At 43.4% G+C, this 70,966-nt stretch overlaps 3 protein-coding genes across 8 annotated transcripts; 2 read left to right on the forward strand and 1 right to left on the reverse strand.

The window, feature by feature from the left end:
* Positions 1 to 1,947: 1,947 nt before the first annotated feature.
* On the forward strand, positions 1,948 to 8,413 carry LOC102051305 (MBL associated serine protease 2). Of its 6 annotated transcripts, none has more exons than XM_027802266.2 (6): positions 1,948 to 2,075; positions 2,368 to 2,587; positions 3,945 to 4,122; positions 4,353 to 4,484; positions 7,239 to 7,319; positions 7,796 to 8,413. In XM_027802266.2, the coding sequence occupies exons 1-5, from the start codon at positions 2,071 to 2,073 to the stop codon at positions 7,295 to 7,297; spliced, it is 594 nt and encodes a 197-aa protein (XP_027658067.1). In that variant the 5' UTR covers positions 1,948 to 2,070; the 3' UTR covers positions 7,298 to 7,319; positions 7,796 to 8,413. The 6 variants fall into 6 exon arrangements, with proteins under 6 accessions (XP_027658067.1, XP_027658068.1, XP_027658066.1 ...); XM_027802267.2 differs by having other exon boundaries at positions 8,194 to 8,281; XM_027802265.2 differs by having other exon boundaries at positions 7,239 to 8,413.
* Positions 8,414 to 11,464: 3,051 nt separating this feature from the next.
* On the forward strand, positions 11,465 to 16,745 carry LOC129735546 (mannan-binding lectin serine protease 2-like). Its single transcript, XM_055704222.1, is given in 8 exon segments — positions 11,465 to 11,649; positions 12,235 to 12,380; positions 14,074 to 14,158; positions 14,934 to 14,959; positions 14,961 to 15,005; positions 15,007 to 15,022; positions 16,265 to 16,333; positions 16,336 to 16,745. Coding segments are annotated over 6 exon segments (546 nt in total). The 5' UTR covers positions 11,465 to 11,649; positions 12,235 to 12,380; positions 14,074 to 14,136; the 3' UTR covers positions 16,704 to 16,745.
* A 432-nt stretch (positions 16,746 to 17,177) lies between these two features.
* Positions 17,178 to 24,300, reverse strand: TARDBP (TAR DNA binding protein). The gene is made up of 6 exons (XM_055704219.1): positions 24,149 to 24,300; positions 23,501 to 23,753; positions 22,582 to 22,745; positions 21,815 to 21,955; positions 20,945 to 21,115; positions 17,178 to 20,568 (listed from the first exon to the last, which is right to left on the reverse strand). Exons 2-6 carry the CDS (start codon positions 23,736 to 23,738, stop codon positions 20,038 to 20,040), a joined length of 1,245 nt encoding a protein of 414 aa, XP_055560194.1. The 5' UTR covers positions 23,739 to 23,753; positions 24,149 to 24,300; the 3' UTR covers positions 17,178 to 20,037.
* Between the last annotated feature and the right edge of the window lie 46,666 nt (positions 24,301 to 70,966).

Genomic DNA, 70,966 nt, shown 5'->3' on the forward strand with positions numbered 1-70,966 from the left:
GACAATGTTTTTGGTCTTCGTATCAGGTTGCTAAGGACTAAAATCACAGCAGTTTTTACTCTCCACAGACCATGCCAGAGGAAAGCCAATATGTGCGCCTAGCATTCAGTTTCTCAGTCTCCAGGATTACAATTTATTAAGCCAGCTTTTGTACTTCAGTGCTAAGCAGGAACCATCAGCTTCAGGGGACTCATCAAATTCTGGAGCTGTGAGAAACTTTTCAGACCTAGGATTAGAATTGACTCTCCATGCCTTTGCTACTAAACTGAGCAGGAAGCCTGATGTGGGATGCTTCTGGAAGTATTTGTGTCTGTGGGAACCAGGCACCAGCTCAGTTAGGCACAGGTTGATTTTAATTATTTTTTTTGCAAAATTTTCTTTCTCTTTTCTCTTTTCTAACCAGTGTAAAGTCCACATCTTGCATGTGTTGATAGGATCTTTTTAGCAGCTAGTGGGCCATGGGAAAAGCTAGTCCCCTCTGGGTTCTTCTCCATTAACAATGCTTGTAGGTGCTGCTGCTATGCAAGTAATTATTACTGCTGCTGGTTTCTCCTTCACTTTTATTAAATGGTGTTTTCTGTTTGCAGCCTGCTGCTGGATGGTTTATTGGCTTTAGTTTTGTTCATATAATAACTCCTGCTTTCCTGCCAGCACCAGCTTCACTGCCTGGGGTAATGATTTTTTGGCTGTTCAAAAATGAGTATCAAAAGGTGTCCATTTAATTACAGGATATCTCGGTATAGATTTCCTGTATGTGCAGTGCAGTAGTCTGTTCCCTGCTGCAAATCAGGTTCCCTGCCCTCTGTCCATTTTTGTCAGGGAAAAGGTGGGACCTAGGTTCAGCGTTAAGATAGCTGGCTTTTCGCTCTCTGTAAATTTAGGCCTGTCTCTGTATGCACTGGAATAGGAGTTTTGTGGGAAACCTAAAGGCTGACTTGGAAAGAAGCAGTCTGCAAGCAGTGGAATTAATAAAGCTTTATGTCCTGTAGCATTGGCTTTCTCAGGTGGATTCCCTGGGGTCTGACAGCAGAGTGAAACCCCTGTGTGGATCCACGAATGTTTAAAAGAAATTTGAGTTAATTTTTCCGGCTTTTCCTCAAGAGAATCCCTGGTAATAGGAGTTCATTTTCATTCAACTGTCTGTCTCCGTTGCACTGATACCCTTGGAACTGCTTCTTTTCTGCCAGATTTGGTAGAAATTGACTGTTGGGCTTTTAAAGTTAGTAAGCTAGGTTACACAGGCAGATGTGAGCACAGAGGATTTTTGTCTTGTTTCTGTAGCAAGCCAGGTTCAAAAGATAGAAATTTATTAAGTATCGTTTCACCTTGTGGGTGTTCCAGGATGGACAGAATAAAAAGCAATCTATACGTATGAACAAGGTATGGAGCAGGTTTTGGTCAACACAAGCTTGTACTGGATTAAACTATGCAGCTGGGAACTGGGAGACTTTGCATCTCTGGAACTTCTGTGCTGTGGTGTTGTGTTGCCTGAGTATTCCTGCCCCATTACACAGAACCATCTAGCCAGACTCACTTGCTGCTCTGAAATCCTGTAATGTGCCCCATTATTTTGTTTTCATCACCTTCCTGCTCTGACAATGGAAAAAACTGTACTTCCAGTAATATGTCATTTGCATTAATAGCAATTGTAGATCAGTTGGTTAGAGAGAAAGAGCATTGCCCAGCCTCCCTCACTCCCCCATGCAGACACTGTCTGGAGCCACTCTGTACCTCCTCCCACTGCCTGCCTTCCTGCAGAGCTATGATACTACGGCTCCCTCCAAGAGCCTGCAGCATTCCTAATCCATCCACTCCATCTCTGTCTGCCTCTCCTTGTCATTGACTGAGGCCTCATGGGCTGAAAACAAGCCTGGTTTCTAGTGATTGCTGTTCCCAGAACTCGGGAGGCTGAAGGGGGTGGAAGGGAGATAAACATCAGAGTTCAACATCCAGACAAACACAGCAGAGCGCACACAATAAATACATCCACCCCCAAATGCAAATACATCAGAAGAGATTCCTTCCCCAGGGCTCAGAGCTGAGCAGGCTCAGACAGGAGAGCAAGACGATATGAGGTGAGTGCAGTCGCAGGGACCTCCCCAGCTCCTCTGGCCACTTGGTTTTCTGCAGGCCTGAGAAGGCACGAGGGTGATCCTCATCTTGTTTAGCTGTTACTACAGTATGACTCCACTGATACCTCCCGATTTCTTCTGGTTTTGAATGAGAAGGGTGTTGGACATGAGGATTTCCTCTAGCGCTGAGATAACTGATTTGTGTCGAGAATAGCAACTGGGACGTGTGGGTTTTGGGATATGATCTGAGTTGGTGCTCACTCTTTCTCCATTAATCTCTGTTCCTTTGACACAGGCTGTTTGTCTTGCTATCTGTGCTTTACAGTGGAGTAAGCAGTAGCATTGTGCTGCAGAAAATGTATGGGAGGATCACATCCCCCAACTTCCCAAATGTCTACCCAAATCACAAGGAGAGGATCTGGAATATTACTGTCCCCAAGGGATATTCTGTCCGTATCTACTTCACCCATTTCAATCTGGAGCTGTCCTACCTGTGTGAATACGATTATGTGAAGGTATGTGTAGGGCAGGGCAATGTGTAGCAGGCTAGGTTGTTAAAAACTGTGTATATGTGATTCTGGACACACGCAGGGCCCAACGTAACTGTGATTGCACTTGATTCTAGTCTGCTAGTAAAGTTCAGGCTCAGCTGATTTCTAAATTATGTGTTTATTGAGGCCCACGGGACCAGGAAATAGAACTGGTTGTTGGGTTGGAACATCTGAAACTGGAGTTGTTTCTGCTCAGAAAATTCTGATTCCCCTCTTGTGAAGCAAAAGGCTTGAAATTTTGCCCAAAACAACATTTGAGCTTCGTTTTGCTGAAGTTACAGTATGTGTTTTAAATTGACAAGTACTGCTTTACACAGAGTATGAGAGACCTTAAAGTGTAACCGATAGTCTAAACAAGATACTGTCAGCTTGTCTAAACATGCACTTGCAACACTTGCAATGGTGTGTTTGCTGGCTAATGTGAGAAGCAACCTCAGGAAAAGAAACAAAGATACTGGAAGCCTTTGAGTGATAAGTGGTGTCCCTGAAAGATTTGTACTCCATGTGCTGCTGGCATGTGCTCTAATCCGGGCAGCCCTGTCACGGTTTGAGGCCATGCTGCCTCTGCCCTCTTTCTGTCGTTTGCATGGACCTGACACACGTTAAAGAGGAAGCTGTGTCACAGGGAGTATGCAGAACCAGTGCATCAGCAGTACTTAGATCGGGCAGCCTTGTTGCCATTTAGGAAGATCTCATTTCCATTCTTTTATAGGGCAAGTTGCTCCCATTCCCCAAATCCATGTTGTTCCTCATGTAATTTCCCTTTGGGCAGGACAGAGTACTCATTTCTGGTAGGTCTGTAGTACACGGTACTATCACTACCATGTACAACATGAACCTCATGTATGAGAACATTTCTCTTGTACTAAAAACATGAGATAAATGAGGAGCCAGAAGTGGAATAAATTAATCACAGAGCGAGTCACTAGTTTAAAGAGATCTCTTACTATACCTTTGGATTTGTCAGTGTATGAAACGTTTTTACCCCAGTTGTCTCTGGTTTTACCAAGATCTGACTGTCGCTGAAAGCACCAAGTTAACAAGAGCATTATAAAGAAAGCATTGTGCTGGTAGCCCAGGCTGGTATCACAGCTTTATATGGGCCTCTGAAAGGAAAAAGGGAGACAAAATTATGGGCTTAAGTCACACAAAATAAGGGAAATCTTATCTGGATCTGGATTTGGACTGACCTCCAGAAGCACCTTTTGAGAGCATGCAAGCCTCCTTTCTCACACCGTTAAACACATGCTTTCCAAGCTGTGGCAGCAGGTTGGGAAGAGCAAAGCCCTGTGCTCATCTGGTACATTTGCCCATTTCACAGCTGAGCTCTGGTGGGAGGACCTTGGCTACGCTGTGTGGAAAGGATAGTACGGACACGGAGGAGGCTCCGGGCAACAAGACATACGTCTCCGTTGACAACAACCTCATGGTAGTGTTTCGGTCTGATTACTCCAATGAGAAACTATTCACAGGCTTTGAGGCCTTTTATGCTGCTGAAGGTAAGAGACCAGTCCTTCTTGTAGGTAGAAGAGATGCAGCCGTGGTGGCGTTGGTGCTTCCCTCCGCTCTCATACGCTGTGGCTGCTGGCGTTAGGTGGGAGAAGGCAGTCTCATCGTACGGAGGCAGATGCCAAAGGGCACAGCAGGCAAAGGCAAACATAGAGTGGCTCAGACTGAGACAATGTTGTTGAAGGGTGTTGGTTGCCTAATTCTGTGCTTCACCCATTAGATATTGATGAGTGCAAACAGCTGTTTGACGGTGAACCCCTCTGCAATCATCACTGTCACAACTATGTGGGGGGCTACTATTGCAGCTGTCGGACTGACTACACACTGCATGAAAACAAGAGGACATGCACAGGTGAGTTCTTGCTAGACCAGGAGATACTTCCCTACCTACAACATCTGCTTAAACCCAGTCTTGATACTAGCATTGAGGTGAAAGCTGTGGGTTTTCCATCGTTGTTTTCAGTATTCCCTACGTGCCTGGTACAGCTGGAAGAAGGTACCGGGGGTTAGTCAGGGCTGTGAGCAGACTGTGCTCTACACAAACCAGGGTTTGCAGAGGGGCTGTGGGCTAATTGCTGCTGTTAGGGACAGCAGTACTGTGTGCAGTAAAGTGGTACGTTGCCAGTTGGTTTTGGTTACTTCTTAGGCACAGCACGCACCTGGGTTCAGCTTTAGACGGGCTGCACAGAGAAGCAAGAAACTGGGCTTGAACTTCCACAGACACTTCCAGTCTTCATGGCTGCCAGTGCAGCCAGCCTTGCAAAACTGTATCTTGCTTCCAGGGTACTGAGATACAGGGTATTCCGGACCCAAGTTAGTAGATACATTGGAAAAACTAACAATAGAGTGTGAAGTCTCACGGAGAAACAGTTTGCTTACCGTCCCTAGAAGGACACAGGCCAAGAAGCAGCATGGTCCACATATTGCTGACACCAGATACAGTGATCCACTCGTTACATGGGAGACAAGGCCAGGCACAGATCTTTTGTTCAGAAGGGCATACAGCGTGAGGTTTACCTAGTTGGCTTCTGCTCAGCTCTGCTTCTCACTTCACAGCTAGGGAAAGCTTATTTCAGGCAGCAAAGCGTCTGTCTGAATCAGCACACTGATCAGCACCTCAGGATTCGCTTTGGAGTGAAACATGTGCCCACACGTGGTGTCAGATTCATCCTTGGTGGGTGCAACTTTGCCCACCTGGAGCTGAATCCTGTCTGAAAAAAAAACAGCACACACACTGCTCACTAAGTGTTTTGTCATAGGTGGGAAGATAGTTGGTTTGATCTCCCTGGTGCTGAAATGCAGGATTGGATCTAACTTACCGTGCTTAAGGCTGCCTTGGCATTTAGCTTCCCAACTCCATTCTGTTAAAAATTCTCTCCAGCCACGGCTGCCTGGGTCTAATTCAGGATTCCTCATATCTCCAGTGTATTGGAACAGACCTATTCTTTCAGCCTCCCCTTCCAAAAGCAACGGCTTTTAGCACAAGCATATGGATTTACTTATGCTATAAAGCTTGTCCCTGGTCTTAATGTGAAGGTGCAAAATGAATAACTGTGCAGACTAGCAGCTTTGCATTGACCATTCATGTGTGCACAGTTATGCTCCCCTCCTTGAACATAACTCTAGCAGAGGGAGCTTATCAGCAATATTGAAGGGCTGGGCTACCCTGATGGCTGGAGATGTGGGCACTGGGGATTACTGTGGTGCAGCTGTTCACATTTCAGAGGCCTTTAGATTCAGGCACTGAAGATGCTCCAGCCACTGGGCTGGGCTGCAAAGCAAAGGTCTCTGCAGGTCGCCTCCATGAGATGAGGGCAAAAGCTGCCCCTTTGATTTTTGTGCTTCTGTCTGAGCAGGCTGATACTGACAGGCTCTTTTTTTCTCTATTTTCCAGCGTGAGATAATTAAGCTTCTGCTCGCTTAGGCAGAGATGGAGACAGATGTGCTGGGAAGAGCTGGTTTGCCCTCCCTCCTGACCTGCCTGTTGCAGTCCACCCAAGGGCTGCAGGCTTTTCTTGCTTGGTGACTTGTATGTCTTGGTTCCTTGCCTTTCAGATCTGCCTCCTGCAGACAATAAAGAGGCTGTTCCTTGTTGAAAGCTGATGACAGCCTCTGGGGCATTCATTTTCTTGCAGTTCCCATGTGTTACTAGGCAAAAAAGAAGGTAGATCAGGCAGGAGCTGGTAAAAGAGAAGCCATTGTGAAAGGCCTCTGAGCATCGCAGCTACCTGAAGACTTGAATTTCTTGTCCAGCTCTTGTTGCAGTTTTCAGAACTATGGGAGGTCAGGCAACAAGACCAGAACCACCCATTTGTTCCCTGATATTCCTTTCAGATTTGCTCTTGACTGCACCCAGACTTGTAGATTGAAACTATTTATATTCAAAGCTCATTCACTCTTTGAAAAGGTTTGAATTTTTTTTTGACCCAAATTTTGTGACTCTGGCTGTATCTCCCATTGGGAACTTAGCATTATAGCTGCAGTGCATTCTGGTGAGCAAAGCTTCAGAGTTCCAGGGGTTTGGTAAAGTAATATGAATGTCGCCAGGGCAGTTTAGGTGTCTTGCTTTCATACAAAGGACGGCAGCGGTGCCTTCAACGTGACAGATGCAACACAAGGAATGCTGTTCTTCAGCACAGTGGCTTGTGGCTTAATTGACACTCTCAGTCCCTTACAGTGCCTCTCGCTGCTCCACATTATATCCATTTGTTGTCCTTTAGACTGTACCCTCTTTAGGCAGGGACTATCTTCTTAAAACATATGGAGAAATACTGTGCTCCGTACTTGTCAGTGACTAGAGCTCCCCAACATGATGATTATTGCAAGAGGTTAACAAGTCAGAGCTGAGCAGCTGTAGGTGAACTGCTGAAGATAAAACAGGTCTTTATTTAAAAAGTTTGAGGGATTAAGGGAGCATTAGTCGACCAGCATTTCCTTGTTTCTGCAATTTAGCAGGAGTTGCTTTTAATGGTAATTTACGAGGCTCAGTTTCTCCAACCCCATGTCCACTCTTTAGTGCCTGGAGTAAATGGAGGAGGGACCCTTTTCCACGTAACCATGGGAGGGGATGGAGAGTCTTTTAGATGAGCCACTTGACTCCTTTCAGGTCAATGCATTTGCAGACTTCTGTGTTACCTTGGGCAAGTCACTTCATACCAGCTTTGAACATCCATCTGCAAAACAAGAGGTAACATCACTGCCTTGACTTACTGGGAAGATGCTTAGTAAGTGTCATAGAAGGTGGATGCTGCGGAGAACTGATCTGGGGGTAGAGTGGCTGGGCAAGCAGTTACCAAGGCTTACTTCTGCTGTATTTAATCCTGTTCAGAAGCTGTTCCGTGGTCAGAGTGAACTATGAGCAAAAGCACTTGAAATTTTGTCATGGCTAGGTGATAGCATTTATGACCCACCTTTCATTGGAGGCCTAATGAGCCACTGACAATGGGCTTGCAAGTTTTGAGGGGGTCATTTTTCAGAGTTCAATCCCCTGGCAAAGAGCTTGCTATGATTCTAATAAAAGTACAGCCTAAGCATAATTGAGCACTCTCTGGACAGCTCTAAAGCTTGGACTGAGAAGTCAAGGGACAGCATTTCTGATGACAGATGTTAAAAAATTATTTGATCTTTTTTGTGCTGGCTAGTTTATGACTTTCTTGCTTGCAGACTTATGGAAAAAAATACTGTCCTGACAAAGGGAGCTCCCAGTGGCCACGTCCAGGAGATATGAGGAAAAAAGCAAGGTCCAGTGTAAGCTTTTTAATCTTCAAGCTGCAAATTCCTTTGGACTAGCAGAGTATCTTCTGTTGAGTCAGCTAGTTTCAGCTACTCAGGTGAGCACAAGTCAAGAAAGTTTATTGGTGCTGACTCACATTTTTCCAAACTGTGTTATGAAAATCTCACATCAAAATTAGGAAACTCACTTTAAAGGAGACAGATGTAATGAAGTATGAAGAACTGTTAGTCTCTGTCTTCCTCCTTTAGTCCTTCAAAACAAGGTGAAGGCCAGTTTTCTGAATTTCTGGGATATTAATGGGGCACTGTTCTTATTTGTACTGTAACAGCATGTGGGGATCCCAGCTCTGTGCAGAGGCGAGATGCTTTTTGGCTACAAGAACACAGAGAATTCCCTACCCTGAAAGAGCTTCTGGACCAGCATCTGGGCAGCTCAGAACAATTCTAGAAGAGCATTGCTAGAATGTATCCGGGCTGAGGAGCCATCGGTGGAGTCTCCTGCCTTTGGTACTGGCCAGCATCTTGTGCTTCAGTGGACGATACAGTTCAGTAAGTGATTTTTAAAGTATACTCCCATGCAGAAGCATAATCCTGGGCAATAGATCTGGGGTTGTCTGTATGCTACTTAGCTTAAGCTGAACTTAGGGCACAAGCATATATAAGTTTGCCTTAAATTCCACGTGACAGCATGTTGCATAGATTAATTATATGGTATTTCTTAATGCTGTTTTTGTATCAGGTTTGTGTTTTTCAGCCTTTAATTTCATCATGTGTCCCTTTACCCTTTTATTACAAATGGCCTTCAGAAACTACAGTGTTTGGTCATAAGCAGTTGGCTGTCTCCGCGTGTGTATATGCGTTGTGTGCATGTGTTACTGCACAGTGGTCTTTTCTCCACCTTTTCTCTCTTACATGTTTTTATGCTGAGCTTTAGTCTAATAACATTCCTTTAAACATACTTTAAGGAAGGAAAGGAGATAATGTGATCATTACAGTAAATAGAAGCCAAAGTGTTGCTGTCTTCTAACTCTGAGGCTCCTGTAAGAGAGGATGTAACCTTACCAACCTGAGTATCCCTTGTTTACACAGTAGATCCCATAGAGTCAAAGAGCCATTTTGTTTGGAAAAGACCTTTAAGATCATGAGCCCAGCCGTTAACCTAACACTGCCAATCCACCACTAAACCGTGTCCCTAAGCGCCATTTACAGATAGGGGCGTTAAGGCTTCCATTCAGTATCTAAGACAAAACCAAGCTGCTAATTTGACAGAGAGCACATTTTAGCTTGTCAGACTGAAAGCGCAGACTTGTGATATCCTGAAGGAGGGGCTGAGCCCAGGGAAAAATGGTTTTGTAGGTAATACGAAAGGATTCTGATGCAGAGCTAGCAGAAGATTTGAGATTCTAACTTCCTAATGATTTCATCAGGGAGTTAGAGGTGTAAAGATAGTACTCATTATATTGTGGCTTGTATGCTTAGTAAGACTTCCTGCTGAGTCTTTTTCACACCCAAGGATTTCATGTTTTCATTCCTCTCTTCCTATAATTGCCTCCAGACTACTCCTGTAGGGGCTGTAGAGCTGGGACAGATAACTAGCAGTGTAAGGAAATTTCAGTTTTTAAGAGAAGCAGATTTTTTTTTTTTCACTTATATAGCAGTGAGCAGTATATTGCTGCCTGTGAAGTAGGTTTTGGGGTGTTTCCTAGCCTGGCTTGCAGCAGGTGGAGGGAAGCATTATAGTGGGACCTTAAAGCCTGGGGAGAGGCAGTGAACTCTGTGTCACTGGCAGTATTTTAAGCAGCACCTGCAGCAGCTCAGGAGAGCGTGCTGGAAGACATTTTATTCCTACATAGCCATCAAATGTTTCTGTAGTTTGAGGCACAATCAGTGGAATTACAGAAACGTGCACTTAGCTGGGAAGAATGAGGTAATAACAATTAAGGAAAAAACATGCTTGCTGATCATCCTCTGCAACTATAGCATGAAAGGAAAAGATCTAATTCCTGTTGTAGCTCAGCTGATTTCTGTTGGTGCAAAGTGGTGTGCTGTTAGGCTGGATTCAGAGGCAGACAGAACCTCCAGGTGAATTAGTCGAGCTTTCTCAGCTTCTTTGGACCAAGAGGGGCATTCCAGACAGCATTTGAAAATTAGGAGAGTGCTCAGTTTTAACAGAATAGGCATTTCTAGGTGTTTATTAACTGTTCTACTCTGTGTATTTGTCAGCTATGTTTGAAAACCTAGGACAATGAATTCAGAGTGGAACAAACAGAGATGCTCAGTCACTGGGGTGATGGATAGGTTTGCATCAAATAAAAGCAGCTGCTCATAACTTTCTGGGGAGACGGACAGAGAAAGATTGTTCTGAAATTACAGCTTGTGCTAAAAGAAACACTTGGTACCCAAGTGCATCATTCCTTGTGTTGTGGTATTGCAGTTGTGCTAAGAGCCACACAAACATGAAATAAAAATATTATCCTTTTACCGGTTCCTGCTTTCCTTTCCAAGTAAACACTTGTATCCAAATACCTCCTGTAGCAGCAAGTGGGGCTATTGCATAGGTGTAAGGTGGAAGCAAGTTTCATTCTCTGAAGTAAAAGGAGCCTAGAATCTTGGCTTATGAAATCCATGGTTAGTTAAGGGATAATAATGTTCATTTTCTCATTCACAACTTCCATTCCATTAAAATGGCAATCTTAAACTATGTGGTCTGTTTTAGGTGATAATCTGGAATTAGTGACTGGATGATGGCATTTTTGTTGGTGGAGGTTAGCATGGTGTGTTTGAGGATATAATTCAAAGTCAAACAATTTCCCTCTTACAATTAATTCAGTGTCGCAGTGGTGCAAAAATATGCTGGTGTTATCAGCCAGTCCAGCATTCCTCATCAATTAAAGGATTGCTCATACAGCTTTTGCAGCACATCATAAAGCCTTTGTTCCCAGCTGATCAAAGCACCACTTCACAGTGATCAGATGCTGTCAACAAGCAGAGATCCTCGGGGCACTTGTGGCTGTTCCTTCTTGCTTCTCTTCAGCAGGGAGCATTTGTGGCTCCAATTGTGTCGGCAAGAGGCACAGCTGGTTTTGCTCAGAGAATACAATTACATTCTAAATGTCTGGCAACAGAGGCATTAAAAAGAAAGCTGCATTCAGAGGCTTCTGGAATTGAGGAGCTGATAGCTATCCTGCCACTATGCACTCTGGTGCAGCAAACAAGCTGCAAATTTAACACCTCAGAATGTTTCTGATGAGCTTCCAGCTATCACACTTATTTCTGACCTCCAGGCTTGTGACCATCTTAAGTGGCGTTTCCCAGTGTCCTTCCCTGCGCCACTTCTGAGGCAGGAGGGCTGGGTAACATCGTGCCCTGGTCCCACCGCCACAGAGAGAAGGAGGGCAATTTTCTCAGCAGTGACAAATGTCCCCTAGTGAAACGTGTGAGACTAGCTTCATGGCATAGGTGGGTAGATACTGTGGCTCTGAAACTTTCTCAAAGGGATAGACTAGTGTAGAAAAAGATCTGCTACGCTTACCTAGTATGGGTGAACTGAGTTCATATAATTATGATCATCATTTTCTGTTGTGGTGTGTTTTTTGCTAGCCCACTGTCTGAGCCAGGTTGTTACAGAAAGAACTGAAGAAATCACCAGTGCTGACTATCCAGTGCTTCACCCCTCCACCTGTCCGGGTAGAGAATGCCTTCCTGATCATGCTGGAATTCATGGAGACCTTTAATGTGGACACGCAGCCAGGAGTGTTGTGCTCTTGTGATGTCCTCGCCTTAAGGTAGAGATGAGGTTTATTGCATTTTATCACAGCTTTTGCGAGACAGGCCCTGTTCTTTTACTGCATCTTCCTCAGCCTGTATTTTGCCATGTTAATTTACAGTTTTGTCTCCCTATATCTTTCCTCCTTTATTTCTTCTTCTTGTCCCTTCAGTTTTGCTTTTTTTTTTCCTTTTTTTCTTTCTTCCAACACCTTCCTCGTTTGGGAAGTTCACCAAAAACAAAGCCGAGCACACACATGTGTAATGACTTCATAGATTTCATCACAACCTCTGCCCTTATCATAGATCAGTGATGCCAGGGGAGTCAGTTAAATCTTTTGCTTTCAGTTTACTTATCTATAAAATGGACCCAGTGATTGCTTCCCAGGAATTCCGTAGCACTTAGGATGCTTGGAGAGAAGGTCCACTGTGAGTTACTGGAGTGATGAACCATCACTCTAACCACCTGCCTCTGTTTTTAAATATTGTAAAAAAGGATCATTGAAATTCAGGGAGCCATTGTATTAAAATCAGTTTGTTCTTCCATAAACCTCATGGGGGAAGCAGTAAAGACAGACTGACTGCCTTCTCTCATTTTTTTTCAGGTTAGAACACCCAAAAAGCGATTTGGCCCATTCTGTGGAAAGACTGCCTGCAAAAACCGAGACACAGGCTGGTGTTGTGGGTCCTGCTTTCATAACGGGTACTCAGGAGCACACACTGGGGTGGAAGATGAAGTATATGGCACCAGGTGGGTAGGAGATGGTGGTTCAGTTCCCAGGTCCCGACTGTTCCCAGAACTTCATGCTGACAGGCCTGAATAGCAACCAGATAGCAGCGCTTTGGAACAGTGGTTTCATGCTTGGTTTTCAGTAGCATACCTGTTAAACAATGTAGCTACTAGTTAGCCTACTTCTGAAGTAAACGTTTTAGAGAGCTCCAGAATTCCAGCTGATCTTACAGTTCAGCCCACGTCCAGGCATATGATCTTGTTTTAGGGAACAATTTTCCCAACTTGTCAAGAGTTATGAGATGCGTGTTTGGGCAACAGACACGCTGGGTTGTCTTGTCAGCATAGCCTGGCTGTGTGCAAGCAGCTGCACACCTTCGATGTGACAGCTTACCTTGGCCAGTTTTTTCTTTTGTTCCCAGTAATTGTAGATCTGTGTCCATGTGAGTGAAACAGTGTAGGGAAAGGGCAGAGAAAGGGCAGCTTTTCCCTAAGAGCCTTTAGCAGTAAGTAACAACCAGCTCCTAAGGGGAATGTGCGGTTCCCCGATCCGCTGCGGGTTTGCCATGTCCCAGTCCTGAAGCACCACCCCATGGTTACCGCGCACCAGTGCAAGCGTGGTACGTTCTGGGGCACCGCTGTGCGGCTCCTGTGACATTGGATAGAGGCTCCTTGACGCGGGCGAGCCAGGGCGCTGTCAGCCTAGCCCTGTTGGACTTCATTTCTCAGGGATTAAGCATGTAGGTGCCTTTTCTCGTCAACAATTTCTGTTGCTCGCGGACGGTGGCTGAGTTGTATTCAGTACACTGAATTTGTTAGCAGCTGTCCTTTCTCTGATGTCCTCCCCAAAGAATTACATTTCTGTGTAAGCCTGTGTGCATGTATGGCCATACTGATGCTCTCTGAACACTGCTGCTTAAGATTTGCTTGTAATTATGTTGGAAGAAAGGAATTATTTTATGAAAGATTTCACAAGGTCGGTGTAGCAAGAATTTTTAATGTTCTTTCATTTGTTACTACATCTCTACAGGGAAGTTAAAACTGGAATACTTGGTCATTCCTGCTGAATGCCACATTTCACAGTTTCTTAGTGACATCCTGCTTCCCAGCAGGCAGTTTCAGAAGATACTCTTGTCTGTGTATGCTTACAATAAAATTTTAAAATCGGGGTTAGGAAGGCACAGGCTCACCTCAGCGGTTATTTTATAGGCTGACTGGAGAGCTGCACGTTTGCTGTTTGTGTGAAACCCAGAATAACTGAGCTGATGTGTGGGTCGGTGTTCAGTGCCAGTAGCGGGAAGGCTGGCTGTGTACGGAGGGAGAAAGGCTGCGATCTGTGGTGGTCCTGGAATGCACTGCCCAGCACTGTGCGCCATCATCGCTGGTGACAAGGCGGGTGTGAGTGCTGGAACTGCTACACCGCACATACAAATTAGCCTCCAGATTGTGGAACTCTCCCTCACGTTCACAGCCACACACCATGGCCTTTATTAGCACCCAATTTTAGATAGATATGATGATGGTGTAAGAGGTTTTTTTACACACTCTGAAAGTAGTGCAGAAAAGCAGTACACTTTAAGCAAATAAAAATCTGGTTATTGTTTTTCCCTTATGAATGAGCAAATAAAGATGTAACTCATGTTTTTTTTCTGTAATTAACCCTGTTTGATGTGGAATTAATTTGACCTTTTGTTCCTGTTCATGTGTCTTGCAGAATTAAAATGTTGTAAAGTCTTTGGTAGCGGAATGCCAGAAGGATGCCTCTTGGAACAAACCAATGGCAAAGTGCATCAATAAAAGTCAGTATTTAGATTTGCAAATTTTAAAATGTCTGTGTAAATCTTTTTATTTAAAACATTGGTTTTATAAAGACAATGATAAAAGTTGCAGTATGGGAAACATTTTCTTCTGTTTGGTAACTATTCCATTTCTTGTCAAAGTGCATTTTGTATTTGTAAGTTGGAAGATGTTTCAATTTCTGCCATTATTTTAAAATCTATAAAAACTGATTTGTTATTTTAAAAGAAAAAAGTTTTTTTAAAAAGTGGTAGCATCCTTAGAAATAGTGTACAATCTCCCAGCAGATTTGCTTAACGTTATTGTAGGAGAAAAATGTAGTACCTGTCCTCTTAAAGTACCGGTACAATTTATCCATAATTAGTCCGTTAGTAGTCTAGAATTAGAATTATTAAAGTTAGAATTGGTGGTTCTGCATTCTGATGGCATGCAGAGCGAATACCCCTGCCTTACACAGCCTTGCCTGTGAAGGGCAGCAGGACCTCTGGAAGCACACCACCAGGCTGTTAACTCGGGGAAGCAGCATTTGCTGTGCAGGTAAGCACACAGAAGGGTACCCCAGCTGTCACGCAGTAATGGCTGGGAGCTTAACACATTCTTGTAGTAGCAGTAGATCCTGTGAAGAGCCAGAATGGGGCAAGTCATGCAGAGTCACCTTCCCACAAGCCTGCAGTAAATGCAAAGGAGACCTAAAACAGCACCTGTAGGCTGTCACTTGTGTGTTGCTTTAAATGATGCCCTGTTCACTTACTTTCTTATTTTTGTGGTTGCTGTGAGATGCAGGTAAATATATATGCAGTGGATGGATATGACGGGTACTGGAAAAGCTCCAAAGGAGAAACGACCCTTTCCCGTCTGTGAACCAGGTAATGCATGGACGTACAAACAGCTGGAATTAGCGGTTATTGCAAAATCATGAGCAAGCTCGCAGCTGGTGCTGGCAGTTGTTGGTCCGTGGTCACGCTTTGTTAGGAGCGAGTGAGGCAGACTGTACGTAGTGCAGCACTGAAGGACACCGCTTGCTTTGAAGTAACGTGCTTAACGTGCACCCGAGTTAGAACTCCGGCATGTGTCCTGCACTGAAGGGAACAAGGCTCCATTCTGTGACGCTTCTGCCTAAATACCAGCCTGCTGCAAGCCACAGCTGCAGGCTCTGAACAGAGCTGCTCAGCTGCACTATTCCACTGTTCACGTAAAGCAGCAGCTGTGATAGCACGGCGCATTCAGATTTTCTTTTAGTACCTTTAAGCTGATGAGGGAGAACCACTTCACTGTAGAATGTTCATTTACAAAATCAGATTACCACCTTTATGTTACTCTGATTTTCAAAATGGCAAGTGCGGCACCTGCTGTTTAACAGGGAAGAACACCAACACCACCGAAAAGGTTCCGGTAACCATAACCATACAGTGTCACTGGCGCTCCCTGGAGCTGTTAAGATGGCCTCAGTCTTGCCCAAGGCTCCCTGTTGCAGATGAACGCCAGAAACTTGGTTCAGTTCCCCTTGAAGAGTAAAAAGCTGAACCTTCCATTTACTCCAGCTCTCTCTTGGAGAACGCAGTCTCATAAATAACTAAATCATTGCTGCTTTTAAATTGCTTGGCATTGTTTCTGACAGGAAGTATTTGTGAGGGGAGAAAGCCACTGAACACCCTTATTGCAGAGTACTGGCTTGGGCATTTTTTAATTTTTTATTTTTAATGCTTGGACTGCTTAATTAGTCACGCTGCAAAATTACTCAAGATCCAAGGCTGAGTTTTGGGAGAAACATCTTACACTGTAAAAACATAATTGTTCCTCTTATTTTCTAGATTAGAATATCCATATATTCCAGTTACCTTAATCTACATTCAGAACAAATACACTTACTTCTCCATGCCCAAATTCCAAAGCAAAACTGTCTTTCTTGATTACAGAACTTTTCCAAAGGATGTACGTAGTACTAATGAAAATTGTACTCTAAATCAAATACTCATTTGCAAGTGATTTTGCCACTCCAAAACAATCTAGGAATTACATTTAGAATAATTAATTTAATCCATACAAGCATAATAATCCAGTGTCCAAATCTTAAAATGTGTAACAGTTATTGCTGCCTTGTTTTGCAGTTTGTGGAAGGCAGCGAAGCGGAACTGTGGAGCACATATATGGAGGAAGGCGAGCCAGGCCTGGAGAATTTCCTGGCAAGTAACGTTAATTACAGAGCTCGTAGGAGGTGGTTCACTTTCATGTGAAACCCGGGTTCTAACAGCTGCTCATGGTGTAGTTGATCAAAGAAACCCCTCAGCTTCGAGGATTAAATTAGAGATTTTGAATAAATGCTCATTTAGCTATGAAGCAGCCCAGGCAGAAAAAAATTTTATTCATGAAGGTTACAAAAATGGTCTTGTCAACTTAGACAATGATACTGCGTTGGTAAGACTTAGTACCAACATCACAGCTATTTGTTTAGCAGGGAAAGAAGAGAGATTTCCAGTGAAAGCAAGTGAGGGGGTAGTTGTGTTGGGGTGGGAAGAACTGTCCCAGCAGCTGTTAAAAGACCTTTAGATTTACAAAATTGCATTAATAAAGTATATTGTTTTCTTTTAAGTAGAGCTACGTGGATTCTTGTAAGACCCACAGCTTTTGGATGAACACACAACCAGCAAAAGCGTGCAGAGCATCCAGGTACCTCACACTGTGCCCTCGCGTACACTCGCTGATGAACCCCCACAGCACCAGCTGTACAGCCCTTGCCGTGAAATTCCTGCCGTCAGCTGCAAAAAGTTTTTTCTAAACACAGTTTTACAGTATATAATAAGCTTTCACAGTCAGATTTTTATGTACATGGTCAGCTGACAACAGATTCTCAAAACAAATTAGAAACCATGTTATAAAAATTTGTTTTGACTATGACATGTATCCCCTTACGGCTTACGTAAACTTCCTCTTTCTCGCATCTCACATTCTTTCACGAGTATTGCACTTTCTACAATATAACTGAAGGGTCTTAACAAAAAAACAAGACTCCAAACACTTCAGCACATTTTCAATAGTTTATTTACTCACTTATAAACACTAGAGTACACAAAGCAGAATATATTGCTAATACTTGAGAATTATTCTAAAATTTTCACCGATTCTGCCTGAGGGTGAAGGAAGGCCAAAATTACTAGCAAAGACCACTCAGTGCTGCCAACCAGCCTTAAGGTTAACCTTTAGGTTAAAACCTATACCTGGACAATTTAAACAAAATTAAAGCCATGCTAATTACAAAAACTTACCATGAAGTTCCTTGCAGGGGGGGTCACAGTTAGTCTTTGGAGGTCCAAGAATACCATTTTTAAGTGTTACTCAGCAGAAGTAGCTGGTAATAGTGCAAGTGCTAAAATGCAAAATTCACAGATGGTACAGAGTTTGGAGATTATTCTGACTTAGGTGCAGAAATAGTAATAATAAAAAAATCTAAGCAACTTTTTGCAGTGGGATAGGAACAAAGGTGTGGGAATTACTTTTCAGCCTGAGTGTTCAGAACCCCTCCTTAAACCCTTTAAGATGTACACTGAGACCCAGCTGCTTTTTTAATACTGCAAGTGGAAAATCTTAACAGTAGTGCAGTTCTGTCCACTATTTAGATGGTCTTCTAGTCACAAGCCTCAATACAATATGCAGCAATGAAGATACAACTTTAAAAGTTACATAGGTTAATAACTGTCTAAATATCGATATTCAGAACTTCCCTACCTATACCACAGTAGTATGGCATCTAAAAAATTTGGATTGAGCTTCAGAGGGTTTTAGCACAAGTAGATTAAACAGTTCCTCAAGCTCTTACTGCCAGCAGAAATCTTGCACTGGTTTCTGCTGAAACATCCTGCCCTTTGTTAACAAGCTGCCTCTTGACACTTCTGCACCTGCAATAAACTTAAGTTTTTCAGATTAAGACTTCTGTCAAAGTCTGTACATTTACTAATGCTTTGTTCAGCCTCCCCTGTGGCTAGTTTTAAACACGAGTACAGCTTGCTTCTGGGCCCAGAGTGTTGCAGAACCCTACTGCCCGTGAGTGGACTGGTCAAGAAACAAGTTAAAAACCTGCAGCCCCAGAGGCGATGCTCTGGGTAGGACAGAAACACATCTTGACAGTCAGTGTCTGTCTCCCCCAACCCACTTCTGATGAGGAACTCCAACTCCTAAACGAATAAGCAACGTTCCTTGGTACAGATGCAATCCGGAGGGAACTGCTTACCATTCTAGGTGCGGGCACCCAACCGTGTGGGAACTGGATTTTAGATATATACGTATCACTGAACAGTGCAAAAATACAGTGGCTTAGAGTTGGGTGTCAGGTACCGATACATGATGAGCGGTGGCTCCGTTTGACTTGCCAACTTTTAGAGCATGCTTATCTGAAACAAATTGCATTACTGCAAAAAAGCTTTACAGAAGTTCATCTCAAAAGGGTAAAATTAATTAACTGCTATGAATTCTTTGCATTCAGGGCTGCAAAACAAAGACACATATTACTTAAATCAGTTTTATTTAAGAATTTCCTACAGTGACAAATCTTATAAAAAGCATCCAAACACGAAACTGCAGCAAACAGCATTCTTATGGATATCTTACAGACAGTGGAGCTTCCACCCTGAAGAGGCACACTGAGCTCGCTAGTGATCTCTGCTGCAAGAGCTACTGCAAAGCACACCACAAGCTCAATGTTCTCCTCACGAACCCCATCATCTTCAATTCACATTACCACACTTACAGATCATTAACAGAAAAAAAAAAAAAACCACACACCATACAGCATTCACAGCAGTTGACATAAGGGAAAAAAAATACAAATATTCATTTCACGTAACACATTCAACTAATTGATTAACTAGGTATAGAACCCACTTAAAGTCTTCCACATGTGGATGTCCTTTGAATGCAGTAAACACTCGTACTTTATTTGCTATCATTGCTCTCCGCACACTCTCTCACCAAAGCCACAGGATTGAGAGACATCTCGCCCAGTAAAATAAAATCCCATAATGCACCACCAGGTCTCTGCATGCGCTCTCTCCTTTATCTCGCACATACCAGCCCTCTCATGCCTCGGCACCACCACCAATCCCACACAAGGTTTCAAAAGTTCAAACAGCCTTCTGGTTCCATCTCACAGCCTTGCGTTCATAGCGTTGATACGACTCCATGAAATAAAGAGTAGCGGATAAAAATGGAACACCCACCGTCTAAGACGCAGCATGTGCAGTGTGATGAAGTATTCTTGGATGAGAAAGCATGTAGACAGAAGTATTCCTAAGGCAGAATATTTACAGCACTGCTTTCAATGAAGTGCTTCTTCCATACACATTTGAAATGAGATGAACTGCAGAGATTAAATGAAGCCTTCATATCGTACTTTAGTATGGAGGGGAGACAGTGTTAAAAAAAAAACAACACAAAACAAAAACGACACTGTGTTCTCCAACTGGGGTACTTGGAGAGTCTTATGGTGGGATCAAATTAAAAACAAGAGGGAGAGAATGCTGTTTCTGACCAATGGTTTCCATTTTGAACATGCAAAGAATTCAGGTAGCCAGGAAGTAAGGGATAAAGTATTACAGGAGAAACCTTTCCTATCAACTGTAGTGTTAGTTCACCTATCGGGCAAACAGCAGTCCACTTCCAAACATTCAGTATTCCAACAAGATATGTAACAAAACTTATAAAATTCCTTTTACCTTTCTTTTCTTTTTTTTTTTAAAAAAAGAAAAATGTCAAAAATACTGCTGAATATACTGCACACTGAACAAACTGATCTGGAAAAATTTAGTATATATGTAATTTACAGTATACTTACCATGAGTTAGAAAAATTTGATTTCCCACCATAGAGTCAGTATCAGAGCCCACTGCGTCTACATTCCCCAGCCTGACGACTTGGAATCCATGCTTGAACCAAAGCCTCCATTAAACCCACTGCTGGAGCCCGTGTTCGAGGCCGAACCCCAGCCTATTGCTGCCCCCGAGTTGGAGCCACCGTACGAGTTATTTCCTGAACTAAAGCCCTGGTTCTGCTCCCGCTGCATGTTGCCTTGGGGCTGGTTGTTTCCCGACGGCCCAGACTGGTTCTGCTGACTAGCCAACATGCCCATCATTCCCCAGCTGCTCTGCAGCGCTGCCTGTGCTGCCGCCATCATGGCAGGGTTGATGCTGAAGGCTCCGAAGTTCATCCCTCCGCCCATGTTACTGCCCTGGTTGTTACCCAGTCCTCCCCCACCTCCTCTGCTGTTGCCAAACCCCCCCTGATTCCCAAAGCCTCCCGGATTACCACCAAATCTTCCACCTCTCTCTAACTGTCTATTGCTATTATGCTTAGGTTCAGCATTGGATATATGTACGCTGATTCCTTTAATGATCAAGTCCTCTCCACAAAGAGACTGGGCAACCTATAAGAAATAAGGGATTGATTAAATGTGTGTCAGACTTCTTTGTTTTAAACGTTTGTAGTACAAGACAAAAAAATAATCCCATATGATTCTGAGCAGATAGTTAACCTGCAAAGGAAGCATATGCATATACTTAATCCTGTTTGAAGTGGTTTATCTTTGCATTCACTACGCTAACTGCAGTATAAAAACCATCTCTACAACAGCATCTGAAAAGTGTAACCTTAGATAATCCAACAGACCAAATCAAGCTAATACCACTGGAATTCTCAAGACAGTGGACAAGCATTCCATGCGTAGTTCCAGAAATAATGCTTTATCAAGCTACTGAAACGTAGGTTGTCTAAATACAAAGTTAAAATATGTGAAGACGTACCTGATCATCTGCAAATGTAACAAAAGCAAAAGCTCGGAAGGGTTTAGGAATGAAGACATCTAACACTTCTCCGTACTGGGCAAAGAACTGTTGGAGTTCCTCTGCCGTCATGTCCTCGGTGCAGCGCCCAACAAACACTTTTCTGCTGCGCAAAGGTTCGTCAGGACTTTGCTGGAGAGAATTGAACAGGGTGGGGAGAAAAAAATAGATCACAACTATCCTGGGGAACCCAGTTGCATTATGTTAAAGGGCCCTTTTTAATCTAGCTTGTTCTGAGGACTGAAGACCAAGAAATTTTGTCATTATAAATCAAAGACTTAAAATAACGAAAGTTCTGTTCAGAGAACATGCCTGCACCTTGGTACAGGTGGAGCAGAGTCACAAGAAAATGAAGATGCGAGTGATACAGTGACAAGGCCACTCCAGGAGACTTTTTGTGTTGGTAATAATGGCATATATACACACAGGAAAACCAGAAGCTACAGGATCAGTTTTGAATTGAAACAAACACTCATTCTGATCTTCTCTAGGTTAGTTATTCCATTTGCTTTATTCTCCATTTAGTCACAGAGCAGACAAGTTAAGCAGGTACTGCTGGAACCTAAAACACGTTAATTTTCAGATGTCAATCAGCACGTAATTCCCCCCCCTCCCCAGGAGTTATTTCCCCAACACATCTTGCTGACTTCCTGCTCACCCACCTGCCTGTTCTCCGTCCTTGCTCTAGCCTGTCCTGTCCATTTTGCAGACTGAAAAGCCACATCCAAGATAGGATTATTAATCTGTTCATCTGCTCACCTAACACAGCTGCTGAAGAAGCGCACTTCAAGCATTTTGTAAAAATAAAACTAGCAATAAATATGAAAGTACCTTAGAATTGGGAAGTTTACAGTCACACCATCTTCCATCTATCATGTGCCGCTGAGACATTACTTTCACCTGGGTTTCATAATCCGTAAACCGAACAAAACCAAAACCTTTTGAGTGGCCAGTTTTAATATCCTTCTTAACCTAAGACATGCAACATAAAAAAAAAAAACAAACAACAAACTTTTAAAAAAGTTTTTATTATCTCACCACATATGCCTACCTTTTCTGACAAAAATTACTCTAATATTGTACAGACAAAGCAGGGGCCTGTGATACCTACAGATTAAAATTATTAGCTTGCCTTGAGCCCAGGCATAACCTGATACAGTGTATCAGGACCAGGGGAGATCCCCCTTCTGGGAGGATAAAAACCTCATGTGCAAAGACAGAAGAAAACTGAGGCAGGTTCGTCTTCTGACTTTTGCCATCAAAGAGTTCTGTTGGAGAGTTTATCAGTCTTGTAAACACTCCCATCACAGCAACCTCTAATTCCTTAGCACGCACACACAGAGAACATACGTATACTCAGCTACAACAATTAATAACTAATATAAATGACAAAGCTCTTAAAAAGGCTGTGCCCATTAAGCTGATCTGCATAAACTGCCACTCCCAAACACTCCTGACCATCTGCACCTATACAGCTCATGGAACAAAATGCAACCCAGGAAGAGAGACAAAGGTTCAGATCTTCTCTGAGTTTATAAGGCTCTGTTTCTACTCAATTTCTACCTCATATCCCTCCTTGAGCTGCAAAAGGATTTTACCTGCACCATCAGAACTTCTCCAAACGTACTGAAATATTCCTTTAAGTCTTGTTCAGTGGTTTTCCAGGGAAGACCCAAGACTATTAAATCCGAAGTCTTCTGTACTGCTCGTTTCACTTTCACAGCTGATGATGCATCTGTTTCATCCATTTTTCTCTTATTATCTGAATATAAAGCAGTACATTAGACATCATCCTCAACTCTGCGAATTGCTTCCACTGATTATGAACCGCATGTTATAAAACCATAGACTACGATGAGAAAAAGGACAGACTACAAAGGACAAATGCCAGCTGCTGGGAGCTTATTACAATAATACATACCCAACTGCCTAACAGTACACAGAGAAGAAAGAACAGTCTGCACTTAAGCACTCCTCCAAACTGCAATCTGACTGAGCTAGTTCTGTGTTAGTTTACTACTAAAGTATTACCCAGTAAATTCACAATCCTATAAGGATGTGGAGAAGACAGGAATTTTAAACAAGAATACTTCATTAGCAATTTACTGCCATCCCCTCTTTTTCTGGGCAGGGGGGAGCGGGGACCAGGCGGTCAGGCTCCTCTTTTCCTGAGCAATTTTTCAGTGGTACTTCACACCAAACCACGGCTTGAGGAGAAGCATCTGTGAGTACACAGAGATCCCATTACTCCACAGTCTTCAAAGATCTACACAGGGCTGTAAACCCTCCAAGGCTAACGCAAGACTTTGTCATTACAGCGCTTGTATGGATAGAGAGTTAAAAATCTTACTGCACACCTGAATACTCAGTGGGGTCAAATCTACTGTGCAGGACAGATACCTGAATAAAATCGCTGATCTTCCGTAAATGAGAATGTTCAGTTAGCAGTGACTCACGCAGACCTCCTGACTGAAAAAGCAAGCTTGCACAAAAAAAGCCGAAGGAACGAAGACAAACCTTTGGGATAATTAACAACATAGACCAGGTTGCCCCATCCGGCTTCTGGCGCGTGCAGAATGCCCTCCACCAGCCGGACCCCCCGCATGCACTGCGACACCGGGTTCCTGTAGCGCAGCCCACACGCCCCGGGGAACTGGGCGGTCACTGTGGACAGCAGCACGGTGCCGTCGTCCTCCGAGGGGATCTCGATGGGCTCATCGTTCTCGTCCTCCGTCACCCGGATATACTCCGACATCTTTGCTGGAAGTTGCTAAAGTACAGGAGAGGGGGAAAGCCGGGCATAAGCACCCGCCGTGCTGCCCTCCATTTGCTTTTCGTCCTTGCGGCCCTAGGGTGCGCGCCTGGCGGTATTTATCTCGCAGCGGGGGCCCGCGGGACGCGCCCGTCCTCGGCCTTAAAGCCTCGGGCCCTGCCGCAGCGGCACACGGCCGTCCCAGGGCCCGCGAGCCAGGACGCGGCACGGCGGCACTGCCCGTGCCGCCGCCTGCGCAGCGGGCTCGGGGCGGGTGACGGGCCGGGGGGAGCCGCCTGCCAGGGCCCACCCCTGCCTACGACCTCCGGGCGCGGCCCCCCAGCACCCGCCGGCGACCCCAGCCCGAGCGGGCCCCACGCGGGCCCCACGCGTGTCCGCCGCGCTCCGCTCACCGGCCAGGGAAGGGAGCGGCGTCTCCGGGAGCCCCTCAGCGCCGCCGCGCCCCGGCCCGCCGCCCTCCGCTAGCACCGCACAAAATGGCGTCCGCGGCCCCCCTCAGAGGCCGGCCCGGGCTGCGGGGCGAACCATTCCCGGCGGCGGGGAGGGTCTGCAGCGGAGCGCGCTCGGCCGCCGGCAGCGCCGCGGGCCCCAGCCGCGCTCCAGCGCCGCGCCGCCCGCGGCTGGTCGAGGCCGCAGGCTGTGCTCTCGGGGCGGCGGCGGCAGACGGAGGGGCGGCCCCGGGTCCGCTCCCCCCCCAGCGGCGCGGCCGGTGGTGCGGCCCAGGCACGCCTGCGCACAGCGCGCCGCGAGCGCGGGAGCTGCCGGGAAGGGGCGGTGGGATCGCCCCCTCCGCGGGCGGGGACGGGAGGGCCCGGCCGCACCCGGGCCGAGACCCCGGTAGCGCCGCCCCGCCGGCCGGCCGTTCCCGGTGAACGGCGGCGATGCTGGCAGAGCCGCCCCAGCGGCCCGGGCCGAGGCGGGTCCCGGCAGCGCCAGCCTGGCGGCGTGAGGAGCCGCTGGCCTGGCAGCGGCCGCCGCCCGAGGTAAACGCCGCAGGGGTGTCATGGGGCGCCCTGCGAAGGCCGTCGCGACCCCGGCTCCGCCGCACGGAGCAGCCCCTCCGGCGCCCGGCGCAGGCCTGCGGGCAACAGGGACCGCCCGCCACGGGGAAAGGGTCATCAGGGCGCGGCGACCCTCCCACCTCCGCTAGCAGAAAGACAAGTACGGGCGCACTTAATTTGTAACCAGAACCCCCCCAACTTAAGGTTAAAACCAGCCCCCGCCCTTTCTGACAAGCCCGACCCCATGAAGCAGTTTGTTCGGGGAAGGTGAGTGGTCTCTATCGCTAGGGAGAAGCCTGCGGTGAGCGGCCGCAGGCGTAGGAGAGCTCTCGGTCAGGCAGGAGACACCGCACACACGTCTAAGATGCCTTTTCCCCAGAAGGTGACGGTAACAGATGCCGAGTAGAGGCCGCAGAAGTACCTGAGCATCAGCCTGGAAGCGCCCTCGTTGCGGGTTGTCTGTAATGCTTGGCAGGAGGGTTTGCCTCCTGCGCTGAAGCCATGAACGTGCAATGCCGGCTGTGGCATGTTACCACTTGAATAGCATCTTTCAGTGCTTGGTAGGAAAGGTTGATCTCGCATGCCTCCACCTGTAGCTCTCCTGCCGGCATTCCCCAGGCATCCTGGGAAGAACTAGATGAACCAGGCTAATGCCGACAGTTTCATAGCAGCTCTGTTCTGTATGTCATATTTAGTGTCTGACACCCCCACACCTGGTTCATCACTTAGAACTGATGTTTTCATTAAGCCTTCCAGATGTTTGGGGTGGGGTCCCCCACCCACCCCCTTCACTGCCCTGCTCTCTGACCTTCTATAAAACCATTTTGTAGGATCGCTAGAAGTTAAAAAAAGCTAGTAGTTCTAGCCCAGCCCTTTAATACCTAGTAAGTGTTTGCTATACCATGGTTTAATCCCCTCTAGACCCAATCTCCCCTTACTTAATGGAAGGATTTAATGGTTATATCTCATTATAGAGTATGATAAACTTCTGAAATCCAAAGCCATTATGGCTAAGGAACACTCATGTTCTTGCTGCCAGTTTCCTGATATTTTTTTTTTGGGGGGGGTGTGTGTGTGTGTGGTGTGTGTGTGGAGGGGAAGAGAGATAAATGTGCAGAAGAGCCCATCTACATATGTTTTCCCTAAGCTGCAATCACAGGAGGGACTGCTAGTTAGGCTACTGTGCCAAGTCTTCTCTGCTCATGTAGCTTACCAAAGTTTGTGTGCAAAAGAACCACACAGAGGACAAAAACAGTGGCAAGAAAATGGTATTTTCCTCCTGGTCTGGTTCCTTTTGTAAGGTTAATCATCTGCTTTCAGTAGTATAACCCTCTAGATAAAAAAAAAACAAAAACCAACACGAAAAAACCAAAGCAACAAACCCAAATCTGGAGTGTTTGGGTTTTTTACTTCACAGTGGTAATACTGTAAAGCTATAAATGAGTAACTGTTCTACAGTTTTAAGCAGTCATTTTGTATCCAGATAATTGCCATTCCACATCTGCAAGTTATTTTATTCTGACACTTTAATAATAAGCTTATCTGGTTCATCAGTCACAGTCACATTAGTTGCAAGTCACACCAGAGACATCTCAGCTTTCATTGCAAGATACATATGAACAGGCAGCCACACAGGGTTGCCATTAGCAGAGCTGTAAAGTCCTGCCAGCCACCACCACAGAGGTGGTAAGTGCACTGCAGAGCTTTCTCTAACCAGCTCAGCTCTGTCACTTAACCAATAGACTGTACCTACCACACTAAGGAAAATTATTCTACTACTTTCTTCCCTCTCCTTCTCATCTGTTCCTTTGTGACACACATCCAGGCCACATGCGGGCCATGTTCTCAGTGCACACCTAGCTTGGCCCTCCTTGCACAGGTCTCCTAAAAAGAAGTAAAAATAAGTCTTGTAGTAAGGAAAGAGGACTCTATGGCTAGGAAAGGCTAATCCAGTCCTTTACATTAATGTCTTCTGCCAAGTATTTAAGACTTCTTCTTAAGATTTCTGCAGTTGCAAAAACTGGCTCCCAGCACCACTGAAACCTAGCCCATCTATACCCATGTAACTTTAGGCTCAGCCTTATCGTTTAATTACCATTTTTCAACAGAGTTCTGAGAGGACCTGACTAGACACAGGCTAACGAGATAAGCCGTGTAGGCGTTCTCCTGACATTCCTACGTTTTCTAGTCATCCACAATATACATCCCAAATCCAGTTCTGTTGTTGCCAAGTCAGCGCTGAGGTACTCAGCATCGTTTGAACATGCTGTGAGGACTGAGTGGTAATTGTAGCATGTAAACATTACCTACTGCACCATTTCAAGTCAAAGCTATAGTTTAGCAATCATGCTATTTGAAGAGGTTGTCGTGGCATTCAGCCAGAATGACCTCTATCTAACAAAGCATCTGGTGGTAATTTCACTAATGAGCAAAGTAAGCAGCAACCCTGAACTAGATTTCATGCAGGTAAAAGCTCAGAGAGAGCAACAAGCTCAATGCAGCTTGCTGGCTGTAAAACAGCCAGGGAAAGAAGGGCAATTATTCACAACAGACTTCTGCCCCAAGAGCTTGTTCCTCAGTTTTGTCAACAAACACGCTTAGAATGAAACAAATGTTACTAACCGTTTTCTGTGAGAACTGGGATCCTTGCAGCACTTTCCTTCTGTTATTTTGCATTGTGATTAGATTTAAGGTAAGCAATTAACAGTAGTATTGCTCTTGAAGTAACTACACCAGTGGGGATACAGCTAGTTAATTCACTAGTTCCCTCACACCAGCAAGTCTGAGTGCCCATGGGTGTAGACAAATGCAATACCGTGGTACTAGCCATCATGTATATTGACTTAAGCGTGCCTACAGGCACAAAACAAAATGCAATATAATAACTATTTGCTGCTCTAGGTTAAGTGTGCTCATGGGTACAAGCAAACTCATCATAACGATCAGCTGTTCACCCTCCCAAAAGCATTTGGGATGAAAAACAACATCAATGGGCATCTAAATATAACCTCACGATAAAAAAAAACCAACCAAACATCACACAGCTGTGGGTACTGAAAAATATGGAGTGCTTGGGCCTATATCTAATCATAGAGCAGTAAGAAGCAGGAGGATTTAATGAATGATGGCATGTCAGCGTAGTCAGAATCTGGCCTGATTTTGCCAATAGTTAATAAATCCTACCTCTCACCCTTAGTGGAAGTCTTTTTTTTCCACATCAAGTTTCTCCTGCTTTATTTTGAGTAAGGAGGATGAACACAGTTTCCCCTCTCTGGACATGAAACAAGTGTTCTCTGCAGTAGTCTGAGCAAATACAAACATCAGATTCTCTGGTTGGTTCTCATTCTAAACACACTTAGAAAAGGGGAAAAAAAACCCCAAATCCCCATGCTATCACTGTATTGCTAGGACCATGCCATTAAGTAGCCTGCATCCATTCAATCAGCCTTTCTCTGCTCTTTATACCTAAGCACAATCTTGTCTACCATATGCATCAAATAAAGCCCACCTTGAATGCAGTTGCCTGAAGGAAGAGAACACCTGTTGGTTTATTTATTTCTCCTTGTAATTTAAAGAGATTTAAGCCTCTAATTAAACAGATGCTATATTATAGAAAAAGAAGCACTATTCTCTTGAAGGAACAAGATTGGTAATATTTGTTTTTTCCTAGCTACAATTGAAAATCCATTCACACACAATAAAAATAGCATTCTACAATGCTTACTTCCCCCCCCCCCTTTTTTTTTTTTCTTTGAAGGAGCTTTCACCACAACCACTGGGATATTTGCAATAATTACTTCTTTCCCTCCCCAGAAATACTTACCATAAATAGACCTGTCCATAAAACAAGCAACCTACCAACATAAAATTTTACTAATACCTGTCAGTCTAGAAAAAGCTTCTAGAGAAAAGCTTCCCTTAAACAAAATAAGCAGTTTCTACTCAGGTAAAGTACCTGAAAGATCATTTAGTCTACGGTTCTCATAGTAATACTCCTCCTAATCCCCTTAGTTGAAACAGCATCTAAGACTTCATTATAGTCCCTGAAATTTTTCAGATAATTTTCCGATGATCCTATAGAGCCATGATTTCAATTACTTAATTCTTAATCCACCTGAGATGGTTTAGTCCTGTTTCTTAAAGGGACAGTTTCCACATTCATTTTGGTTCATGTCCTTATTTACTTAACTCTTCCAAAACTGATTAGAACAGGTGATGTGCTTTTTAATCTCTCAGCAAAACACAACCAAAGTCAGATCTTTTACATGCTTGACTCTTGTAAAGACCCAGAAGGACTTGGCATCCATCAGCCTGGGTCCTTTCAGCCCTAGTAGCTGTTTTGAAGAAAAAAACAACTTTGGCCATATTTCCCTAACTGACACATTACAAAGAGTTGTTGTTGCTTCTTGTTTTACTACCAGACAGATGTTGACTGTTAACGGGACAAGAAACAATCAGAACAGGCAATCAACTAATCTGAGAGTGAGGCTGATTAGATTGCAGGTCTTCAAAACAGCTGGTGTCAGCCATCCAGGTGTGGCTGCTCAACAAACCCAGCCCCATGGCCCCGGTGGGAGCTGTTAGGAACTGAAAGTGTTATGTAATAATTGGAAACCCAACAATGGTGACAAAAGGCCCCTGCAAGCCCCATAGCTACTGCTGGCAATCAGATGCTGACTGCTACCTTTGTTTTGGAGCTGTGACCCAGGGTTCAAAGCACAACAATGTATAGTATCTGATATCTCCACCCTCTTGTTTGATTGGTACCTGTGGGAACTGTCAAATGTTTGCATCTTGTACACAGAGCATGTAAAATTAACTTCATTCTGTTTTGTTTGGCAGAGTCTCAGCAAACCATCTGCAAGTCACCTTCCTTGCCTTTCTAGACCATCCACAGCAGAGCCTGGGAAGAATTTCTGCCTGTGATTCTCAGAGATATCTAGTCAGTTCCCAGAGCTAAGTTCCTGGTGAAGATGTGCCAGGTATCTTCCAAAGGAATTTGTTGCCTCTCACAGTGTACTGGAGCTGGGATTCAGAGTGGGTTTTTTGATAGATTGCATAGTAACTTCAGCATAAAAGAGCATGAACTTGTCAGCACAGATTACCTACCATATACCAAAGGATAAAATCCACAGACTGGAAACTGTGCTACACAGCCAGCTTCAAGTCTATAAAATCACAAGTTGTTGGTGTGTGACAGATTCTAAATATTCAGTACAAACATTGGTATTTATATGGGAGGTTGGATGTAGCTTCCTTCAAAGGCAAAGCCGCAGGTGGCTTGGGTGAAATGTAGCTACTATTACTGTAAGACCTGGAATAGTGTAAAAGACAACTTAGGCAGATTCTGTTCAAAAGCTGGTTTGTCTTGTTTTTCCTTCTTTATTTTGGTTGTTGTCCCCTTAGTCCCCCACCCCCCCCCTACCCTTCTTTCAAGGAGTGGGCAGACAGCCTGTGGTAGTTTTTTTGCTGTTTTTGAATGATGCATGCTGAAGCAGGAGCTCAAGTATAAGGCAAAGACTGTTTTTAAAATGGTTAGGTTTTACTGCCTGGTGATATTTTTTCGAAGTACATTTAGTGAAGATTTATGTAAAATCTATCTTTTGTCTACTTAAAATATGTCAAATGGATGTACAGGGCAAAATTTAATGCATATGGGTTTTCATTATTTTAAATCATTTGCAGTATAAATGATTTACTATGACATCAGACATTTGTTCTTTGGCTGTCCACCATAAATTGAGGCCCACCCAAATTTTCAGTCTTAGCTATATTTCTGCATTCCCTCCCCCAGTATCTATAATCTCAGTTCTGTGATTCTTCATGTAAATGACTTTCAACAAGGAAAGGAAGAGAACACATAATTTGCCTTAATACAGGTAATTTTGAAAGAGGAGCAAGACCTTTACATGAGAAATTGTTGACAGCCACAGGAAGGGGAGAACTAATGCTCATAGAACAGAAAGTCATTTTCGATGAGAGTGGTGAGAGCTACTGATCAACCAGATGTGACCAAATGGACTTTTTGTGCAGTTGAAACTGCCAAAGGTGATAGACTTCTATCTTTCTCTTTCTGAATTTTTTCATGTCTTTTTAGTGTCCTTACATTTATAATGCAATTAATTCAACTCTGGCCAGTTAATGTTGTAGGCAGCCATTTGGAAAACTGAGGTATTGGGGTAAGCCAGGTTTGCCAAGGTCATTCTGAAAGTGCATAGTGAAAAACTGGTGACACCTGACACCCAGAATTGTGTTTTCATGACAGGCTTTTGCCTAACAGCTATAAAAATTTTAAACACTCAGACTTTTTGAAAGACCTTGTGGAAAACTGTATTCATTATCATGTTTGATGGTTGTCTTACGACAGTTAATGGGATACAGACCTTTAGACCCATCAATAGCCTATATCTGAAGCCTTCCCAGCTCAGTATTTACTGAAAATTGCCGCTACCTGTCCTGGTTTCAGCTGGGATAGAGTTAATTTTCTTCTCAGTAGCTGGTACAGTGCTGTGGTTTGGATTTAGTATGAGAATAATGTTGATAAAACTGATGTTTTTAGTTGTTGCTAAGTAATGTTTATACTAAGTCAAGGACTCCTCAGTTTCTTAGGCTCTGCCAGCAAGAAGGCTGGAGAGGCACAAGAAATTGGGAGGGGACACTGCCAGGACAGCTGACCTGAGCTAGCCAAAGGGATATGCTATATCACAGAACGTCGTGCTGAGTATACAAACTGGGTGGGGGTTGGCCAGGGCCAGGGATTGCTGCTCAGGGACCTGCTGGGCATTGCTCAGCAGGTGGTGAGCAAGTGCATTGTGCATCACTTGTTTGGGGTTTTTTTTCCTTTTGGATTTTGTTCCTCTACCCCTCTCCTTTTCATTACAATTCTCATTATTAATATTATTTTTAAATTTTATTTATTTTATTTCAATTATTAAATCATTCTTATCTCAACCCCCAAGTTTTACCTGATTCTCCTCCCCATTCCTCTGGGCTGGGGGACAGAGCAGGCGGCTGTGTGGTACTTTGCTGCTGGCTGGGGTTAAACCGTGACACTAACCGATGGCTCTTCAGTGGCCTACACTGCAAGAATTAAACACCTGAACTCAGCCTGGTTTCTCACATGTGGATGTTGTCTTAAAACCTACTAGGCCCACAGATTCTACTGCAACTCTTAATTCCTACTCCTGAAAAGGAAAGGCAGTTAAGTCTGAACTATAGATTGCATTTTTGCAAAGTCCACCCACCCATACCACATTATCTCGGTCTTGACACAACTCCCCACTCTGTAAGAGGATTTCACTGTTGTTACAATTTCATGCATTATTGCTCATGCATGTAGTTTTAGGTATATATCTCAAATTGGACCTGCCTAAAGATGTGTAGCAATTCTGAGCAATATCATAAACTAGAGCAGCATCCTAAGGGGAGTTTTATTTCTGACATCCAGGCTGTCTGTCCAATCCTATGGCTACAAGTGTGTCTGACAATGCCCATTTGTCTTTATTTGCTGTCTTTCCCACAGATCTAGTTCTAAACCAAACAGCAGCACTGCCAACAATCTTAACCCTAAAATCAGAGCAGGGTTAGATGATGTGGTGGGCCTGCATGTGCTTACCTTTGTTCTTAGCTTCCAGTAGCTCTACCAATGATGAGATCCAATCGAGAAAATCTCAGTGTAGTTCTGATTTATGCACAAAAGTGCAGAGGAGAGCAAAAGCTTTTAGTATTGTTGGAAGTAGTTAGGAATTAAGGCCAAAGAAAGGACAGTCATAGCAATTACAGCCTAAAAAAAGAAAACTTAAGTGAAAGTCCTGGCTCCTGAACTGTTTCTGGGCTGGCAGATGTTCACAGTTCTCTTGGCTGATACTGTAGAAAGATAATGGGCCTGTTTAGATCCCTTCCCTTACACAATGGCATTGGTTTTACAATTTTGAGGGAGGCCTGGTGGGACTGTGATATTTCAGCATTTTTCCTGAAATGAGATTAGGGAATGCATTTAATATTTTAAGATCCCTGATGGTCTCTTGTCTAGAACCTCCACTGAACCCAGCACATTCATGCCAGATGTGGCTGAGGGAAGAAAACCTCATGCGAAGTGCAAGGCTGACACCTGGAGGGGACTCCTCAGATGCAGCTTGGAGAGTCAGGAGTTAGAATGGAATTCTGCAACACACAGCTTGGGCCGGGAAAGCTCAGAGTGGGTGGCAAGATCCCAGGTTTTGGAACTGCTTTTTTCTAATGAAGGAGTGCTTTCGATATTCTTCCCTCTCCCCTTTTCTAATAATAAAGAAAAATTCAGATTTCTATTTCAGATTTTCCATCTCTATTTATAGGAGTGGAGAAAAACACAGAAGCAAACTCTGTGTCATCTAGTTATTCGCTTCTTCCATGTTGAGGAATATTTGGATCAAAACTAGTCTTGCTCAATAAGCAGCTACAAGTAATATAAGGTTATTTTTTCAGTTGGTTAGTCTAACGTATTTGAATTGTTGTGTATCAGACTTTCAGCTGCTTTACCATTTGTGTAGTTCCATGCTCTGAGTTTTTGGAGTACAGACTTGCAGGGCTGAAAGATTTGGCATTAGGTAGAGCTTGTTCTTTTCACGTCTGGCTCTGCCAGTACCCACGGAAAGGCTTTTCTTGAAGCTGATCCTAATCAAGGAATGCAAGGCAGCTTGTGGGACAAAGTCTTCATGCTTTTGGAAGTTTGCTTTCCAGCCTGGCAATCACCCATCCATAGCACTTACTCAAACCTTTTCAGTAATCTCTCTTCTCTGCCAGGAATTGCCTCAGTATTTGTGAATGCTGGTTTTGCTTGATCTAATTTTAGAATGTGTTAATAACAGAGATATTTACTGTGCTGGCATTACCATACACTTACTATCTCACAAACCCAAAATTATATGTCCATTACATCTTAATTCTCTGTCATTGCCAGTATGGTTCCAATCATCGTAAACTTTGCTAGCAGTGAATAGTTGTTTATGAAAAAAAAATCCAAACAAAATAACAAAATCCCCAACCATTATGTTCAGAACTCTCATACGCTGTTTACTAATCCACCTGCAGTACACCTCCCCACGTCACCATATGTCTTCACTGGTGTACCTCAATACTGATTGACTGTGTATCTTTCCCTTCCAGCCTTCAGACTCCTAAAACGTCACCAATACTCTGTTCATCCTAAGGAGCACACTCCATACATTCCCCATCCAGACCAGCTTAATGGACGAGCCATTGAAATATTTGTTCCAGTCAGGGGAGTAGGAAAGAGGCATGGTGCCAGCTGCAGTAGCAGCACAAAACATTCGGTGTGCTGGAAGTGCTTCTTTTCAGCCCAGAGACCTGGGAAAGCTAATGACATCGCTGTGGCTACTGTTTCTTCAGTGCTTCTCATTAACTATGGCATGACTTTAACCAAAGAGGCAGTAACATCTTTACCCCTGCTCCACCCCAACAATGTTGCCGACGCTGGATTGTCAATTATGCTGAATTATACTGGGTCAGTTGTGGTTATTCAGTGATGTAGACAAATACCAATTCAAGATCAAGGGTGAACCCTGGCCACTAAACTTGTTTCACTTGTGACTCATTCCAGACTTAAAACTGGGCTCTTGCTGACATTTTGTTAACCCAATTTGTCATCCTCCTAACCTCCATTATCCAGCCCAGGCAGATTATTTACTTTGAAAAGACGTGTAGATAGCTTCCATGCGAATCGTAAGTTGATCCAGGTGCCATAGCTAGATTCCAGAGGGAGCTATAGTCATGAGGTACATGTGCTGGTAAAATAACTTCTATCCTAGATGCTTTGAAACTCAGTGATATTCTCTGTTTAAATATTGTCTGGACTGTCATTCCTGCAAAGCAGCCTGGCATCAATATGGTAAAGTACCCAAGTCCTTACCTTCAGGCCTGTGTGTGGTCCCAAAGAGATCAGCAAAGGTAAATTCAAGCATATACTTCAAGTTAAGCACATGCTAAAATATACTTTTGCTTTGGAATCAGAATCAGTGACTACACCCTCCTAAGAAATTCCCTTTGTATCTTTGCATTTATCCCAAAATAAAGCATTTCAGTCAAGAATTAGCTTATTGCCTTCCAGAGTTGTTCATTTCCAGTTTGCAAGCTTGGGGAGAGAAATCCAGGAAGCATCAATAAATCCACTTTGACAGCAGAGTAAAGATCTGCAAAAGGAGTAACCTGGCAGGGTGGTGTGACTTAATTTCTCTGAGAAAGATCCTTTTTATAAATGAAATAAAAAATGCCAGCAAAGTCAAATAGCAGTGTCACATTTGATTGTTTCTCAGTAGGACAAAAAATAAATAAAAAGGCAAGGTAAATGACATGGTTTTACATTTAGCAAGGGGAGTAATAACATAAACTGAGAATAATAACATATACTGAGAATCTATGCACAGAAACCTGAGTATGACAATTACACATTTTTACTTGGACAAAACTTACGTGCCAGGCAGTGTAACGATTTGGTGAGATTCACAGATTGGACATCAGGGGGCAGTCTTACCTGCAGTTTATTGATGGAAAAACTGCTGTGTAATACCGAGGCAGGGTCATTACAGGCAGTTTGGTTTGGCCTCCCAAGTTGCAATGTCAAGATCTGGAGCTTTGAGCCTTTCTGTACAAGGGACCCATCCAGGTTTTTCAGATTTCTTTATTCAAAGGGTGAGCACTGTCCCTTTAAACAAGCACAGAGATCCCAGTCCAAATGGGGAATGAAGCCCAGGCTACCAACAGTTATGAAACCTTCCTTTTAGAGCTTGCAGGCTTAGGGGCCGCCGCTACACTCCGAGGTTAATAATCAGTTTTAATATTCACTTAGGGGGCTGTAAAAAAAGAATGAAAATTTCCTAATTTGAAAATGGACTTGATTGGCAGCTTTATTATCTCTGTAAGGTGCGTGGCATTCCACACAATCAAGTTGTTTTTTTAAATAATCTCACTGCTTAAGTCGTACACGCTGCTAATTGCATTTTAATAAGTCTCTTTAAAATCTTTCCATATTTTTTAATATCCTAATATTAGATAAGTGATTGCTGGGGACACTGGAGGGCACTGAAGTTTATAGAAAGAGGAACACCGTAATGAAGCTTTATTGGGATGGCATCACCAAACAATTGCTGTGATAGCAACACTCCCAAGCTTGGAAAACTGCCAGACATTCCCCCCCTGGAACTGACTCAGACACTAGCCTCTCTGGCTCAGGACTGATGCAGAAAATGGATGCTTTCTGGCTCATAAAATGGCCTCTTTCTGGCTTGGAAATGACTGAGGAACTGTCCACTTTTGATTTGGAAAGGATTTGGGAACTGGTCTTTCTCCATGGAACAATGACTTTGAAATGCACCTTTTTTTTTAGCTTGATTCTGGCTTGAAATAATGGAAAAGCTTTTTTAAATTTGGCCAGGACTAAACAGAAAGAAGAAAGATTTTTTTATCAGCTCTATACAATAGCAGAGGTTGTGAAAGGCTTCAATGGGAATTATAAAACCAAGGCTGCAAGTAGAATAGATGAACTTTCCATCTCAAAGATCAAACCCAGTTAAGATGAGAAAGTATTTGGAAAAAAACATACTATGGTGTTGGGGTTATTGGTGCCTATATCTCACACAGGGGACACAAGGCATTTTCCAAGAATACCAATAGCAATCCAGACTTAATCACTCTAAAATTAAAAACCAAGTAAACAAAAAACCCCACCAAAAACCTCAAACAACAGTGGGACTGAATTGACAAAGTCCAGACTTAAGCATCCCAAACTACAGAGAATTTCAAACTCAATTCATGCTGGATCCTGCATGTGTATCCACAGGGTCAGCTATTACAGCAGTTACAAGCCAGTGGTGCAAGAAGGTGCCCCACAACATTTCATGTGCAGAGTCCAACGTTTTCTGTTAGAAGTCTGCTTTAGATAAAGTGCTGAGCTCCCTATATATTTGAGTTTTGTTTCTCCAAATTATGACTGCTGGGCAGCTAATGTCACTTTCAGTGTAATTTGACAGCATCATCCAAGGGGGAAGATGAAAAATATAATCCCAAATTAGTGTGTAACTGGCTTCTAGGGAACTTAACTGGGTTAAAGGGACTTTTTTTGCCAAAACAGAATGCTAATGCCAAATTTTACATTATATTGCATTTTGTCCTCTGCAGTTCGTGTATTGGGACCTGAGATCATAAAGTTATTTTGAGAACGATAGTGACTTTAATGTATTACCTGCTCTTATATGTTTTTTCCCTAAGTCTCATCTTCTGAAATCATACTATAATAAGTCACAATGTCAGCTTTGGTTTTAAAAAAATCAAGCTTCTAGCAGTTCACTATTAATAAAGAAAACCAGAAAAAAAATGTTATATCTTCTTAAAGATTCAAAATCTAGGAGACAAATACATAGACTCCATAACTGATTTTTTTTTTCCTTTCAAGTCTCATAATATTTAAGTAAAGTTGTTTTTTGGAACCCAACTATGAGTTTTAATACTTGAAATGGGCAATACTGATATAAACATCTTGCATTAGTTCATTTGAAAGTGAGCCATTTTCTGACTAACTGAAGATCTGTTTGTCTATCCATGTGTTACTTCTGTACATCATCAGAGAATCCTTGGACTCAGTCCATCATATCTTTAGATCTGATCTTATTCCCACTGAAATCCAAAGGAGCTCTGCCACTGACTCCCAGTTAAAAATGGATCAAGCCCAATTTTACCATATAGTATGGATAAGAATGGTTTGCCTATTAATGCTGGATTTCTTATTATTAGTTGTGTATTTTTCTGATTTTAAGGTGTATGAGATGCCACTGTACAGAAACCAACATCTCTGACATTAGCCATGAGATAGAAAAGAGTTGTCAGTTTACCAAATTTCCTGTCTTCCTCTCTTTTTTTTTTTTTTTTCTTCCCCCTCCCTTCTGAAAATAAGAGCAGAAAGTCTTGTTTTGCACTGACAGGCTGGGAGGCACATGTTCAGCGAACTTCTGCACAGGAAGTAAATGTCCAGGTCATATTTATCCCTTTTCATGTGGTTCTTTTAATCCCCCAGATTGGGTTTCAGAAGAGTTTTACAGTTTCAGTTTTACAAAGCAAACCTTCCTTTAATGTTGGCATTTTAAAGAAAAAGCTTCAGTCAAAACATGTGTGTTTTACATCAGCCAGATGTGACGTTTGGGGGAGCAGGCCACAATGTGGCAGCCAGCTCTGCTGGAAGAGCTGGCTTGTTGGTGTTGGACATCAAATAGGAGCTACTGGTCCCAGGTTGGGGATCAGCCTCCTGGCTCTCTCACCCAGTGCAAAAAACTGTAATAATAATAATAATTTTATAAAATAAGTCCCTGAGCAAATTAAAGATCAAAGCATGGCCAGCACTGCTATGACTTGCATCCCAGTAGTCCATGTGGCCACATTAGAGAGCATAGTCCTGCTCTGCACAGACCTGTACACCTAAAAATAAGTTCTTGCATAAAAATGGTTAAGTTAAAGTGAAGTAAGAGGTGTTAAAGGCAGCAGAGGTACACCAACACATCCAGCACTTTACCAGCAGTCAGTGGCTACTCTAAAAATAAAATGTCTCTGCATAACTACCGTTGAATATCGCCATCCTTGTAACCTGCTGTTTTCAGGACCTTATTTTTGTCATGTTAATTGAAAAATAAACAAACAAACAACAAAACATTCAGAAATCTGTTACCTTTTTCCAAGGCTTACTAGAGGGCCATGCCAGGTGGAGCCGATCCTGTTATGAGCTGTCCTCTCTAAACTGGGCCCAGCTGTGACAGGGTGAGGGGTTTTCTTCTACCTTCCAAAGCCTTTCCTGGCAGCGGTGCCTTAGTATGGCTGGAGTTTACACCAGAGAGATGGTTTTTAGTGGCTGGTGTTGTGGCTGGGCTGCCCTCAGGGCCTGGGCTGGCATGAGGTGGAGGTGCAGGTGCCTGTCCGGGGCTGTCAGGCAGCTGCCGTTTCCCGCCTTTTTTGCAAGTCTGGCAGGTGGCTGCTGGTGCCTCAGCACAAGCAAGCTGGTCTCCCACCATGGGCGCCTCACCTCAGCCTCACTTTCTTGTCCATGTAGAAGTACCTGGTGTTGTCATCTATGTGGTGCCACATTGGTATCTCAGTAAGTTGGGAATGGGGCACCCTCTTCCCCCAGCTCTGGCTACCGTTTTGTGACTGTTGGAGCTTCCTGAGTGGGTCGTCGGGGACTGTTGCTGTGCTGAGCTGGGGCAGCTGAGGAAGAGCTGAGGTGTAACTGAGAAATTATAGGCCTGAAAATTCATCTTACTGGTGTGTGTGGCCTCCAGAGCCCTTGGACAATGGATGTCTTGCCCCCTGCGCTGCCTTTTCACGCATCTCCTCTTCACTTTCTCTTGGGTGGAAGGCTCCTGAAGGAGTACCTTCTGGAAACAGCCCATGGAAAGCTCACCACAGTATCACCTCAGGACAGCCTGAGGAGAGACTTCTTCCAGAAATGCCACTTCTAGAGTTGTACCACACCTGGTGCTATCTGGGACAGAACTGGAGAGGTTTGGCTGCCACCAAGGATCTGCCTGTGAGGCACGGGCAGCCATTTGCATGTCCCGGGGAAGCAGCTCTGCAACTACATCAGCAACAGGTGAGTATTTGCTCTATTTACAAAAAAATGCATCCCGATTTAAGCACCTTTTCTTGATCAGGAAGCTGCAGGGCTGGACTTTGAATCCTCTGAAATAACAGCTGTGATATCTTGAGTTGACACCATTAATTTTTTCCTTTAAGTTTTGTGTCAATCCAAGGTCACTGGCCTCCAGACCTGGGTTCTCCATTGATTTCCTTGAGTGATATAAATAGGTTTTCAAGAGTTGTCTGCTTTCCTGACTGTAGCTAGGTATAGATTTTGTCTTTACCGTGGCTAAATGGTATGGTCAGATGGCTTGCAGTAAATTTGGTAGGGGGTTAATTTAATGTCCTAGAGTCTGTGTGACTAGATGGAGTTGGGCTGGAGTATGTTGTTTCTCTGGAGTGAACCTGTAGTAGGTATATATTATAAGCTATCCTGTATAATATATCTCCTTATAATATGCTTGAGAAGAGCCTATAAGACCGGTTTATTCCTTTATGAGGAGCTGGATGGGGCACTGGGCTGTAACAATGGTCTGCCCCTTTTTCCTGGGAGCGAGTGAAATGCCATAAAGGCAAGGAAACATGGGTAAATTATATGTTTTGACTGGATTACTGTAAGCTTTTTGACTGACTACACCAAGGCTGAAGTGTCTCTTAGAGGGTTTAGCAGGTACTTATTTGGTGGAAATATATTTTACTCTCAGTTGGCTGGATTTGTGTAAGCATGCTGCGATTCTTATTACTCAGCCCATGTGCCCCCGCTTCTCTTTAGCTGGTAAACATCTTGATAGATAACACAAAGAAATAAATATAAAAATATGTAGTTGTGTGTTTTCTTTTGAAGTACATGAGTATAGAGGACCTGATTGTTATTTATCCTTGGCTGTTCCTTTTACCCCCACTCCAGGTTTTTCCATCTTGTAATTGGCACTGTTGCTATCAGGTTCTGCCTAGCATTTAAGGCCCTCTGACAGATGTTGAACATGAACTGATACAAGCAGCAGGGCTCTGTGAAGCTATTTTTTGGAAGTACCAATTACCTGCAGTTTCCTCTGATATTAGTTGTATGTTTAGCAGTTTACCACCTCTGCAAATTGGTCCTGAAAATAAGGGACAGCAGACTAAACTTTTTCCTGACTTTATCCTGTTAAAGTTAGAGCATTCCCTGTGGTTAACTGGATTAACATCTGACCAAATTCTTGGCTGAAAACTACTCTGTCAGGGGAAAGAAACAAAACTAAAAATGTTATTATAGGAAATACCCTAGTGCACAATGAACACAGACTCCTTTTTCAGACCACTTGATCCTGGTGCAGCAGGAAGACAGTCACAGTGTGACTGGTTACTGAAGGAAGAAGGGAAGATGCCTTTCCCTCATGCCTTCAGATCACACAATTCGCATGACTAGGAGGAGAGTCTAATGGATGTGGCAGAGCTTTAGGAAATAAAAGATTAGTCCTGACTTTACCACACATTCTCTGTGTGACTGGGTCCATTTTGTTCAATTTGCCATTTGCCTTGCTTTCCTGTGCAACAATCCTACAATGAAGCGAGGTAATAGGAGGGAAAAAAATTAGAATCCATCAGCAGCTGTGAGGCACTTGGCTGCTGTGGTCAGATAAGTACCACAGTCAAGGAAACTCCTCTAAGTATCTATTAAGGACAGCACTTCACAGGGCTATTGCCCCTTCTATCCAAGGTGCATGAAGCATTCCATCAATGCTACTCATACTCCTTCAATACCCCTGAGAAGCAACGCATTATAAATCCCATTTTACAGATGGGCGAACTGACTTTTCCCCAAGTCCCAAAGTGGTTCAGTGACAGAGCTGGGAATTGAACCATTAGACATTTTCCTCTTCATGACAGCTCTGTACAATCCCAGGACTCATTTATTTTCCCTATTAAAAAAGAAGTAAACAAGTATTTTCTTTCTGAGACCCGCTGAGGATGGGGGATTGGGGAAAAAATGGAAGTAAAATTAAAAATAAAATGACATAATTCCCCACTGGCCTGGAGTTGTCCAGTCTCCTTTACATTCACACTTCTCTTTGTTATGTTTCCTTGAAGTTGAACCTCCCTAGAGAAGGGAACCTCAGAGTTTCTGGTGCTGGGGAAGAAATGCTTCAAGAAAAAGAAGAATAATCGCAGCTGCAATGTTAAAAATAAGAAGCTAATCAAAGGCAGCCCATGTGGGCGCCACTTTCATCTCTCATCTTCAAAGAGGTGCAAACAAACATTGTCGGCGTGCCAAGCAGCAGCCTCAGCGGCTGATGATCCCATTACTCCTCCAGCGTCCACCCTCCCCTTCCATGCTGCTGAGCCTGTAGGCATGGGACTCCAGGATCACTGCCAAGGTGGGAACCTCTAGTCACTAGAGGGGAAGCCACATATGGAATTCCTCTGTGGATCCAAACTATTTCATAACAAACATACTTGCGCCCTATAGATCATTCCTTGTGCTGTTGCCTTTAGAGCCTTTCTAGTAACAATAATAGCATCTCTCTTTCCCTAAAATGCTGAAAAGCTTCTAGATCAGAGGTTTTGTTCTGTTGTTTTGGGGTGTCTGTTTTCCAAAATATGGATATTTTTAATAATAATATCCAGGCTCTGGTAAAATCCAGATGTGCTTAGTGCAATAGAAGTGTGGGTTAGTAGTTAAAGTCATGCTTGGGGAATTTGAAGTACTGGTTCTCCTCCCAATGCTGTTGAGAATTTGCCTGGAAGTCGATGCAGCTAATGTACTTGTGCCTCAGTTTACCTGAGTTTACTTGCCTTTATATAAGCCTGGCTGTTCCTGCACGCCCTAGTGTGGTCCACATAATAAGTTAACTAGCTTTGAACAAGCTAGTTAAAGTACCAAAACCAACATATAGTGTGCTGCTCTGTCTGGGCTAATGCAACTTAATTCATGGTGGAGTCATCTTGAGTGTGGCAATACTGCTACATTGCTCCTACTTCCAGAATGAGAGCATTCAAAGAAATCTTGGATCTCTGGATGTATCATATGGTTCAACGTAGGGTCGTTTGTCTCAGATTAAGATGCCAAAGGATAAATAAAGTAAGGGTACTGAATGCTTTTCCCCAGTACTGAGATTTTCAGTGAAGGAGTGAAAGTGGAAAAAAAAAGATAGTTTGTTCTGCTTATATTGCCCGGTATTATTCAGAGCATGAGTGAAACATTGCTCACGAATACTGACTTCCTACAGAGATAATCCTATGAGATGAGAATGTAAGAGACTCACTCAAGTCCTGGGCTCTGCCACTGCTCTTCTGAGAACACTTAGGCTGCTTCACCAGCTGCAAAACCCTGATATTTTTGATAAATGGCTTTAAAAGCCATAGATTAAAAGGACTAGGTATTATTTCTCAGAACTAAACTGCATCTTGATGCTGCCAGAATCTTGGCAGAGAAGATGCCTTTACTACCTTGTACCTGTCTGGGGCTTTCCTGCTCTGTTAACCTCATGAGCAACATCACAGTAGCTGCAAGAACAGTTCACTGGTGCGGTCATCCACCCACAGCAGCTCTGTGGGGCCTGCCCTGTGTTCACAAGGAAAGACTGGGAGATGGAGGGGAGGGAGTAGAATTGGATCCAGTTCATTATAATGAGGAAAGCCTGTCCCAGTCAGGGAAGGATTCAATTAGGAGGCCGGAGGAATATGGATGATGCAGGGAGGGCACCAGGACATCTGGGGCTGCCACTGCTAGCAAGAATAAAGGTACTTTGCATAAGAACAGGATGCAATCATAAGGGAAGAGGAATCTGCTCCCAAGTAGCACTGATTCCCCCTCCCCTCTACAGTGCACAACAAGGTACAGATTAGACCATTACACCCAGGGGAAGCCACAGAGTCGCACTCTCTTTTTCATGGACAGTAGCAGGAAATCGGTGGATTGGAACCAAATGAGAAGCCTTACTCAAAACAGATGTGACCCCAGGGAGATCAGAAATGCAGAGATGTTTTTGCTTTGACATATCCGCCAGTGTTGAGGGTGGGGGAAGGCAGAGGGTGGCAGCAGCTGATTAGATGCTGCTGGATTGTATCATACTGGTAACAGGCCGGCTGGGTTTCAACACAAAAAATTATAGGAGACCGTTCTGCTGCTACATAGTCAAAACCATGAGTGTATCCCAAATCTTAGCTGGCTCATCACCTGCTTCAGCAGCAAGACTTTGATCTGGGACCTCAGCTGCATTCCTTGAATTAACCACGTCTGTAGGCTGCAGCCTCTCTTGTGATTGAGCACTGCTGACCAAAGGTACTTTCTATTTCCATTCAGCCTACTTGATAAAATAATTTGAGTCTGTTTGGATGGAGAAATGGGAAAATTAAAGCACAGAACTATGGTGATGTGCTGTGAAGTCAATTTTAGGTACCAACACCAGAAACACCGCTCTCTGTGGCTGGATTTTAGCTTAGCTCTTCTGTGTCTAATTCTGACCCACTGCTTAATGGTAGTTCATTTTCCAACCTCAAGAGACAGTGATGAGAGTAGAATTGAGCTGGGTGGACATTTTGCTTAAAGACCCAGCTGTAGAGTCCTATGATTAGGCAGGAGATGTTTTTTTTTCTTAGTTGCATGAGTCAAAGGTGAGTTCTGACATAAATAGTCTCCAATAGAAGTCTAAAATTCTATCACTGTAAAGGCTTTGAAGTCAGGTCAGTACAAAGTAATCCAATGTATTCATTCATTTTCAGATCTCATGATTATAAAAGCCTGATGCGTGAGTTTTTTGCTTATTTGATTCTGGTAATAATGAAATGAAATGACGGGAAATCAGTTTCTCCCCTGGCGCTCTCACTTTGTCTCTTCCTTCATCCTCTCTGTCTAAACAAGGAGTCCAGAATTAAGTTCAGTTAAATTAAATTCTTTCAGAGGCCTTGGAGACAGTGATCAGTGTGTCCTTTATTTTGTGCCTAGCCACAGGACATTTGTAACAAAAATGCAAAAATCCTTTTTCCAGCTGTTTGCTTCCCTGCTGCTAACTGGAACAGTTAGTTGGTGGATTACCCTGAATGAGGAAGAGCCTGCAGGAGATCAGGGTGCTTTACAAGGAACTAAGTCATGGAGGGCTTCTTTTGGCCCAATACCAGCACAGACTTTTTCTCCTTATGGGACTGCCTACCCTTATGCAATTACTATTGTCAGATTTCATCTGTTAATTATGAATATTTCTGCAGGTGAGGCTGTTGCTCTTCTACGATTCTTAGGGAGCCTGCACCTAGTCAGTGTCTCCTGAAATACATCACTTTTTCTGCTGACTTTTGTAGACTTTGGGACAGGATGTTTCTGCTCAGCCTAGCAAATAATTCTGTCCTGTTATTACCCACCAGTTGGAGGGGCTGGCAAATCAAGAAGGGTTTATCAGTAAGAGCAGGAAGAAGCCAAATCCTTTCTTGCTTTGTGCCTTCTAAACATCAAGCATCTGAAGGACAAACGCTCCACCATTCTCACTGGGTAGAGTTTTGCACTCTCTTAGCATGGATGTAAGTGTGAAGTTTAGGGGGAGGAATTGGGCAGACTGGAATTAGGTGAACTGGAAAGAAGCCTGTGTCTGCCTGCAGAATGTCTCTAGTGTCAGAATGAACCTAGGCATCACCCAGGAGGAGTCTGAGGTGCAGTGAATATGGACCTAATGATACAACAGGAGCATGTTGCTGGAGACCCTGTCAGCACTCTCATGCTTTACAACTATATCTGACCCCTCCTGGGGATGGAGGGTGAGTTTCTGGTTTACATTAGCCCAGATGAGATGCAGTGTTGACAGGACTCAGCAAGGTTTGCAGTGGTGTTTTGCTAGCTGGCCACCCCAAGCATTAACAGCCGTGCATGGGAGAGTGTTGCCAGCTAGGTACCTTATAAAGCAGGCTTTATAAAAAGGTATATATAAAAAAAAAGGTGCAGCTTCTCAAATGATGGAGCAGAACTTCCTCTGCTCCCTTTCTCAGACACTTCAATGATCATAGCCCACAAAACCAAAATATCTGTCAAAGGACAAGCTGGATTTAATTTTGCTGATGGTGGTGTCTGCATGGTGTTTAGCAGAGAAGTGTTATTCCTCAGTATGAAGGGCAGAAAGTTCCCGGTTTGTCTCAGTCCTCAAAAGAATGAGGTTATAGGCACAAAAGTCACAGAAATTCCTATTTGCAACAGAGGATATTGTCCTGGTGCATCAGTGAGACAGTAAGAAGCACTACAGACTTGTAAAGACTGCTTCCTGGCTGGAAGGTGCAGTTGGGACAGGAGAGGCTGGTCACTGAAAAGGTGTATTCCACATTCTTCACTCACCCTTCCGAATCTGTGATAAGAATTACTCCTGAAGGTAAGCAAGTTTTTCTGTGCTGGCTATTTAACTCCTTGTTAAGTCACAGATGAAAAAAATCTGAACACTGGGATGTGGTATTACCCTTTATGTATTAGGAACATAGTTCCTGGCAGAGTTCGAGCTGCCCTGGAAACAGGAGATGTTTCTGAAATTAGTGTCTTTCAGGCCTAAGGAGGAGCAGGGTCTGAAGTTGAGACACCAGATAATCTGCAAAGCAGTGCACTGAAGAGAGAGAAAACATTTTGCTTTCCTGAGGAAAATGAAAATTGGCTCCTCAGTGAGGCACTTTTCAACCAGCTTGCATAACCCTTGCTTGGAAACTAAACAGGATTGACCAACTTGTGATTTATGACAACTTCCTTTCGTATCTGGTCCAGTCTGTTTGCACCATTGCCATGGCAGCAAAGAGATTATTTATTCGTCCAGTTACCTCACCACATCCTGGCCTTCCATTGGAGATGAAATTGGACCTGATTAAAAATGGCAAGAAAAGCTAGTTATAACTCAGGAAGTTGAAGGTCAATGTCATCTTCTGCCTCTTGCACATTATCATTTCAGACTGAGAAGGAAAAGCTGTGTAGAATCACTACATTTACAAAGCTGCTTTTATCTGAGGGTCTTAAGAACTTCGTGAAGCACAACCTCACACCGTTGTTTATTCACAGATAGTGTGCAAAAGTATAAAGTCATGGACTTGCTCTGAAGAATTTACAGTCTATAAAACCAAATTGTAGGATCTATTAATATGAGATGTTAGTCATCACAGTTATATTAAGAGTAGAAGCCACGTGCTAGGTAGGGTATGGGTTTCTTACTAAATGGGCATGGTAGCCTACTGTGCCTTTTTGGACAAGGACCATGGCAATGCTTAATAGGACCCTTTGTGCTCAACCAGGTTTTGAGATGTTCCTAACAGCTTTCCTGAAGCTCCGTGTCTCTTTTATAGTAGTAAGGGAAGCTTAAGTAAGCACTGCTTTTTCACACCCCTATTCCACCCTCATAGTTCTGCCCCCAGAACATTTGTGGGACTACTGGGTAGGCCAATTCAGTTATCTAAGCTAAAGTAAACCCATTTTGGGGAAAAGGCTTATTTCTGATGAATCTATTGATGCAGTTTACTGTGTGGTCTTGTAAGCATTGTTTTGGCAAAATTGAGGCAACAGTAGAAGGCATTTGATGAGCTACATGAACATTGTGTTGTGGCCACATTACATTCATTAAAACTGCCTTCTTGATGTCAGCAAGCTGTAGACAGCAAGTGCATCTAAGGTAGTGCATGATAACTCAAAGTCAATGAGCAGAATGAACATCTGGACAATGAGATGAGAATCCTCTAAAACAATCAAAAAGGCCAAGACCAGATTTTCAAGAACAGGCAAGTAAATTAATGTATCCTGCATATTGGTTGTATTTACATGCATGGTTATCTAATTAGTGTATAAATGCATCTTATTGATGTGTTCCAGCCAGTGGGTAAGAGTTAGAGATTCTGTGTCTAGTGTTGTGTTGCAATGGGTTGATTATGAAATAATTACCTCAACATATACATATATATATATGTCCTGCTGTTCTTAGAAGCTAGATAGATGCCTCCTAACAGTTTTCACTGAGAATTCAAGTCCTCTTTTTGTCAAATGTAAGCTATGCATTTAGTATAAAGCAATATGTAGATGTTTAGTGAAGGGTCAGTGTGTATGGTGCAACTGTTTCAAAATGAGATCCTAGCAGGTCTGGCAAAAAAAAAAAGCTTCCCCTTCCAAATCTGTGTTAGCTTGTTTTGCAGCTACATTTATAACTGCAGTAAGCTCCAATAGCAATGTTGGTAGTTTACCTCAGGACTAACATAGTCCTAGCTAGGAAACATCGATGTATATTTGTACAGGACATACACCTTGATCTTCTGTAGACCCCTTCCAACCTTTGCCTTTCTCTCTTGGCCCCTCTCCCTGCAACAGGTACCCCCCCACACACAGTGCCCTTAACAGGACTGTGGGTCATGCTTTCTGGATCTGTAATCCTATCCTGCTCATTGTTTGCTTGGAACTGCATAGATCTTTTTTAATCTCTTCACATAAAGCTGTGGTGAAAGTTTCTGGGTTTCTCTGGCTTGTGTGGTCTGAGCATGATGGATTTTCTGTTTGCGCACATCCAGCCACTGTTAAATGAGCAGCACAAACTCAAAAGAGTGAAAAAGGTTATGAGAAGTTGGAACTGATTTTAAGGGAGTAGATGGAGCAAGCTGCAAAGTCAATGAGTGTTTGTACTCCAAAACAAGGGGTATCTTCCTTTTCTCTAGTGTGGGATTGAAGAAAGACAGAGAGGGATGTGACATGCTAAACGCCAAGACTGAAATCAAGACTTAGCTCTTGAATCCTTGTGTACAAGCACACAATGGCTAATATGTGATAAAAGCAGGGTTTGCATATTTCCAGGAGCTTTAAGTTTATTTTAGGCTTCATCTGTTTTTAAAAACTACATTCCTTAAAATTAATAGCTTTTATTCAGTAGCTCTCATTTCATCCTTTGGGGTCAAGCCCTTGCTTGGGTGCATGGAATTTATTTACGTGGTCAGGCCTTTTATTATGCTTCTTGACTATTGGCGTGAAGCCTTTAGGATCAAAATGAAGCAGGCTTTCCTTACCAGCTGTGGTCCAAGTTCTCACATGAGCCAGAAACTGCTGTTCAAACAGTGTAATGAGATAGCAGGGTTTTCCCTTCCACAATGTATTAACACTATGAATAGATTACTAGGAGCAACGATTTCAGAGCAAATGGCTCTGTGCTTCCCAGCAGTTATTGCAGGGATGGATTTTAGAGTGGAATGGGTTAACTTGGGGATTTTCAACTGTTTTTGACAGGCAGCCAGGGAATGGGTTAACTTGGGGATTTTCAACTGTTTTTGACAGGCAGCCAGAGTGCAGGGATAATGGTGTCAAAAAGCAAGCTGGGTTGGGATGCTCCTTGAAATAGGCAGACCAGGCATTCTTGGGGAAGAGCTGATGATAGGGTCAGATAATTCACTCTTCATATTAATTCTTCCCTTTAGAGCCAAGGAATAAGTCTGTTAAAATGTTTGCCCAATACTTTGGGGCCAGCAGTTATAATCACACTTATCCTAATACATATCCATACGCTTGGTGACTCACTGATGCAAATCTCTTTGACTACTTCCAGAGGGGTTTGCAGCAGAGGGTGGCAGAGGAGGAGACAATCTAATCTCTGGGTTTGAGCCCAAGGGTGAGATTTCTGCTCCTTTACATACCCTTGCAGTTGTGATGGACTGCACTGGGGAGCCTGGGTTTTGCTTTTGGTTTAGCTGCATCTCTTCAGTGAGACCTGACCAAAGTTCTTCACTGAGACAATGTAATTGGGACATAAGTGAATTCCAGTCAGTTCAGGAAACACATCCTTTCAGTTCCTGAAAACATGCTATTATTAATTAACGAGCACAAATACTAAGGGGGCCGCACGCCTTTCGTTCGTTGGTCTCAGACTTGTGTCTCTCCATTCGTCTCTTCTTGCTAAATTTTTCAGTGTTTTTAACATCAGACTGATGTTACGTATAATTACCAACTTTGCACCAAAATTATATTTGACATGGCTTGTGTGGGAAATTAGAGCATTTCAGAGACTACAAATTCACCTGGGAAGATGAGCCAGGCAAGACAAGGCAGCGCAGAGTGGAAGTAATTTGAATATTACATGTGCCCTCCTGAAAATGCCAAAATCATTTAAATTGCTAGAAAGGATATTTTCCCTAATTAGCTGTGTGTGCTGGAGGGTTCATAATAATGCACTGGATGTGGAAGAATGGACTGGCAGAATTGAGGCTGCCTATGCAACACGGGGCAGCGAAGGGGTAGGAAGAGTTCCCCCTTTCCTCTCTGAAAGCATAAAGATATTTATTATCCCTGCAGCCATTTACAACAATACTTCTCTTTTTAAATGTATTGAGAAGTGCCCAATTACCTGGTCACCCATGGTGCTAGCTGCTGAGGGAAACCAAGAGTGTGCTAGCTGTGAGGCTGTGTGCCAAACTTGGGTCCTTAGCTATTTGCTGTTTCAGGAGGATCTAGGTGCCTTAGCTCTGTTCCACCCTCCAGGCATCACTGTGCTGCTCTCTGACACTTCTTCAGCTTCACAGTGTCCCACAAATACAGTCTCTATTCCCCTCACTTTGCTCTTTACTCCCTGGGGCCCTGCTGGTATGTTCTCACTTCCTTCCACAATTACAGTGATAGCCCCAGTTAAGCCAAGCCAAGTCGGTCTTTTTTTTTTTCTCTCTAAATTACCCTGATGACTGTAGACATTCTGGGGAGATGTATGCAGGGAGAGCAAGAGGCGTACGCGCTCTCACGGATCTTCTCTCTTCCTGACATCGATTGTTTAAGCACTAAACCATTCGCTGACTCTTGTGACTCTAAATGATGTGGGGCTTTTTCGAGGTTTTCCTACCCACAGCTACAGAAACCGCACTGGAGCACTAGTCTCTCTAATGTGAGGGCTTCCACCTGTGACTGTGGAGTGAGGCTGCTGCTGGTTCCATCTCCTTTTCTGCCATCACTGTTCCTGTGGTTTCTGCTTAGTTACATATTCATTTTTATAATGCAATTATCTTGTGGGATAAAGGAGGGGAAGACACCCTAATTAGCTGCTTAAAGCACTTTAAAACTGCATGTGTCCGTGTCTTTAAAGGAGCCAGGACTGCAGAGTGGATGCTCTTGCACTGTGCTGCGTGTTCCCAGGGTTGAGCATTGCAGGTAACAGGATTGTACCCACATTGTCTGATCCACTGCCGTGGCAGTGATTTCCCATTTAACTGTCACAAGGTCTGGATCCCTATTGCTTCCTTGCACCGCAAGGTATCATTTGCACCCTGGCAAAGTGAATGTAAATCATTACCCTGTTGTGCAAGCAGGGAGTTTGGGCTTGGGAGCTTTTCAGAACTGCTTTATATGGAATGAACAATAACACAAATTCCAAGACAGGGTAGAAATGGGCTTTAAATTCTCTCACACCCATTTGCCTGTCAGGGATCCTGAAGCGCTGTAGCCCAGGTTCAAAGATATAGGGACAACTTATTCCCAGTGAAATTAGAACTGGGTGCCTATGTTCCTCTGGGAATCTGGCTCTTAACTGCATGGAAAGGCTGCTTTGTAGCAGCAAGGAGGAACATAAATACTGGCCAAGGATGCCAAAGCTAACACCTGCTTTTTGGGAAACTGCCCTGGCATCTTTAGTGTCCACAGAGTGGCTGGGCCTTGTGGTTAAGGTTTCAGCATGGTCCTTGGCTTGCTTCCCTTAGAAAGATGAAGAGCTGAGTTGATTTGAGAACATTACTCCTGGATAGTTCATTGATTCTTCCTCACTTGATTTCTGAGGACTGTAGGCAGGAGTGATGCTTTTAGTCTTTCAAAGTAAGCATGCTCCAATTTGTCAGTATCACAAGCTAGTAGCCTTTTCCGGGTGCTAACTTTCTTGGAAGCTCAGTACTAGGGCTCAGTATCATTGCAGTTCCACGTGTCTGGTGGTGGTGGCTATGTTCAGGAACCATGAAAGATGATGTGCCTGGACAGGAAGGGAGGTGGCTCCAGGAAAACTTGAAAAACGAGAAGCATTGTTTTGTTTTAAATGCTGATTGTTTTGTGTAACTTGGGCAACTGTTTACTATTCTTGCTGTACAGGAGAGGAGGGAAGTGGATGAGTAATACACCCTGATGAATGACTTTGCTCATGAAGTGATGGTTACACCCTCTATCAGACCCATTTTCATAGTGTCTGTAGCCTTGATATTACCTTATGTTGTCTTCCACATTCCTTTAACACAACTTCATTTGCAGCTCAGGGTTTCATGATTCCTCGAGGGTTCCAGGCTTTGGCATGTGCTCTGGAAGCCATCATTGTCCATCCCACTGCTATCTGCAGGACATCAGGGAGGGTACACACCATTGGCGTCTACGGCCCCACCTGTAGTAGCAAAGCTGCCACTAAGAACAGCGGGTAATGCCCTCCAGATAGATTCCGTAATGCCTTCCCTATATAATGTAACATCTCCTTTAGCTTCTTTGCTACAAGGAAGAATCCACTGTACAAAGAGCATGTGGACATGGCAAGCATTTCTCCAGCATGATTTCCGTAGTCTCTTTTCTTGGCACTAGATGGTGCCAAGAACCCTCGTGCAGTTGCAGTGAGTATGAGGCCTTGCCTTGTACCTCGATGAGAAGATGCCTCTGGCTTGGTACGCAGGCTTTTCAGGAACTGTTTCCCCCAGGGGCTGTTTCCCAGCTCTGCCTCTCAATCAAGGAAGAGATTTATGAAGTGGAAAGATGTCACAGAGACCAGCTGGCATGAGGGGAGGGAGGGGAAGATTATCTTCTCAGCTGTGGGCAGAATTTTCACAAGATGTGCAATTCATAATTTCTTCTGTGGGATTTCCTTTTTTTCTTTCAGTTTTTCTCTAACCAGTATAATTTTTACTGAGAAGGAGACTGCAAGGGCTATCCAAACAGGTGCACAATGCGCTTTTCTCTGAACTGCTCTCTGTGCCCTTCAGGCCTGACCTGAAGCAGCTTCTCATACAGCAATCCAGTCCAGCAACTAGTTCCATCAAGTGTATCTTTGCTCTGATTTACCACCCACGGTTATCTCCCAAGCAGAGTATTCTAGCATGCATACAATTATCTTCATTTTAGGAACTAGTATCCTCTAAGACTGCTTGAAATCAGCACATTCTGTATACGTGTGCTTGTATGCAAGACAAACACACTGCTAAGGCCCGCTAGTGATGATCATCTCGAGAGTCCTCGTTTTGAGAGAGATATCGTTATTTATTTTGGTGAAGCCTTTAAACATTGTAGCTAATAACAGGTGCTGAGAAGTGAAACAAGTAACATAGCTGGGGATGAAACCCAGCTTTAGATGTTAACTCTTCTCTAATTCTCAAGAGCAAGTCCTCCAGAACTGTAGAACTCCTTAAGTCATCATTTTCTGATGCATATTACCTCTGTAAGGGAATTCTAAACTTTGGTTGTCAATAATTCCTGGCTCCTGGAGCAGACCCTTGTTTTCCATATCATTTGAAATGAGCAAATAGAGCAAATTTGATTTCTTTAACACCCCTGGTTTTGCTCTGTGGTAAATATGATTTGCCCCACTTACTTTTGCAGAGTAAATGGGACAGGTTCTGGCAGGTGTATACATCGTGGTTTACTGTGACAGGCAGTTAAAAAGTCAGATCGTTGCACTTCTACTTCTGATTTTCCCTAATCTTGCTCCATTCCTGAACTTGCTTGTCTCTTATTTTATACCTATCTCATTTCTTACCTGCCTGCTCCCAGCCCTCTGGCCAATCTGCCTTCCCTATCCTCTTTCCTTGTCCTCCAAATGGCTACCCATTCAGGACACCAGCAGTCACATCCTCTTGACATCATCCCATCAGCAAACTGAGTGTGTCGTGTTAGTGTGTGTATGTTGTGATAAAAGCAGTGCAACCAGATAGAGAAATAGTGTGGGTGGGGGATATGGGGATCTCAGGTACCCCCTGAGGCCTTCAGAGAATCACAGGGAAGGAGAGGGAAAAGCCGGCTGGTTCTGTTTGTTGTTGTTGTTTTTGGTTTTGTTGTTTTTGTTTTATTTTACTGAGGAGGATCCAGCTGTTTGGGGGTGTGTGTTCAGATCCAGCTGTCACCTGAAATATTTAAAGGGATATTTCTGTATTTAAAATCTTCTTCATTCCCCTAAGCATTTCCTTTGCTATGCTGCTTCATTGCATGTCGCCGGCACTTTCTGCTATCATATGGTGTTCTTTCCATTCCTGACTTCAGCGAATGCTCTCAGAAGCAGTCGTGGCTCTCAGAACTTCCTAAGAAAAGAAGTCCCCTCTTCCTGGTGGACAGATAGTGTTGGAACCAGGAAGCTGAACAAGGCGGGTGGGGCCAGCTGTGCAGTTTGCATGGCTTAGAAGACCAAGCAATGGCAGGACTGAGCCCTCGCAGTGAAGCTGAGGGCATGGAAAGGAGGACAGCAATAAAGTGTTGCTAACATGAGGTAGGAAAGAAACCCATTGAACATGGGACAGTCTCCGCTGGAAGTAAACTGTAACACACAAGCCCTGTGAGTAGACAGATACCTGCAGGAAACAGTAGGACTGATTCAAACACCCAATATGCAGGAGAAGGAATTTTACAATTGGAGTCTGTGGAAGGGTGGGTCCTTACTGCAGCAGGACCCCCTCCTTCCCCCCCAGTAGTCCCATCAAGCAGGACAGATGGCACATGCATTGCTTACTTCTATGCCAGGCATTTATTATAAAGCCTATATATTTATATTATGGCAGTGACAAAAGGTGCTGGACTTAGACTCTGAGGTTTAGGTGTGCTGTACAGAGACTAAGAGAGCTAACTCTAAAAAAGCAGAAATCAACATAGATAAGGCAAGCATGACAGAAAAGTAATGGTTGAAAAGGGCTGGCTGGAAAACGTAAGTGACACTTTATTTCTGCATCTTTCTTCTCTCTCTTTCCCTAGGCTTTCTCTCCCAGAATGTGTAAAATGTACAAACCCCATTTTCTTTACTAGCCATTCAGAAGTATGGAGTTTATTTCCCTAAATATCGTATCATCTTTAGAGTTGGAGTAAATTCCCACCCAACCTAGAAACTGACCCCATGATTTCTTTGAATGAGCTTCCACAGCCACCTTGTAATGCGAACAGTGGTAAACTGCTGAGGAGTCCTTTGTGGTACCCTGTTCCATCAGCTGCTCTAATACCTTTTTGATTATCTCAGTGGACACAGAAATAAATGCTGTGCCTTGGATCCCTCACTTGCAAGCTATCTCCATTTTTTTTTGCATTTTCTTTTTAAAATAAAAATGACTGCTGATGTTTATGCCCCTGTAATACATTATGTATTATTTTGTTTTAAGCGCTGCCTTTTGCATCCTGACAGTAACAATAAAATGTGAGTATGGGATTCCTAATACAGACAGACTAATGTTTCCACTGCTAGCCTTCCCTATCTCTTCTTTTTTTCTTTCTGCTCTCTAAGCACTTTTCTAAAGGCTCCTTTTATATTCCTAATAAAATTAGAGCAAAATACATCGATTTACTGGAAAAGAGGGTTTGGGTTTGTTTTTTTTTCCTTTGTGATAGCACTTTCTTTGCCACCACCCCCCCCCCATCCCCCTCTTTAAAAATGCTGGTGAATATTCCACATCAAAGACCTCAGATTTCTTTTTGGGGGTTTTCTTATTAGTTCCCCAATGACTTTTTTTTTCTCTTTTTTTTTTTTTTAATTTTCCTTTTTTTCCTTGGTTCTGAGAATACTCTGCTTGTTGCCCCTGCTACAGACCATTTTGTTTATGCTGATCTTCTGAGGTAATTATCTTTCATTAATGCATTTTAATCTTATCTCCAAATACCAGTAAGTGGCTGGTCTGCACGTACTGGGAACTGATCTCAATGGGACCTTTTTACTCCTTTTCCATCTATAGATTGCGCAATCCATATCCTGATGTCTGACTTCCATTTTAATGTAATGGATCCCCTCTTGCCCCAGTCTTTCTGTTGCCTCTTAAACCAAGTTGAGCCAGCTGTAAATTACCAGATCAGACTTGGTGGTAGTGTTACACTGATGTAGATCTTACCTGAGAAATTAGTCCTGTTGTGCTCATGCTGCTGAATCTCAGGGCTGTAAGTTGTGCATTGGGTTCTTTATCTCCTATTGAGATTTGAGTTGATCCCATTTTTTTATGACCTCTCTCACAGCAGCCTGCAAGTAGTTAGAATAAGGGGTGGGAACGATCGAAGCCCATCGAGTTTGTTCATACTCTGCACCACTGGAAAGCTTTCAGAACCCGTCACTGTGCTTTGGGTATTTTAAATTTCCGAGATATTCACTTAGTTATGGAATAGGCTAAAATCTGTCATGCTGATTTAATGAGAGAATAGGGGAGGGAGGAGACATAGACACACAAAAAAAAGCAATTTTCCTTGTAACAGTTGTGTTAAAATATTGATACAGATGCATAGTGGAAAAACTTAACGAGTTGTTAGTGTTAGAAATAATGCCAGCATTAGATATCTCTTGTGTGCAGAGTTTCCAAGATGGTGTTCAGCATTTCTGGGAAAGACATCTCATGAGAAATGTGGAATTGCTGTACCTGGGTCAGACCAGTGGCACTTCAGCCTGGTGTCCTCTCCCAAGGCATCTCAACTGTCCTGTCCTTAACCACAGAAGGTAGCGCTGGTGGAAGCTGTGGTGCGGTTAAGACCTGACTATTTTTAGCAAAAGCTTAGAGTAAAGTTGGGTGCTGAATGTTCCTGAGCGCCCTTTATACTGCATCTCTTACCAAGGGTATAGTCTGAGTTCAGAACCAAGACCTTGTGGTTAAGGCGGTATGCTGACACATGAACCATCCAGTCTTGATTCCAATCTCTGTTGCAAGCTTTATGTACCTTAGGCACATCACTTGTCTTGTGCATTACACTTAGAAAATGCAATTTCCCCCCCTCCCTTTTTCTCCATGTAGCACCCTTCAGTTGTACAGAGTTGCAAACATGATAAAGGGAGATTATTTCTTGCACATTTCCATTGTTTTCAGTACTGTGATGCCCTGATTTTGATCATGGCTCCAACTTCCGACACCCAGGTACTATTGCTGCTTGGTTCCTGGTTGAACTGAAAGGTCTCAAACCTTTCAGATGGTAAGATTTCCTTGGGGCTGCATGGTCCCTGGAATCCTACAGCTTCACTTTGGGTTTAATGAAGACATGACACAATGTAGACATATGTGGTAATAGGGACCTCAGTATGACTCACAAAGTCTTTTCCAATGCTGTTCCCTAGTCTTGGGTTCTTACTCCTGGAAAAGTCACTGTATTAATCCATTCTGCAGAGCATAAACCAAGTCAAACTGGGTATGCTGGGCTCTGTTAATGCAGACCTCTATCCATCAGAGACTCAGCTGAGACCACTAAATCTGAGCATTCCTTTTAAGATGAAAATGAGAAAGGAATTAATTTTAATGAGTGATGTTTTTGCTGCTGCTTGCCCTGTCATGTGTGGCCTCTGTGTAGGCAGTGTGATCTGCCATCATGTCAGTGCTCCATGATCAAACCCCTTCCAAGAGGGGATACTTTACATGTGTTTCTGTGTCAATTCCAGTCCCTGAAGAACATTGCCAATCCATTAAGAGCCTGGCAGGCTGTACTGGGAATTACTAGCCTGAGCAGAGAAGAGAGAGGCAAGCCTGAGAATAAGAAGGAAGGAAAGATTAATCTGAGCAGAAATTCTGCATCAGAAAAGGACTTCCAGGGATGTATTGTCTTCATCTTGTACTTTGCAGAATATTGTTCACCTTGCTGAAGGGCTTACTACAACTTCCTAGCAGAAAAGATTTCCCTTAGGACTGCAGCACCATTCCTGTACTGTGCAGTTTGCTTGGCATCCGTGGCTCTTGCTTGCCAACACCTGGTATTTTAGAGACCTGGGAAAACTATGAGTATATTGGGCTGTGCTCTTCAACAATCTGCTTCAAATTAAATGCTTGAGCCATCTTCAGTATTAACCCTTTGAACATCTGGGTGTTGGTATTACTGATGACAGTATGGCTTTGCATTGGATTCAGTAAGTACTGGTTCCTGTTCATGGTCAGAAAGTAAAGACAAAAACGAATCATGTTTCTTTTAGATCATGCTATTTTTCTTTCTGTATCAGTCTCTACAGAGAGTAAAGACTTCAGAAAGCCTGCTGCCATGGTGTCTATTACTGTCCCTTGTGGGCTTCTGACAATGGACTGGACTGAGAGCTACCAAAATTCTTTTGTCTTAAGTGGTCTGGCTCTTGTAGGTATATGGGTCCCAAGCAGAAAGGACAGCCCTTTCCACTGGGAGCGATGCCAGGATAGGAGCGTTTTATACTGAAGGAAAGTGGGATGAGTGTCTCCTCCTGTGGATTGCACAGTATTTTGAACCATGGCTGGACTCAAAGGAGGATGCACAATACAGCATGTGGAGGGCTCAGTCCAGCTTCCTGTCAATAGCAAATAAATCTTCAAAACTATTCTCACATTTGAAATTAATTGGTTGGGGAGGAAGGGCAGTAGCTTTTAATATACATCACTTATCTGTAGATAGAGCTGCACAAACCCCTCCTCTGTGTCCCCTTGTGTCAAGGCTTTAGTCTGAATTATTCTTCTTCCCCTCCCCATTACCAAAAAGGCTTCTGTCTTCCACAGCTGAAATCACTGATCATTTAAGCAGGATGGAGTGATAGCTCCATCAAAAACCTAGCAAGTCTTTGCAGGTGGCAATGGTAATAAAGCAGCGATGTCTGAATTGAAAGGACAAGGAGTCAGTGAAACAGGGGGATTGCTGTGGTGTTGCCATTAAATTATTAGGGGTAAATGAGTGGCACCCAGTGCCAAGCTTTCAAAAGCTGTCTTTCTGTTTCCTGGGGAAGTTCCAACTTGATTACCAAGTATCCTGCTTGAGATACTAACACCTTAAAATGGAAGCATGCAAAATAGAGAAAGCTTTTTTTTTTTTTTTTTAGAGGACAAAGAGGAGTGATTTCTACCCAGTTTCCCTGTCTTTGCACCATTTTGAGTGAAAACTGCTTGAGGTACCTGCTATATTGAACACTGCATACCAATAGCAACTCCCAACCTGTTTCCATTCTCTTTGCAGCCTTTACATTTATGAAGGGAAGTGGGGCATCCTTTTCTACCAGACCTACCAGCCAATTTGAGCACAACTTGCCACCAGACTCTCTTAATGAGAATACTTCTGACTGAGGTCGCCTTCTGGGATCCCAATGCAACTGGCCCAGGACTCAGTAGGAGAGGAGTTGCAGGTTCTTGGTACAGACTGATATATTTGGTTCCTTTCTGGCTGAGACCCTGGCTACACTCTGTGCTTGTGGGCTGTTCTCTGTTAGCCAGCTTCCCCTCTGAGCACCAAAGTGCCCCCACAAACCACATGCCCAGAGACTCCATTCAGGTTTGTCTTCAAATCCCAGTTTGCCTGGTCCCTGAAGCAGGCTCGGAGAGCAATCAAAGCCACTGCAGTGCAATTTCCGACAGAGAGTTTCCTTCCTATTTCTGAGTGAGTGAGAGTGTGTGTGTGTATTTACGTGTTTAAAAAAAAAAAAAAAACACCCACCCCAAAACATTTTGGTTTTGTGCACTAAGCACTTTTGAGGGCGATATGGGGCCCTGTAATACGGAGGTTTATAACCTCCTCAGCTAATGCTCTCTGACACTCTGTTTTGATATCATTACTACATTATACTCACAATTTTTGAGTGAAAAAATACAGTACTTAGAAAGTCGAAATTCATAAATAAATTCATGTCAAACCGCACTTAATATTGATTTTGTTAGTGTTCAGATTCAATAATAAGGTACTGCGTGCATGAATATTTAAATATAATCATCATTTCTGCATCTCCTAATGGCCTCTGCTCTTCTACACTCAATTTAAACACAATTTAAAAACTATAATGTATTGAAAAATACTAGGATTTAGCAATAAATCACCATTGGGATACTCCAAGCCTTTTATAGGATGGCTCAATATCTGCTTCTCAAGGGACAGCACAATTAGATTCATGTTTTTAAACTTCTCAATTATCCATATACCATAATTTTATGTGAAAGTTTGTTTCTCTTCCTCCCCCCTCCACCCCTGCTCCCCCTCTTCACCCCCCACCAGATACTCTCCCAGTAGGAAGCGGAGAAATCGCTAAGTGTTCTCTTAGCTGGGTTAGTATAGTAAAAAGGAGTCAAAGGTCACAGTCCTCAAACTGAATTAAATCCAGAGGCTGTCAGGGAAAGCAGAACGCTGACTCACTTAATCACATTATTTGGGGAAAAATCTAGGGGGAGGAAAGAGATAAAATGACTCAAAATGAACTCGCCAAGGAGGAAGCGGAGTTTTTATATTTATTTAAAAAGCAATATTAGTCTTTATCAAATAGACGCAGGATGGTTCGATGAGGATGGAGCTGGCTGGACATTTGCGCAGTCGCAGGCAGGAGAGCTCTGGCAAGCAGTTTTCTCCTTAGGAGGATCAGTAAGGGGAGGATGCGGTGCCCTTGATTCCTTCAGTGCCAGGCTGGGTTATTTATTGGTAGGGGGTGTTTCTGTAGTGCTGGTCGCTAACCCATCTGAAAACCACACCCTCTGAGGTAGGTCATTATCATTATCCTCATTTTACAGATGGGGAAACTGAGGCACTGGTGGGTGAAGTAATTATGGCAGAGTCACAGTGGCAGAGCTGGTAGCTAGTCTTTGGGTTTCTAATGCTAGAGCCTCTGCCCAAGCTATGTGGCCATTTTCTTTCTCCCACCAGCATCCTCAGAGCCTGTGGTGGAGAGGGAGGTAAAAAGGATCTAGCATCGGAATCTAAAATAATAGTGCTAACATCTTATGAGAGCAGTAGATCTTGATGGCATTGGTATGGTATTGACTCTGCTGGTACTGTGAGTGGCTTGCCAGTTTTGTTGAACACTTTGCTATCAGATGTGAGGAAACAGTCAGTAGATGAGGAGAGGAGTGGCAGTCAGGTGTCTAATGGAGAGGACATAGTCATGTCACTAGGTGATGCTGGCAGTGTCACACAGAGCCCTTGCAACACTATGTAAACCACCATGCAGGGACGGCAGTTGCAGATGGCAAGGGATGAGAGCATGCCATGACTAATGGCATATGCCTTGGTGGTGGAGGGAGGGCAGAGGTTTGCTGAGATAGGCAGGGATTGCTAACCTTTATGATTCCTAACCAAGTGTCCAGAACTCCTTCAGGCCACACTATATCAGACTGGGGTTTTGCTTATATTCTATACTTCATGTACATTAACACTGTTTTCTAAAGAAGTTTACTGTGTTGCATTGGAACTAGTTTTTTATATCATTCATCTGATGAAGCATCAGCTCCTGCTGCCTCAAGGTCACAAGCAAAGCTGTGAAGTCCTATGAGTGGATAAAACAGAAGTAATCAATGGTAGACAAGTCTAACCAAGATGTCATGTAGCTGTTCTGCATGCCCAGGCCATTGTGATTTGAAGGTCTGCTCATTCATTTCTGTGGGAGGGGAAGACAGACATTCCTGCCTTTACTAGGCAGGAACTGCTTTCAGCTCTCCTCTGGCAGTTCTAGAGCTCCCTTGTCTAGCTCTTACATTGGTCTGCAAAACAGGTTTGTAATCCTGATATCAAATATTGTCCGTCTTCTGTTTAATAGCGAGGGAAGGAAGGGATAGCGGACTTCTCTTTAAGAAACAGGAAGGGAAGATTATTGCAACATTTATGTGGAGCTTTAAGGATTTTTTTCTTCTATAAATGACTGTTGCTGAGCTTCTTCCAAGTGTCAAGAAGTAGAAACAAAATCTTCTCTGAAGGGAACAGTACATGTATGGCAAATGCAGTTAATCACATGGATTTTGCTACGTTTTCTGTGGATTCCTTCTTTAATTGTATAGAAACAGTGTTAGGAAGCACCTGGATCTGAACATTTGGGAATGGGGTATTGGCATTGTTGGGGGACTGCTGGCATATGTCACTTCAGTTTAGTGGAAGCTTCTGGGAAATGCCCACCTTGGTGTGTGGCAGATGTATACTTGCAGGTGGAGGTGCAAATTCCAGCAGAGCCCCAGCAGCTCTCCAAGAGGTGTAGAAAGGGGCAGTCAGGGAGCCAGGGAAAAAACTGGCATCAAGAAGCATTGAAGCTTTTGCTGCACTGGTCCACCCGCAGACCCTGCCTAACCACCCGTGCCAGAGCAGAAGGAATTTGCTGCCCTGCCCGGTGTGGTTGTGCTTTTCCATTTAATTTTCTGTGTTCAGAAGATACCAGACGCTGCTCACATTGTAAACCCCGGTTGTATTTTCAGCACCATCCTCCTGCTGCAGTAGACGGCGGGGTGAGTTCCACGCCCAGGTTTTTGCCCTCCCGAGCCGCCGGCCGCTGGGGCCGGCCGCCTGGCGCGGCGTGCTGGCCCCGGGGCTGGGGCTGGGGCACGGCTCGCCGGAGGCAGCGGCCTGGCGGCGGCGCCCTGGCCATGCGGCGGGCGGGGATGGCGCCGGGCATCCATCCCCACCGCCGAGGTGCGGGCTGAGCCCGGTGCTGGCGGGTACCAGCTGGGCATTGCTCAAAACAAGTGCGCGCGGTGAAAGGCCACTGGTATCCGTGGACCGTCCCAACAGATGTCACTAACAGATCTGTATTGATTGTCGGGGTTGGTGCCTTGTCGGTGGTGGAGGCAGATGACGCTTTGACTAATAAGCAACGAGCACTGCAGGCAGAGTGAGCAGCGAGAAGTGCTTGGACCAGTGGGATAGTGGAGTGGCCCATGGGCAAGTGAAGGGTGTCTTTGACCATCTTTGTCCTCTCTGCATTCATTCCTTTTTTTTGGCTGTGTGAAGTCTAAATTTCTACCTCCTCCCTGAACCTTTGCTTTCCTTCTGGTTTCCTGTGCTAGCCTCACTCTCTTTTGTCTCGTTTCTGTCTGCTGCTTCTCCCACTTTTTTTCTGATTTGCTACCAGTAGCACCCCCTTCATATTTATGCCTCAATGGATCATGTTGGGTAGGAGAGGGAGTGAAGACTAGGGCTGTTCCTGTTGGTTGTTACAGAGGAGGGTGGGGGGCTACATTAGGTCTGAGAAAAGGGCAACGAATCACCTTAGCTAAACACCTCTGATTCCAAACGTTGTGATGGAGACTCATCACTGCTCAGCAGATTGGGGTTTTGAATGCAATGACTTGCTTCAGTTATCAGAACAGGAGACAGAACATATAACACTGCCATACAGAGGATTACATGGACTGATGTATGAACTGCAGTAGTAGTGAGCACGTGCATCCAAGCACATAAACGCTTTAGCTCTAAGGAGTGCTAGGTGCATTAGTAAGTACTTATGTGCACTAGGAATTCTATTTATACGTCAAGAATACTCAAGAATGGTTGTTTATCTCCTATCTTTCCACAATCAGGTACACATGAATGAATCAAATGTTCATTATTGTATGTAATATATTTTTTACTATATGTTGTCATAACTTGGATGCTGCAGTAGGCTGTGAAATACCTAGATTTTGATGGCAAGCAACTGGAGAGTATGTTTAAACCAAGGAGACATTCTGGCATGTTTGCTTTGCTGATGTTTTTTGTTGTTGTTGTTACTAGTATGGACTGGCTGCGTTTCCAGTTGCCAGATTACCTTATGCCTAAAATCCTCCTATGAAGGAAGATCCTTTTCCTGTTCCCTGCAAAAAGTGATCCAAGCTCAGCACCCCCAGCTTTGTTTAGTGATGTTATATGTCACAAGACACTGTTCTCAGCAGTGTAGAAGCTGGAGTTATGTCCTTTAACCATGTGCCCAGCAGCTGGAGACCACTGTTAGAGCCCCCAATGCTACCTGCTGCCGTTTTTCTTGTTTTGTCTGAATCATCTTTGATGATCAAAAGAAATATGGCCAAAGAAATACACTGAAGTGTGAAGGGTGGGTCCCTTGGTCTTTCAGTTGTGATTCAATATTTTTTTTTTTTAGTATTTAAAGGCAGAGAACAGTTGTGAGTTCCCTTTCCTGTGATAAGGGGTTTTGACTTCTACCTAAGATGCAGCTCTCTTTGTTAGTGTAATTTCTGGATTAGAGAAATAGCTTGATTCTTTTTCAGAGCCTGGCTATGATAGCCAAAAAACTGGACTGAGGTGCAGCTCCAGGGAATCTGTTTGCAAAGGGGAGAAATTGCTGAGAGTTTAGAAACCAGCTTTGCATTTGCCCTGAAAGCTTCTATTTTCCAAAAAAGGAAAGAGCAAAAAATCCTTGAACACTGATTCTTTGAAAGCTGTGAAACTTTGAACAGGTGTGAGCACAGGCAGCTGCCTGGGTGCTGTGTGCAGATATTCCTGCTAATGCCTCCTTAGAACTTAATCTCTGAAACCATCTGCTTATGGTGAGCACATGTCCCGGGGGAGGGGGGCCAGAAGCAAATCCAGCAGCCCCACAACTTCCACTGTAGCCTGAGTAAGAGTTTTGAACAGCAGAATAAGCTCAAGTTGTGTGTTAAGAAACCTTACTCTCAGCTTTTATGAAGCGGGAAAACTCTAGTGTCGGTTCCTCACATTCAGGGTGGTTACTGTTGAGTCTCAGAGATCGAGATTTGGCTTATGACCATCTGAACAAAAGCAACACACAAGACAGGTTTTGGAACTGCCATCAGCAGAACCCTTTGTTCCTATAAATGCGTGGGATCAATTTTTCTTACTCGGAGTCTCAGTCTGAGCTAGATCAACTAAAACCTTCAGTAGAATGCCTGACTTGCATTACTCTAGCTTTCGAGTCTGAGGTCACTGGGAAGTTGAGTAAATCCTTTGGGTTGCCACCTTTAGCGCAGCTATCCTGATAATCTCCAATGGAGCCTCCGACAGTTATCTCTTGAGTAAATCACTTCTCTTCCTCATGCCTTTTTTTCTCCTCCTATTTCTTTGCTTTTTGACTTTGGGAAAGACAGTCCCTGCTCCAGGGTCTCTGCTTGTTACTTAGCACAATGTATCTGAGTATCATAGATGTTACTGTGCTAATAAGTGAATCAAACCCACCCGCTGCTGCTGGCTGTGCTGCTTGCTTTTTACCTGTGTACACTTGTTTGCAGAGGCCAAATTGCTCTCAGCCACTGACCTATTAATGGAAAGCTAGTTTATCAACTTTGGCAAAAGAAAGCAGTACTAGCCACTGTTGCCCTGTGACTGCCAGAAGCAGTATGGTGACAGGAGTGGGTCATGCTTCAGCCTGTGACTGAAGGGTCCCCAGCTTCAGAGAGACATTCAGGGACTTTCCCTGCATTTGGTGCTGGCCATAAAAAATTGATCATCCTTTGTTACAGCTTCACTTCTGTCACTTTCCATCCCAGAGTCTGTTTTTTACAGAAAACAAGCTACATTCATCAAAAATGACAGAACACAGACTTAATGTAATCATGTATGGGAACATGAATTGCAAATGCAGAACACAAGCACTAAAATGTATTTTCCATTACTGCCACAAAATGAAATAATCATGAACATTTTCCCCAAGAATGAGAACACATGTAGAGTACACTGACACCTCAAATTCTGCTGCCATGCCCTGGCCTCAGGTGCAGGTTGGCTTCGTGTCTATCAGCAGGGCAGAGATCTGCTAGTATCAGAAGAGGTGGCTATCTTATAATCCTCACCATGGAAACTTGTGTTGGTTATTAGTTACAGCAGCCTTCTGCAGGCTCATTTGGGTGACCGGGTCATCTCTGGTTGTTAAAGATCTCATGGTACTCTTAAGCATAACTGAGCAGAGGTGCTGGAAAAATAGACAATGCTGTGTGTTGCTCCTTAATTCTAGGTTCTACTTCTAACTACTGTTGAATGACTTGGTGATAACCTCGAACAAGTCCTCTCATCCCTACTCTGCTTTCATACATAAGCTTCAAAAATACAGATATGTGTATTTTAAAAAAAATCTGTTAACTGATTTAGAGTTGGTACAGGACATGTTAATCAGATTCTTCTTTTTCCCTTGCAGACATACTGGACCACAGTTTTGCCATGCTCTGTTGAACATCTGCGGTACTGCACTCCAGATGTGGCTGCTTTTCACAGACAGGTAAGGTTATACCTGCCATTATATCTGATTCTTTCGTTTGTTTGTGACTTGCTTTAGTATCAGAAGTGTGACTGGATTACCTCTGTTGATCAGGGTGTCAGGAAAGGCAATGGAGAAGGGTAATAGAATTGGGAATAACCAATCTGTAAACTGAACTAAATCCAGTACTTGCTCAGTTATTTAGATTATATTAAACATATGCAAGTTCTCATCCCGCCTGTACTTGCCACAACTCTGAAAACACAAAGCCACTAATAAGGGATGTTGGAGCCTGCCCTGCTGAAGGATAGTTGGATATGGATCATGATGATGTCTGGAAGGGAAACTACTAGTTTGATCAAAGCCTTATACTCAGACAGCACTGAGTGCTGATGGAATGATATAGAGAGAATAAGGCAGAAAGACAGTGGCTGGTTTACATCTCATCCAGCAGAAGCTGTTGTGAGGGATTTATTGATCTCTGATTCAGCCACAGGCTGTAGGTTAAATGATGGGATACATTTGAAGAGACCAGTTTAACTGCACCCAACAGGAGGTGCTGAAGAGAACAGCATGCTGTGCTGGGGCGGACTTTTTTCCCCCTGAGGACATGACCCTGTCACAAATGGAAGGGGGAGAGATTTTGTTCTAAATGAATTAAAATTATGTCTTTGCATGAGAGCAATTCAGATTATAAAAAATACATAAAACAAATAGACTCTGCAGCTGTAGAATCCAAGAGAAAATCTGGATTTGGAAGAGTTTCTTAACTTTTTTTGTACTGTGACAGTAAGAAAAAACATTTGGTCTTATGCATCTTTCCAGCTGTTTGCACATAGTCTGCATTCTCTCTGACAAGTTTGCTTAAGGACCTTTATAGACATGTTCATATGGTCATATAAATGCAATCTCCTTATATATATGCACACATTTCCATGTTCTTGTACATTTGACACACTTTATGTGCATGTACATCATCTCATCAAAATGAACTTCTTCTTTGAATTAATGTGCTTATATGCATGTACATCAGTATGTCCCAAGGTGCATATATGTATCTTTGTTCATATTTGCATATATGCATGAAGTGATCAACATAGTCAAATTGAAAAACTAAGTTATTCCAAATCTGTGTTATTTCTCATTTCATTCCCAAGGGGTAAATGGACCCATTCCAAATGAAAGGTAATCTTGGGACCTGAAGTTTTCAGCATATAGTGTGGTTTTAACACTCTGTACCATAGGCTTTTAATTCTTCAGGGCTGTTAGTACATTCTTTTTCTTGCTTTTGCAACAAAGGCAATGTCAGATTGTTTAAGACTTTAGGTGCAGGGACAGTGTAAATTGTTAATAACAACAGTCAAATTTTATGGAAAGATTAGATGAATGGGGCAGGAAGGACCCTCAAAGAACTTGCAAAGCGATCCATGTAAAATTGTGATGAAGGTTTGTCCCTGTTTTTTTCCACTGGGTTGGAATACTTTTCCTACAACTTTGAACACATACCCATTTCAGTGTTTTCCTTGCGTGGCTCATAAAATCTAGCACACGTGGATATTACATACTCTTCTCTAGAGCTAATACGCATATGTAGTAAAAAGCCCAAACTTTCAGAAATAACTCATAAACATTCATGTAATATGTCAAACATGTCATCATCATAGGTAACCAGCTATGTACAGCATATGCGTAGCATTGGAAAGATGTCATACGTACCTAAGTCTCTGTAAACATACGTAGATTTTATGCTTGTGTGTATTTAGCCAGGAGCATATTATGTACGTGTATTCATACAAGCACCAAATCAAGTACGCTGGCCAGTGCAGACGATGTGTACGCACCTTCCAGAAGAGGGCATCTGTCTCCCAGTGCAGGCAGCCTTCGGTAACCTATGGCCCCCAGCCTCTCGCACCTGGGCATTCACATCTTGCTTGCCAATTTGAGGTTAACAGTGCCAGCACAGAGTGAAATATTAAGGCAGCCACTTGAAATTCAAAGTGTTTCTTTTAATTAATGGGTGGATGCCACAAGTTGATCCAATCCAGCTCTTAAATTAATCTTAATTACATGGATTTTGTAACTTTGGCATTAGCCAGCCACACAAAATATGTATTTCATAATCCTAGAAACGGGTGAAAAAGACTGCTGCTGAGCAGAGAAGTCAGCTGATGATGTTATCAGCCTCTGTGGCTGTGGGTGTAAGTGTCATTGGGGTGTGTCTGAGATCTTATCAGGAATACCAAATTAATTCACTCCTGCAAATATCAAAACAAGTCTTTTTGCCGGCAAGTAGGGAATAGGCAAGAGATTTCTGAGCTGCTATATTTGGAGTTTCTATGCCATCCAGTGCTGATTCAATAAAGAACAGAAGCATCAGGGAAGGAAAGCTGAAGATCCATCCTGTTTGGTAATGAGTTTTGAGTGTGTACCCAAAGAGTGCTACTCAAGCCTTTAGCTGTTCACGTTACACTTGTTGATTTGGACTGGGGATCAGCAATCCTGCCTTTGTTGCTCTGCCATCGGTGTGTTGTGTCAAGGGTGGGGGGAAGCTTTCTATCCCTGTACTTCTGTTTTCCTTCTCTGCACATCTATTCATTCAAACTTCTCTTTTTCTGGTTAGAGGCTGCCTCTTAGGATGTGTCCATTCAGCATTGTATGCCATCTAGGTGCTACTCTGCTACAGATAATGATAATGGATGAATTGAATTATCTCAGGAGAATTGATACTTGTACTCTCTGTTAGGGATGAGCATCCAGGATCTCTCTGAGCATACATCATGCCAACTTTAAATAGAAAACAGAGCTGGGAATAGATGGTCAGGGATATTCATAAGAAATGCAGACACACAATTTGCCTAACCAGTCACTGCATGTTCTTTAAACAGGAAGTAGGGCCTTGGCTATCCCCAGCGATTGGTATTCCCTTGGGATTAACATTGCTGCTCATTGGATTACACTACTGCTTCTGCAGATGAGACTTGAAAAATGATGGATAAAACTGGGAGCGACTACAAGCTATTCTTTAGTCATCTTGTTCTAAATCTGAGTCAGGATGAGAGCAGAGTCTGTATGTGGCTCAGAGTGACTAGTTGCAAAGTGCACTTGATAGCCTTTTCTCTGTCACTACTGCAAACCTGCGGGGTAGAGGAAGAGTAATGAGAAAAAGAAGAACTATTTGTGTGTAAGCACAATCACCTATGGAGAAACATTGTGCCGCATGCAGATCCACATGAGTGTACACTTGTGCACACCTGTACCTTTTATTTGCTCCTCTATAAGCATCCTTTTTTCATTTACTCTACAATATAGAATGAAACTTTTGTAGAAATTATTTTTCTCTAGAATGAGCTTGTGAATGCTAATCTTATGTCTGACCTGAGTTCTTTCAGTGCCTGTCTGTGTTGATAAACTTTGAAGACAATCCCTCCTTAATCTTAGAAACATTTTTGTATTTGGCCAATCTTCTATTGCTGATAATACTTCTCTCTCTCTGGTTAATGATTTTACCTTCTAAAGCTTTTCCTGAAGTTGCTTTACAGGGCAAGGTTAGTTTGGATATCAATTTGAGGGGTTGTTTTCGTAGTACTTTTGGAAATGTAAGTGGGAAAATGTTAAACCTCATGTCAATTTGCCTAATTGATGGGAAACTTGATTGTGGCCAGGGAGGAGTGGATTTCCCTACTTCAGTCTTATGAATAATTTGCTCAAGTGAAAACAGAGAAAATCTAGTAAATCCTGGCAGCCAATGCAACTGTCACAGGTGGCGATTCTCCCAAAATACAGCGAAAAAACCTGGGAAATTATGTGCCTGACTCCCTTAGCACACTTCGAAATGCTGAACCTGTGTTTTTTATTTGTTTTGATAGGAGCTGATGAAGTCTTCCATGGAGTCAAATTATTTTTGCTCCAGTTTTGTCAGTTTTATTGTGCTTTTCTCCAAAGTACTTGTTTTTCAAGTAGTGGTAGTGGAATCTGGATTAGATGACTGCTCCTGACATACTCTATCATTTCTACGTTCTTGAGATACTAGAACATACTTCTGCAACTTTTAATCTCCAAGGCTTCCTGGAGTTGATGTGACTTGAATAAGAATGATACAAAACTTCCTCAGTTTTCGAATTTGAAAACCTTTAGATGTCTGAACTCATCCAGCAATGGGTAGGAAGCCAGGAGGCAAATGGAGAAACCTTTCCAGCTTTCAGTGTAGGTAGGAAACAGAATGAGTTAATGTTGGCCCAAAGGGCCACAATAAATAATGAGAGCTCTTCCAAGTATATCGGGGGAAAGAAATATGAGAGAGAAGGTAAGCCCATTAATAAATTAGGAGAGAGCTGGAATCAATGGTGATTCTAAAATGGCTGAGCTACTTAACTTTTTTTTAATTGGTCTTTAAGAAGAAAAATATAGAAATGGAATATGGACCATTAGGAAGTAATGAGCATCTTGGCACCCTAACTGTTGATGTAAAGCAGATAAGGGAACACTTGAAAGAATGGATAGCAACAAATCAGCAAGTCCAGCTGATGAGCATCCTGGGATGTTTGGCTGTTGAATTCACTGAACTGCTGGCAGGTGTTTTGAAAAGTTGTGGATTAAACAGGCAGGTTCTTCATGGTAAGTCCATATCAGCAGTTCTGGGACAAAGACCAATCTTATGAAGGTATCAGGAGCAATCCCTGCAAATACCACTTTACACAGCCCATTGTATTCTCAGTTTGAACAAGTGCTAAGATAGGGTACATGAGTTTCAAGAAGTTCAGAAACTGGCCTCTGACAATCGAACTAGATAGTTCCTTTGCTTCACATAGTTAAGATTACCACTTTTGTCTTCTCAGTAAACTTGTGTAATTTGACAGGAGCTGATCCAACTGTGCCAGGGAAAACCCAAGTAATACTTACCTGATGGTTTGTGGATTTCAGTTCAGTTTAATGTTCACAAATGCAGCTCCTTCAGAACGGTCTCTACTGTTGTAAGCTTTCTGCTGTAAGACTTCAGGCTGCTCTGATTTTTCCTGCAAATTAATTTTTGCAATTTCAGCCAATCTTGTGCTGCTGCTGAGGCTGAACTTAGTCTTTTGTACCTGTTGCTGAAGTTGCTTCTTTGAGGCAAAGTAAAATAGCATAGGCTAAGCAGATCAGGGCATGCTCTAGACTGTCAAAATTACAGTCTCTCTGCTGGTCCAAAAGGGCTAAATCCATTTTTTTAGTATGGTGGCGCTCAATAGACATACTGCCTCTCTACAGGCATGGGTCTGTAATCAGGAGTCATATCTTTCTTTTGAAAACCTGTGGGATTTCCAAGTGGGCAGAGAGGATCCTAGTTCTTTCTCCTGATTCTTTGTCAGGACTTGTGAAGAAAATTGGTAAGGAGAGTGATAGTATTCCCATTAGAAAAGGATTTCCCCTGTAAAAATGTCTGTGAAAGGGCAATGCTTGCCAGCATGGAGGAATCAGCACTTTAATACAGTGATGGCTAGTGGGAAGCAGTGTACGAGCACTTTTCCACATGGAAGATCTTGCTGAGCTGGTGTGCAAGATGGTGTTGCGTATTGTAGGCTGGTGGTCTCCTCAGCCTAGAACTAGCTTGGTGCTTTTTTTATCAACAGAAATAAATATGAAGAGGAATATGAAACACTTACACAGATGGATAATT

This window comes from Falco cherrug, chromosome 3, assembly GCF_023634085.1.
Source record: "Falco cherrug isolate bFalChe1 chromosome 3, bFalChe1.pri, whole genome shotgun sequence".
NCBI classification, from domain to species: domain Eukaryota; kingdom Metazoa; phylum Chordata; class Aves; order Falconiformes; family Falconidae; genus Falco; species Falco cherrug.

Bases quoted from the DNA above. Each gene is read 5' to 3' on its own strand.
- LOC102051305 (XM_027802261.2), top strand. The intron at 2,588-3,944 runs GTATGTGTAGGG...CCCATTTCACAG, and splicing joins GTGAATACGATTATGTGAAG to CTGAGCTCTGGTGGGAGGAC. The intron at 4,123-4,352 runs GTAAGAGACCAG...TTCACCCATTAG, and splicing joins GGCCTTTTATGCTGCTGAAG to ATATTGATGAGTGCAAACAG.
- TARDBP (XM_055704219.1), bottom strand. From the start codon at position 23,738: ATGTCGGAGTATATCCGGGTGACGGAGGACGAGAACGATGAGCCCATC. The intron at 22,746-23,500 runs GTTTGTCTTCGT...CTTTATATTCAG, and splicing joins TGTTGTTAATTATCCCAAAG to ATAATAAGAGAAAAATGGAT. The intron at 20,569-20,944 runs GTACGTCTTCAC...TATTTCTTATAG, and splicing joins TTACATTTGCAGATGATCAG to GTTGCCCAGTCTCTTTGTGG.